The sequence below is a fragment of the Diplotaxodon limnothrissa genome, linkage group LG14 (assembly GCF_057381915.1).
Source record: "Diplotaxodon limnothrissa isolate DT_005_m linkage group LG14, D_limnothrissa_male_GT1.1, whole genome shotgun sequence".
Taxonomy (NCBI): Eukaryota; Metazoa; Chordata; class Actinopteri; order Cichliformes; family Cichlidae; genus Diplotaxodon; species Diplotaxodon limnothrissa.
In genome coordinates, this window is record NC_140609.1 from 16,402,808 (window position 1) to 16,460,814 (window position 58,007).

Genomic DNA, 58,007 nt, shown 5'->3' on the forward strand with positions numbered 1-58,007 from the left:
TAGCTTGTGAATAATTCTGCTGATCATCTCCAGCCCACAGGAGTTATGTGCTGCTTTTTATATGGTCCATTTCCATGAAAAGCATTTATCGACAGGGACGTGTTTATGTAGTTTTAAGTCAAAGAAGGAAAGACTTTGTTAACAGATTGGGTGCTAATAAATTATTTGACTCATCAATCTAGGTCACTCTGTGCAGACCACAAAGAAATACAGTATCTACAGAGGTCAGACTGCTTTAAGCTGACAGGAAGACAACAGAAAGTCAAATAAGCGCTTATTTCAACCAAGGTATGCAGAAGAGCATCTCTGCAAATTTTGAAGCAGATGGGCTACAACAGCAGACCACACCGGGTGGTCTAAGGACAGGAAACAATTCACGCAGGCTAACCAAAAATGGACTCTTAATTTCTGCTGCAACATTCACATAAACAACATGAAAGCACAGATCCATCCTGCCTTGTATCAGCAGTTCAGGCTGCTGATGTGTGGGGTATTTTCTTGGCACACTTTGGCCCCTTGTACAAACTAATCATCGTATGTCAAAGCCTACCTGAGTAAACTTACTGACCATCCCTCTGTAGCTTGCAGCAGAATAACGCTCCATGACACAAAACTCATTTAAAACTGGTTTCTTGAACATGACATGAGTTCAGTGTAGTCAAATGGCCTCCACGGGCACCAGATCTTAAGCCAGCAGAGTACCTTTGGGACAAATTTGCAGCAAGTGTGTGATGCTGTCACATCAACATGGACCAGAATCTCTGAGGAATGATTTCAGCACCTTGTTCAATCAAGAATTAATGCTGCTCTGGAGACAAAAGGGGGTCAAACCTGTTAGAAGCCAGGTGTACCTAATAAAACGTCGGGTGAGTTTAAGTATACTGTTGCCTCAATTTGGACATGAACAGAGTGTTTGCATTGTAACACCTAGGCTATATTTTCCAAAACTTGTCCCTGACAAATACTCTCCATGTTTTATTTAAAAACTAAAGTAATCCATAATATCTTTGCAATAAAGGGTAAACAAACAATGATGAAAGCAAGTTTACGAGGTTATTTCTCACTATCTGGCTGCAAAAGAAAATGCAAATTCAACCGCATAATTAATTTGGCTAAGCAGAAAATGTTAATTAAATTTTCAATACCTGAACAAAAGCAATTAGTGAAAACATCGTATAAATACCCTGTTTTGTCAAATAATAAATAAATGAGCATTTAATGAATTTGTGGCACAGAAAGGAATACATTAGCACGGGGGTAGAAAAGGCAATTTATAAAGAAGTGGTTACAAAGCAGATTATTTCTTGTTATGGTCTGTCCCGAGTTTCAAGAAGAATCACCAGAGAGCTAAAATCTGCATCAATTGTTCTGATTTAAATTAAGGCAGAGCAGATAGCCAGTCATCGCATGATGTTTGGCATCACATCAGCGGTTCAAAGCGCAGCGCTGGCAGATGTGTGTGTGTGTGTGTGTGTGTGTGTGTGTGTGTGTGTGTGTGTGTGTGTGTGTGTGTGTGTGTGTGTGTGTGTGTCAGGCACGAGTTGGCTGACTGGCAAGACGGAGACTTGTAGAGGGGTTCATGCATTTCTAGGTCAGAGGAAACTGTTATCTGTTCTTTCAAGTAGAAGACTGCATCCACAACATAACAGTTGAGTCCAAGTGATCGGACAAAATGATCAGTACCGACTCTCTAAACGGAAACAATTACAAAGCTTTTTTTGTCTATGTTAGAGAGGGTAAGTGCACACGTGTGAAGGTCGTGCTAATCTTACAGTGATTCACACAGTGTTGGTTTTATTGGTGGCACATTGAGCTCACCACTTTGGAAACATGCCCATTAAATGCACTCACTCACACACTCACACTGTCCTCACGTTCCACACGCAGCAGTAGTGCTGTCAATCAAACCGCGAGAGGCTCTCATCACACTTTTATGAGCGCGTAAATAAAGAGCACGTGAAGTGTGTAGCCCCAAGCATGTCATCGGAAAGACTGTTTAATACCATTTGAAGCCACATTTGAAAACAGCACTCCGATGCTTAATGTGCATTTTTCGTTAGACAAGTCGGGCTTACTTTTACTTAATTCTTTGTTATAATGTGCCTTTGTGCAATTTTCTGAAACAATTTGAAAGCAACACAAAAAAGGCAAAGAAATATTTTGTGAGTGCATTATTCCTGCAAATTTGCACCGGGGTGCTATGATGACAGCGTAACACCATCAATATTGGTAATGCAGTACAGTATATTTTTTTTGCAAACTATTCCAAGCTGCCTTTTTGTTCTTTTTTACCATTATTCCTAAATACTTCCAATAAGCCAGTGTAGGCAAAACACAATGTGCAACACTGGGGAAAATAATCTCCTTTGTAAGTTTACAACTGAGCCACACACACAGTGTGTGCACGTTTGTGTGTGGGTGTACAGTTTGATTCTTTGACCCTCTGCCAGTTAATTTTTATGAAGACTGAACAAATAAGTTTGGATTATAGCAATCCTTTCTGAATGGCTGCTCTGCAACATAAATGAATCCATCAATATTTGTGAGACCTCAACCTTATTTAATCACAGCGTGTCCCTTGCTGCTTTAACATTCTGGTCTCTTTCCCCTGCTCTGCTTTGTTTTTTCTAAATTAAAGGGAACAAAACCAAAAGCAGCAGAGAGGCCAGAGAATATAGAGAGGGAAGAAGAAGGAGGGAAAGGAAGAGGCAGGACTGCAGACTGATAAATGTGGAGCTTTAGGCTTGAATGATTGGAATGGGACACAGATGGATTAGGCATTTAGCAACAAGAGAGAGCAGTGGAGCAATGAGAGGGGGAGACATTGCAAGGGGGCTGGGGGAACCCGATACTAAAAATATCCATGTGTGAGGGGAAAAAGAAGAAGAAAAGAAAGACACTCGCTGCTAGTCTACGTCAAAAAATTGGGATTAGGAATCAACGCTATTGGTGCTTCCTGTCTGTCAATCACACATAAAAGAATGAAAACACTCCCTCCAGCCTCCATGTTTTGTCACCATGGTGGTGGAAGATGTCAACACCACCAGCGAGACAGATGCTTGCTATTAGCATTAAGGACAGATCCGGTGACACAACTTTAAGCCGAGGTCGTAATGACCGGCGTGACTGCTGTGACACACAAATGAAACGGTTGGACGGAGGGGGAACCGCTTGTCATCAGATAGCTCTGAGGATCCAGCACAGAAATACTTGAACAATCTAACAGTGTGCATGCACGCACTTTATGAATTTCCTGACAGTTGCACAAACAAACTTACAGGTGTTAACGATGTGTAGATAATCATAAAAAAGACGTTTTTGGGTCTTTGTGTGTGTTCCAAAGTACTTGTGAGGTGAGTGTACGATTCACCTCACAAATGATTTGTGCTCATCAACAAGCTGCTCTGTGTAACACGTTAGGCCATCAGTCTGTTTGCACTCTCAAGTATCTACAATCACTCACTGACAAGCATGCCCACACACACTTAGACAGGGTTTAACTGACCTGTACAGCATGCCAGTCTTTTGTGCAACTGTCTCGTCTTTGCCCAGGCCAAACATTTTCAGGTACCAGTTGGTCTCCATCTCTTTGATTACTGCTGCCTTGTTTCTATGCTGTGCCACCTGTTTCCCGGAGGAGGAATTGCGCTTGGCATCCTGGGAGTTGCTGCGCTGGGCTTTTAGCCCACTGAGAGAGGCCACTGAGTGTTTTCGGTGCACGTGGGGAGGCTGGTGCCCGCCGGGCCCTCCGATGCCCCCTCCGCTGCTTCGTGCAGCTAGCATGGCCCCAGAGCGTGGCCCCCTCCCCTCAAGAGCAAAGCTCCGGGATCAAGGTGAAAAGAGCACACTTAAGGTTTCCAAATGTTTCTCGATCCTGCACCTTCGTTTGGAGATGACGGTTACTCCAGCCTCAATGAGTGATGCATATCTCACTGTCCTGTAATCACCCAGCAATGCTCTCAGTACTTTTTAGATACCTTCTACCAAACTATCTGAAACTGTCCTTAGATCTTCTTTCTCTTTGAACTTGGTTCTTTTTCTCTCCTTTGTGCCTGTCAGTGTGTCTGTCTGTGCAGAGTGCTCCCTGGTCTCTTATAGCCTCATCCAGCTTGAAACAGGATCCCAGTTTCCTTGTCTCGTCACAGCCTGCGCTGGCCTAAAAGGAGGGAGCCAAACATGACAGGGTGTCAACAATACATACACACTCGCACAGTCTCTCACACACACAGGAGTACACAACAAATCTGAGTTCTAAAACAGGTGAAAGAAATATAAAAAGACACGATAACACACACATTGCAAACACACAAGCCCGAGCTCATAACGCACAATTATAGAGAGAAGTTGTAAATTGGAAATACACACTGCACGTGATTGTTTGAAGCGCACACCCCTTTGCTTCTTTTTCATCTATAGCACTGACACCAATGCAGCAATTTAGATATTAAAATATAAACAGGGAAACCCAGTTTGTAAATATTCACAGTAGATTAGGTGACCAAAAAAGAGAGTCAGGGCATGGAACTGCTGTGTAGATCACTATGTTATTTCAACTTGTATTGCATGTGTAAATTCTGTGTGTGCATGCTTGCAGATTTGCATGTAAGGACATGTGATTTCATTTTTTCTAAGCAAAGTTTGATGCTCAAAATTGAACCCAACATTTCAATAACGTTTTTTTTAAACCATAGTCAGATGTAAATTATATTTCCTGCCAGAATGTGCCAGAAACCGGTGAATAAAACAGCAAAGCACAATGGTGCAAAGAAGGGGGGTAAGTGAAGGTGAATGGAAGGACCCGATCGGTGCACTCTTTCAAGCATTGTCTGCGGAGAGGAGAGGGATAGCATGCTGATGAGATGCAAATTAATGTCAGGAGAGCACAGGACCTACGGGGCTATTCTCCACCTGACTCAACATAACGCTAGTCAAATACAAGCAGTAAGGTAAAAGCAAAAGCAGGAAAGCAGAAAGAGGATTTGGGCTTATTGTGGAGTTCATTTAAAAGCAGGCTTAGTAAAGTGCTGTCACTTGAAGGACAAGAGTGAGCTTTGCGGGAAAGCTTGGCACATAATGCAGTCTCAGAACTTTTGCTAACTTTCTCAAGTGTCTTGAATTCTGACAGAGGTAGACAAAAATGCTTCTCTTTTATATTGATCCATTAGTGGTTTATTAACCAGCCAACAGACCTTAAAAAGCAAACGCATGCACCAGTTTAAATGCACAGTGGACACCCAAAGATTGGTGTCCTCAGAGGTCAAGTGAATAGATCAGTGATGGAGTGTCAGCCCTAAATTATTCAACCAAGTAATGGGAGCCTGATAGCTCACTGGACATGTGAGGGGCCCAGGGCAAAGGTTGGGGTCAGTGCTGGCTACAGGGTGAACCTCCGCCTGTGGTCAGCAGCTAATTTGGATTGGAAACTTGCTGGGACTTTGTACTTCGTTGTTTACGCAGTATCTTTTTAAAATGTCTGATATATTAAAAAACAACTTAAAATATCAGAAATATATATAAAATTACAGACATGTTTCTTCAGTTTTTACATCTGGTTCTATGAAACACTGCATCAGTTTTTTTTTTCTTTTTCCATTTAACCAAAGTTGTTAATCGGCTGGGGAATTTCTGCTTGTTGCGCCTGCTAGGTCACCTGTAGGGTCTTCAGCCGGACGCATTCAATATTCAAAATTTCACTCTTTCCTTCTTCTGTTGGCAGAGCAGAAAAGTCTCCCTGTTGTCTCCTGCAACTAGATCTCAGTTTAGGTTTTACATCCAATACTTACTTCTTACTTACTTCTTTCCACAGTAAGAGCCAAAAGCTACTTTTCTCTGACTTGTCAGCCAAGTCTTTCTGGCTTGTTCCAGTTAGTCCTCACGTACCAACATCAGTGGCATCCTGCTTCCACAGGTTAGGTGATGGTTCTTCAGCCAGATCACTGCACTAACAGCAAAGATCTGAGTATGTCAGTCATTTCGTATACTAACTTCTTCCTTGGGACAGTTAGCTCAAAGATAATTTTGTTCTTCGTCTTACTGGATGAAGAATTACTTACTTACTCACATTACTACACGAGAGAGGAGACACGAGTTGAACCTACATCCTTTTTTGGGTTCAAACACAAGGAGGTTGCTTGTTGCCCATCATTTTGTCAATAACAACTGGTTCCCAGAGGACATTCCAGGCTCCAGTTGTCCAGATAACTCAATGTATTTACACAGATCAGTGCAATTCTACACTTGGAGTCGCTTCAGTTGCTTGCCTAATCAAATCTAAAAATAGACATGAGGTGAAATGTACCAGAGTTAAAGTGAACCCTCTCCTTTAATCTCAAACATTGTTCTGCCATAAAGAGTGTCATGTTTGCAACCATCCTTCACATTACTGCCATCTTGTGGCTACAACTGGCTATTGCTACTGGAAACTGCTTGCCTTGGATGCTGTATGAAACTGTAGCATGTCTTCATTTTACGACCCATAAACAATGACAAGAGCTTGTCAAACTGAGAGGCCCAGAGACTTTTCTAGTTATCTTTGTTTGTTCATTGTGGATAAACTTTCCATCTGTGATGGGAGACTAACAGGAGACTAGTGTGAGAATTAAGCTGCTGCTGAAACTACTTCCATTGTTCAGTTATGAAACAGCTGGGAATAGAAAAGAGATAAGCTTCTGTCATTTATCAATAGATAAGTTTTCTTACTGACGACAAGTGTTGGGTTCATTACACAAAAAAGTAATGTATAACATTTTACTTGTTGCTAATGCATTAACTATTTTATTTATTTAAGAAAGTAATTTGTTACACAACTCTCATAAAACTACTAAATCACACATTACCAGTTAACAATCTAAACCTGAGGCAACAGTTCCAGGCACCAACATAAAACCCTGTGCTAATTAAGATAGACATAAGGTCTTTGTTTTAGTGTGCAAGTATGAATACAAAGCAAAACATGAAAACCAGCCTAAGGAGACTTCAAAGCAATCATCACAATGATTCTACCTTAGAAACATGAACAGGTAGAAACGGAAGCTGTAAACCTGACTGAGCATCACTTTATTACTTGTTGAAATTCAGGCTCGGTCTGCTGGGCTGGGTTCTTAGCTTAGCTTAGCTTAGCTTAGTGTTAGCATGCTGTCTGTGCAGGTGCTTGCAAAGAGCTGAAGTTGTGTTCGAGCCTGGATGCTGTTTGCACATAACTGTCACGCTCTTGTCCTTCTGTGCAATAAAAATAAAAGTAATGTCTATATCTCCACTTCTCAAGAGCTTTATATAGAGCTTAATATTTTTGTGCAATATATTTATTTTTACTTTTGATAATTTATGCAAATTTGACAATGATAGTTTTCTATGTATTGGATATTTTCGTAGTGTTTTATTGCTTCTTTTGCTAAAGAAATGGTTCTAAAAACGACTCCTCATTGTCAGATAATAGTAGAGAATTGTTTTGATTGTATAGTAGATGTTTATTTGATTATACAAATAATAATAATTTACTAAGACATCCATGTAGAGTGCATGAAGCTACAGGAGGCTATCAGCATATTTAAAGAATCAAGGACAGCATAAAATGGTTATTATTTGTCTTGTTAATAGGTGGAGGGTGCTGTTTGTGTCTGCTTCCCTTTCTGCAAAAGTCACTGCAGCCCTCTGACATCAAATCAAGTTTCCTTCTTCTTACACTGGAGAGTAACATTCAGGCCGGTAGTAGTTAGAAGTGTTATGTGTTAGTTGGCCAGGATTTCACATGGCTCAGAGCTTTAGCATCTCCCAGTGTTGGGAGTTAATTTCCTCCTAGCTTAGTGCGTCCACTTTTGGTCTCTTGAGATAAACCAGCATATTTCCAAAGTTCACATGGACCTGCACACACCACCTCTACTTGGAGACCTGTTGTCCTTCGAGGTCATTTAGAAAATTTGTCACACAGTGTGTATCGAACCTGACCCGTGTGCAATGTTGGAGTCACTAGGGTGGAAATTCTAGCACGAACAAAATCCGTCATTCGTGTTGTTTTCATGAGGTCTCACGGAAAGGTAAACTGATAGTACTACTACTATTACTACAGCAAATACTACAGTATAGGTGGATATGCAGACTACATATATATATATATAGAGAGAGAGAGGGGGGGAAGGGTGAAATGCAGTAAAGGAATGGTGAGAGGGTGATAAAGAAAACGTGGTGACATTATAGAGTTTAAACAAAAAGACACACAAACACACACACACACATATGAACTACACTGGTGCAAAACTGTGTGGAACAAAACAGGACAGCTGCTCCTTCCACTATTAAATTAGAAGACGCATGTTGAGCCTTTGCACCTCCCAGGGGTCTCCATTTTCTCTCACAAAGTGTTTTTTTATATGTAGCAGCTATTTAATTCTCTTTTAACAAAAGAAAATTAGTAGAATTGACAGGTTAATTCATTTTATCTTTAATATGAGATGCTGGAAAGAGATAATTGCAGCTTTGAAAACGTTATAATGATTTTTTATTGCAAGCATTTTTCTTCTCACTCCACAGGGGGGAAATAGACTGTATAAATATAGTTAGTGACAGGTGTCAGCTGCCAACACTGATCTTCTTAACATACACCTGAAGTATCAATAGAAATAGAAATAGAAAAAGGAATATAGCTGTATAAACTAAATGAAATATGACTGTGAATTACGCACATACAGATCACCAGGAGCTCAAGTGATCCTTTACACGCTTGGGTCCCTGAGTGCAAAGTATCATTTTGACATTAAGAATAACACAAATGTCATGGAAACTATTCAGAAGTGACTGGTTTCATGACGATGAAAGGTCCTTAATGGTGTTTACTGTTTACAGCCACCTGCCTGTGTAACCAGTGAGGGTAACTTAAGCTATGAGAAGAGGTGAAGGCAAGTTTTGATAAGCTTCATGTAAGGAAGTAGTATTTTGTTCTAAATTGCAATGACATGTTGTAAATTGTATGGAAAAGCAAGCAGAGACTTTCCCCATTACCCTCACATTTCTTTTTCTGCACAACTTCATTTTCTCTCCATCACACTTCTTGGCCAAGGTAGTTGTGTGATTCCCACACAAAGCAAGGATTAGAACTGATCTCTGGTCTCCCATCAGTTTAAAGTAAAAGATGCGCTTAAAAAACCCTGTTTGCCCAGCTCCAGTCCAGTAGTTAACAGACATGTCTGTAAAACAGAGACAGCTATAGTTTCCTACGAGCAGGAAATCAGTGCAGCTTTCAGAGGCAATAGCAGACTGCAGCCGCAAGATGACAGTAATGTAAAGGATACATGCAAACACGCAAGCAGCTTCATGGCATTTCAACAACATTGTATATTTTAATTTATGTCTGTTTTTAGATTGAGAAATTAAGCACTGCCTTGCTTGGCTTGCTTATCATGATGGAATACCACTGCTAAAATAACATACCAATGAAATGAACAACATTTTTAAATGAGTGGAAAGTCTTATAAATAATTCGTATGCTGTTATGGACCCAGCAACATAGAGTTTGGGTCTTCTTCCTCTTTTTCTCTCCACTTGTAACTCTTTACTCCGAAGCTTCAGGTGGAATTATTGGGCTGGTTCTGCTGTACTGGCCTATGCATGGGCTCCTGGTTCCTGGTATTTAAAGGCTGGATGGTGTAGCTGTCTCTGCTAGGCTGTTCTTGTCGTTACCATGGTAATCAGGCCTTCCTTTTTACCTGTGTTTTTGGCTTTTATTCTATGGTATCGTGTGTTGTTCTCCTTCCTAGTTGTCTGCTTGGACCCCAATCTGAAAATCGGTTTACCTGGATATCCATTTACCTGAGTCTGTCTACACCAATCTGTTTATCCTATTCCCAGCTAAGGAAATGACTTACCTGTTTTCCACCTGTCTGCCTACTCTCCAGCGCTCTCATATTCTCGCCTGCCAGTCATGTAGCCTTCGGCTGCCTCTGTTCAGGAAACAACAAGTAAGCCAAAAGAAAAAACATTTCAAATTCAGCAATATTCGGTTCTATTCATCTTGGCATTTGGTATTATGCCCTTTCCTCTCAGTTTCTGAGTTTCCAGTCCCTGCCCTGTGATATATCCTACCTTGCCATTTAGGTGCATCTACCAAAACTCTTGAATGACTTTGAACTTTGGTGACCTTGACCTCAAGGCCAAAGGTCAGGTTCTGAAAATCCTCTAGGATTTTCCAATTGACACCATCATTTAAAAATCTCAGAAGAGTTTGAATTTCAGTGACCTCGACCTCAAGGTCAGAGAGCACGTTTACTGAGAACCTACACAGACAGCCTGTTAACAAAGATAACCAAGTAAGCAATTCTGGAAATCTTGTGTAAGTCTATCTCCGTGGTACATCACTGTAATCTAAGACACTTACCTCCACAAATTCCTGTTTCCATGTCATGTGCTGTTAAATTTTGAGTTCCTGCTGGCAGTTTAAAAGGTGTAGACAGACTCTGGCAAGCCCTGATCTAAATTCCTCTCTTTGTCTTTATTAGAGCATACCCTTCCATAACTCTTGCATGAACATGATGGTAACTGATAACTAATCAGAGCCACAGAACAAAAAACAGTCCCACCTTCTCGATCAATCAGTCATTTTCATGCTTTTGCTGTTGCAACACAGGAATTTCCCAACTTCCACCATTATGAGTATCTAGATTTTTAACTTATTGAATTTCATATTAATTAGATTTTATACGGATGGAGACTAGCTAAACACTGGATTTTACATTTGGGAAGAAATACAAATGCTATAAGTCATCAGTTTGATGGCATTTAAACGCTTGTATTTATAGCAGACAGGTGTTGAAAATTAACATTTATTAAAACAACAGACTGTAATGATTTAAACTGTTCTGACAGCCTACAGATAACTGAAAACAAGCACGGACGCACGCTCAGAAGCAAAGTAAGATTAACACACATATATATGCAGTGATGCACGTGCACGCGTCTCAGTTTAGCACCAGTGTTTCTGTTCATTGTCGTCAGCTGACAATAACTTATAAACATTCCTTCCTTCACCCCTCTGTCACCAGGAGAATTTATTACCGTCCGCACCGATAGCTTTGATTGGACACAGTTCACCGTCCCCCTCCCCCCCCACACACACACACACACAGATCAGCACATAGGTTGACGTGCAGAAAAAAATAGCAGTGATGAGTGATGATGATGATGATGATGATGATGATGATGATGACGGTGAAAGAGGCATAAAGCAACACAAAATATAGCTTTTTCATCTTTTGTAACACAGACATTATCAAAGCATTATAGCAGCAAACACACACAGACACATGACATCATGGTGCGCTCTGCTGTCTCTGTGCTTCCTTTTGTCTCTTCAGCAGTAAGAGGCCATCACATGCAATCCATCATAATTAATATCTCTCCATCTCATAAAAGTAGTCTGAAAAATTCATCATATCTTTTTAATCTTTCATCACTCCATATATATTGATGCAGTATGTTTTTTTCCTATATTGATATCAAATTGGAGCCTTTCATCAAAGAAATGTAATGTCTTAAATCAGAGTGAGAGTTGTGGCCAATTTAGTGCATATCCAACCAACGTGCAGATTAAAAAGAAGAAGAAAAGAAAATCTTACATCAGCGCCCTCTGCTGGATTGTTCTAGCCAGCTAAGAGATTTGCAGTGGTGTGAAAAAGTGTTTCTTGACCTGTTTTCTCCTTTAGTCTACTAGTGCTTTGTGTATTTGTCACACTTACATGTTTCAGATCAAACAAATTTTAATATTAGACAAAGATAACCCGGGTAAATGTAAAATGCACTTTTGAAAAAAAAAAATTATCCAAACCTACTTTGTCCTGTATGAAAAGGGACTAAGAATTGCAGGTGTCACTCGTCTCAGTTAAGGTTTCATGATTCAACAATAAGAAAGACACTGGGCAAAAATGGCATCCATGGGAGAGTTCAAGGAGAAAACCAATGCTGACCAAAAGGAACACAAAGGCTCATCTCACATGGAACAATGAATTCTACTGTGGAGTATATCATATTAGCATCATTGGTATAATACCCCCCCCCCCCCCGCCATTTACATTTTAAAGGTGTGGTGTGTCCTAAGTGGAGGACAAAAGAAGAAGTGCAGTTAAACAGTGTGCGAAACTCTTGTCCTTAAAAGAATGGAGGAAAATCCAAAAAAAGACCTGATACAGATAGATCTTCTGTTGATCTGTTCACTGAAACCTGATCAGAAATGGTCTCAGTGGAAGGGCAGCTGCATTTTACCCAGTGGTGTTGGAGACCTTGGCAAAGCTCATGAAATTACACAGAAAAATACCATTAAATTTTGATCCACCATGCAAAACCATCTGGAAAGTATCCAACTGGCAAAAGCTTAATTTTTCGGCATGACACCAACACATGTCCGATGCAGCAAAAGCATACATATATCAAAAAACACACAATTAAAAAAATTTAACACTATCAAACTTGGATTGACATCCCCAAATCCCAGATCTCAATATTATCAATGGAGTGTGGGATCATCTACGAAACAAAAGGCACCCAACACCCAAAGAAAAGCTTTGAATGTCCTATAACAGTAGTTCCCAAACTACCGTACGCGTACCCTCGGGGGTACGCAAGTGGCTGTAGGTGGTACGCGTGGGTTGGGGTTGGAGTGGGGATCAAAAATTTTAAAAGCCGAAATTTGCGCTAATGAAGTTTTATTTGACTGTTAAATACATGACTATATACCACCCTCTGGTGTTCAGCAAAAAAATAGCTCTGACAAAATACATGGGCGTGATTTGCCCAAATGACCCAAATGACTGACACCTAACAGTTGAAGTTGCCTCCAAGCATTCAGTGCAGCGCGAAAATGGACAAGTGGTTAACAAGAAAAAAAGGCCCTACCACAGAGACACCGGCCACAACAACCAATAAGCTCATGTCTGAAGATGCATTTTCCAGTGACCGCACAGGTGATTGTTCAACAACAATGTGTTCGTCAGATTTGGATGCTAGCAGGGATGTATCTGTGGTTACTAGCCAAGTGGCTAGCATAGCTGGAGCCAGCCATGTGGAAAGTGATGAAGTGTCTGATGCGGAGCGTCAAAGTGGGAGAAAGCATGACAGCTCGGACTGTAACACAACCTCATCAAAGAAGCGCAAATATGATGACAATTATATTTCGCTGGGGTTTACGTGTATAAATATTGGTGGATTTTCCCGGCCACAGTGTGTTATTTGTGCAAAAGTATTGTCTCAGAACTCAATGAAACCTTCACTTTTGCGCAGACATTTAGAGACAAATCATCCCCATTTGAAAAATAAACCAAGGGAATATTTTGAGCGACAGCTAAAATCACTTTCAACAAGTAAAACCTGCATTCAGGTGCCAGATCTTATGAATAAAAACAGACTACAAGCATCTTACATGGTCAGTTACAGAGTGGCTAAAAACAACAAACCCCACACTATTGTGGAGGACCTCATTCTCCCTGCTGCTTTAGATATGGTAGGGACAATGTTGGGGGAAAAGGCAAAAAAGACGATACAGTCCATTCCATCATCAAACAATACTGTCTCACGGCGCATCAATGCAATGTCAGAAAATGTTTTACAGCAGCTACTTCTGCGCATGCACCACAGTGAATTTTATGCAATACAGCTAGATGAGTCCACGGATGTGGCTGGCCTGGCGCATCTTCTCGTATATGTGCGCTACATTCATGAAGGAACCATCAAGGAGGACATGCTGTTCTGTAAACCACTGGAACAAAGGACAACTGCCGCAGATATTTTTCAAAAGCTGGACACATTCATGAACACACATGGACTCGTGTGGGACAGATGTGTTGGCATCTGTACTGATGCGCACGGGCCATGACTGGGAGACACGGAGGTGTGGTTTCGCGTGTGCAAGCAGTCGCGCCAGATGCCTCCTGGGTACACTGCAGCATCCACCGAGAGGCTCTTGCTGCAAAGGGAATACCTGTCCGTTTGAAACATGTTTTGGACACGAGTGTAAAAATGGTTAACTTTGTGAAAGCCAGGCCGCTGAACTCCCGCTTATTTGCTGCGTTGTGCAATGAGATGGGCAGCGAGCATGAGACATTATTACTCCACACAGAGGTTCGCTGGCTATCTAGAGGGAAAGTGCTGACCCGTTTCTGTGAGTTGAGGGATGAACTTAAAGTTTTCTTCAATAACCATCCCTTTGAGCTGTCTGAACATTTGCATGATGAAGAGTACCTTACGTGCCTGGCTTATCTGTGTGATATATTTTCTCGTCTGAACGAGCTCAATCTCAGATTACAAGGCGTTTCTGCAACTATATTCAATGTTCAAGATAAAGTTGAGGCCATGATAAAGAAGTTAAACCTTTGGAAGAACTGCTTGGATACAAACAACACTGAAGTCTTTCCTGTGCTGCATGATTTTCTGTGCTCTAATGATCTCACACTATCTAAAAGTGTAAAGCGCGAATGTAATGTGCACCTTGAGGAGCTGGAGGTGCAGTTACGCCGATACTTCCCAGAGACGGGCGGCTCAAATGATTGGATACGTCACCCGTTCACCGCCGTGCCTACTTCGTTATCACCGTCTGACCAGGAGAGCCTAATTGAAATCGCCACAGATGGATCTCTAAAAGTTGAACACGCTCAAAAGAACCTGGCGGATTTCTGGATAGGGCTGCGCACTGAACAGCCCGCGCTGGCTAAACGCGCTGTCAAGACTCTGATGCCTTTCGCCACCACATACTTATGCGAAAGGGGATTTTCTGTTTTAACAAACATGAAAACAAAATACAGAGCAAGACTTTGTGTGGAAAACGATTTAAGACTCAGCCTTTCCCAAATTGAGCCAAACATTGAAGAGCTGTGTGCCTCTGCTCAAGCACATCCATCACATTAAATAAAGTTCTGTTTAATGAAAGTTCATGGCCTTTATGCTCTCGACAAAAAAGTGAATTCTAATAAATCTTTTGATACACTGCTAGTATTAAGTAGTAAAGTTTGTTATTAAAACTCTGTCATTACTAAAAAATATCAATAAATTCATTTGGTGGTGAGAAATAATCGACTGTGCAGTATTTATTTTTATGCATGCGATATTGCAATGTATTTATAGACACTAATTAAGAATCGTTCGTAGTAGGGGGTATGCGGCTGAGGGTGACATGTTTCAAGGGGTACGTGGCTGGAAAATGTTTGGGAAGCACTGTCCTATAAGAAGCCTGGAGAACTTTTCCTGAAGAACAGCGGGGACAGTGCATCACTTTCGTATATTCTGCATTTGATGGTAACTTATGCAACTCCCTTGGATTTGGCCTACAGTGTTGTCTTTACTAATGGATCATGGCAGGCTCTGGTGCTGTCCAGCTCTTCATCCTGAAGACTTGTTATTTGACGTCTGTCTGCCTTTGAGATGTTGGCTGGCTCTCGCTCTGTGAGGTTGCTGTATCTACCAGCCACTTGGCCTTGGTGTTGTGTAATACCTCACTCTCACAGATGTGTGTGTATGGGTCTGTCCTTGTGCTATTATTCCCTTGTAGCTAAGCAAACACTCTGGATGAATCTTTGGAGAACAGGCCATTCATTCTCTTGGCTTCTCTGGTATATCTCTTCAGCCTAGTGGTCAGAGCCGTGAGGCTTTGTTTGGCAGTTTCTAGAGCCTCAGTTATAGCCTTTTTGTTGTACCTCTTTTTCATATAGGACCTGTCTCTAATAACAGCCTTCTGCACTTCAGTGAACAGACTGGCTGAAGGAAGAACAGGACTCCATGATTGCCTGGCAGCAAAAATAACAGGGCTGCTAACAGCAGGTACTTATCTAGACTGTCATAACAGATATAAACTGGTGGACTCATAATGGAGCTCAGGAGGTTAAGTTCAGTGCATTTATTTACTGTGAATGACAATGGATGAAGATGGATAAGCAGTCAGAGGGTTTCAGGGCTCCAGTTCAGGTAAATTAACAGAATATGTCTTCACAGGAAAAACTCTATCTCACTTGGGAAGGATCCCCGAGTCCTGCACAGAGGGGAACAGAACAGGTAAGGTAGAAATCTAAGAAAAGCACAGCACAGACTGAGGCAAGAGTAGCCAACAAGACTCCTAAGTAGTGACCAGGTGATCACAGGATTTTCAACAGGTGAGTTTATCAGCACAGGTGTGCTGGACACACACACGCACAGCTATACACAGAGATAGAAGATGAAGAGTGGAGGGATAGAGAGAGAATAGGGTGAGCCAGCACTGGAGGACCATGACACTGAATGGCAAAACAATCCTAATCATGAAGGAGCCCCACAAGGGCACAATGGCATCAAACTACCAGGCATTTACCTGCCTCTCCACAACACTGATGTCTTTATTTGAAATTTGCATGTGTAAAGTGTAAGAGCTAGTGTCTCGTGAGAATATCCTTAACGAGAGTACAAGAGACTTTTCATGGACTGCGAGAGCAGATGTCTTTCATGAAGCGTGTTGAGCTAAAAGTTTATTAAAAGTAAAAGCAACACAAGGACTTAAGGACCTCTTTTCAGGACAAGCAGTCAACGAGGTATTTGTCATTTGAGAAATGTTTTTATTTGTGTTTGGACTTGATATGTGTACTGTAAAGTTGCTAATTGGTTTGTAATGTTCACTCGTGACCAGTTCTCATGGCGTATTGGCGATGGTGAAGCTGAGGCGAGAAAGCCCAAGTAATAAACGCCCGTTTCAAAGAACCAACCTGTGTCTGTGCTGTCGTGAAGAGAGCTACAATGAGCACAACTCAGAAAGGCATTAGAAATAACGTGAGAGGGTTATTGCACCAGCTCCTGGTTGATAGAGCAGTACACCAGGGCTCTAAGACCAGGCAGACCAACCTAAGCACTGCTTGGATTGACTTCAACAAAGTGTATGACTCAGTGCCCCACACATGGATACTGAGGTACTTGGCACTATGCAAGGCTGATAGTGCGCCAGTAACATTCATCACAAACTCATTTGTACTGCGGAAGACAACACAGGAGGCCAACTCCAAGGCATCTGATCCACTTTTTATTAAAGTTATCTAGCATAATATATAAAAAAAAAAATCTACAAAAATAATAATAATGTTTCTCTTTAAGGAGAAAAATGATAATGATAATGACATAATGATAATTGTAATGATAATAACATTTATTATATTATTGAGTAATAAAATTATCCAGCAGAGGTGCACTATACATGCATTTCTGTGTTTTTTTACACGAAGCTATTTGTATGCATTTCCTTTTTAAAAATTGCAAAGTGTTTGAAAATGGTATTCAAAGAGGTTTTACAGTAACAGCCTGAACTTGTTATTATATCTACAAAATAGCTGTTTTTGGTCTATCTAATATATCACTTATTGAAATGCATGTGAAGGTACACACATTCAGTCTATTTAGGTATTTAGACACGTACATAATTTTGCATGAATACTTGTGGATCCAAAAGAAATATATATATCTTTTTCAGAATAAAATATTTTGCCCATTAATTATAGAACAAGCATGATGATGTGATCAACATGACTAGAAAGCCTAATTAGCAGCAACAGCTGTTCATTGAGTCAGTGGCACAACTTCTGTCTACATTATTTTTACATTTGTGGCTAACTTTAGTTATTACTTCGCCACTAGTCATCGATAGCAGTGGTTGCAATTGTAGCCTCAGTTGCAGTCGTAGCGAGAGACGCTGACGTCCCAGTTGAGGTTCCATCTTTAGGTTTGGGTCGGGGCTTCATCAGCTCCTCCTTATTGCGATCAGGTTTGATCAAAAGGATGTAGCACTTAGGCAAGAAGATGCAGGTTAGCAGGCCAAAGCTGGAAGCCAGGATGGCAAAAATCTGAACGGCAACCATGAACTTGCCACGGGTGCTGAGGTAAGCCGGGACAAAAGAGATCCACACGATGAAGAAGACCAGCATGCTGAAGGTAAGACATTTTGCCTCACTGTGAAAGTGTTTAAAAAGAGAACACAATTAATGTGATGAATATATAAATGACATTGTGTGTTATGAAATATTTCCCCCACAAGAAAAATTAGGGTGTGCATTGCTAATGCTTAACTTTCCTTGTGTGACCTACCCGACATAGTCCTCCAGTTTGCGAGCTATGAAGGCAAAGATAAAGGCCAGCAGAGCCAGCAGGATGTCATAAGCAAAGATGCAACAGATGAAAACCACTGAGCCTTGATCGCACTCAAGAATGATCTTTATATTCTGACCAGAGGTGTTCTTGACGGGTTGTGGAGGTAGGACAATGAGCCACACTGTGCACGCTATAGCCTGGGAAGAAGGATGTTAATGTCCGCTATATTTCCACATGGTTTTATGTTACAAACATTTAGAGGTCAGGGACAGATGTCGTATTTTACAGCTGATTAAGGTTTACCCCCACTGATGAATTATTTATGTTTACCTGTATTAATGTAGCTACAGCAGCTATTGCCCTCTGGTGAGCACGGGTGAGACGGTCGACCTCAGGGATAGGAGGGGCACTGGTGTCATTGTGGAGAGTGTTGGTTACGATGACATCAGGACTGCCATCATTCGCCGCTGCTTCGGCAGCTGCTCTTGCAGCAGCTTTTGCAGCTTTGGCAGCAGCTCTTGCTCGGGCTCGGGCAGCTTTCAGCACCTGGGCTCTCAGCATCAATACTGCTGCCTTACCTGAAAGAAAAAAGTTTACTGTGAACACACAGATTGCCTTTTTGCCCCTTATAGAGAAAATCTCAGTGATTTTATTTTGTCTGGATCAAGGAACATAAAAAGGTTAAGTAAGCTATAAAAAAAAATGGAAAAAATGATTTCAATTGGTCACCAACCAATTATGGAGGAAAGGCAGAGGGCGAATCCTAGAGCCAAGGCTACTTGACTGGTCATGCAGCTCCAGTGTTGTGGCTCTCCGAGGAAGACGATGGAGCAGAGGAAGGTCACCACCAGAGAGAAGAGCAGTGAAAAACTCAACAGTGTATCGTTGGCTTTCACCAGAGGGGTGCCAATGTGCATAATAAACAATACCTGGGAGAAAAAAATAAGAAGTTTAACTTTTTTTTTTTTGCTTGTTTCCTCTCCACATCGGAGCTTCTCTCAGGTATAATTTTGTGTTTGGCTTTTCTCACCCCGACAGCGATGGTGACTAAAGCTCCAAAGGCAGAAATGGCAATAAGAGTAATTCCCAGTGGTTCTCCAAAGGCCAGGAACTCAATGAGTTTTGGTACACAGGCATCATGAGCCGCATTGGACCAGAAATCGCCAGTGCAAAGGATGCATTCACGAGCATCTGTGATAAAGGGAGGCCAAGTGTAATACGAGGGCATCAGGACCATGTTTACCATAATCTACATGTGCTAATGGTGTTGGGTCTATTTCAAAATTCTTGAGTTTTAAATTATCAACAGTGACTGTAACACGCAGTGTAATTCTGTGTATTTCTAAATGTGAATGTTAGATAGGAAGCACTTAAAGCATGAATGTGTGAATGAGGCAAGTTGTACAAAGTGCTTTGAGTACTCAAGTAGAGTAGAAGAAAGAGCCCATGTACCATTTAAGAAATGTGGTCCTGTTGTTTACTGACCAGTTGTGTTGCTGATCTCTCCGTCAGCACAGGGAATGCAGTCAAAGCAGCAGACCGGCTCTCCCTGTCGAATCCCCTTCCTGGTGCCCGGCTGACAGTTCTCACTGCACACTGACCGAGGAGGCTTTCACACATAGCAACAGAAATACATGAGCTACCGAATCATAATCTAAAAGGAGCATATGCTAACTTCTTCTTTATCGATATACCGCTGACCTCCAACATGTCATTGTTCCACACGATGGAGTCGTTCATTATGGTCATCCTGTTCTCTGGAGCTGCAGAGCCATTGTAGTTCCCCACAGTGACATAAGATATCTCCCCATTATTATTGACCTGCCAGTTGATGATGTCATAGAAGCCGTCCACATCTCCGTCGTTAAAGAAGATCTCCTCCCCTGTGTTTGGCATTTTGAAACGCACATTCTTCACGTAATACATCAGCTAAGGAGGAGAAAAATTGAGGTTTAAGTAGCAAAAGTACAATACGCACACACGTGACCTCATTATTGCACACGTTTACCTGCCACGGCTCAAAGTTGTTGATGTCAGCACATGTTTTCCCGACAAACGGCCCTTTTCCGGGTTCACAGTGCTCCAGGTTGTGCAGGGCGTTGGCTACAGCATACACAGCTTTGTACACGCTGCGTGAAACAGTTTCTTTATTATTATAAACATTACCACCCTGCTACAACGAGACAACAAAAGGACAAATGTGCCTTTTCAGAATTAGTACCTTGCTTACTTTGGAGCTATTTTCTGTGGTAGAAACAGTTCACAGGAAAGCTGCACACACTGCACTGAGTGAATGATTCACACAGGGCTCACTGCTACTGAGGCTTTACACACAGAACTAAAATAGATAACTATAAATTGCTTTCAGGAGCACTGTGCGACAACAGCAACAAAGTTTTCTCAGTGTATGCTGCAACAGTAGCACATTTAATTGTCTGGGTTATGGTTATATATCAGTTGCTGTTTTTGGTTGTTTGTTTTTTGAGCGGTGGCATTGTGAGCTGACCTGTAAGTGATTCGTAACTGAGAGATGTCAGAGTACGTGTTGTTGAGTTGTGCCACAGACTCCTGCCCGGTACACAGCCCATCAGGCAATCCTGTCACTGTCCTGGACAGTGTGCCGTTCACGTACGTGGCCCTCTGTTTTGCCATTCTCATAGCTTTGCTGTAGTCCAACGTGCAGTTAAACAGCTGCAAGGCAAAAGTAAAATCACAAAATTGTTATTTTGTGGGGGATCTGTTTAATTGTCAGTGTTTTCACTGAAGGTTCATCATTCACAGTTTAATTATCATTGCAATACTGATTCTACCATGTAGATGTTTGCAAGTTCCTAAGGTTAACAAACACACCGTCTCCCAGAATTCCTCAGTGAGCAAGTCTGCATAGGGGTCCAGATTCAGTAGATGATGCTGAAGACCGGGGATGTCAGCCCTCTTCACCCCAAAACCCAGGGTGCCGGCAAGGATTGAGCTCACCTGGATAGAAGCATTCAAATAATCAAGCTAAGCTCAAACATTAAAATTTGGTCCAGACTGGTTTAAACTTTCTGGATTTCTTTTGGTCATCAGTCAGCTGTTTGCTCACCCCAGGTGGCCGGCTGATGAGAGCGGAGGTAATCCAGGCCTCGCTGGCGATCCAGGTACGGTTGGTCACATTGTTGCGGAGCAGCTCACTGATGAGAGGACTGAGGTCCACGTCAGATGAAAAGACCACAATGATTTTGGCTGTGGAGTCAATTACAGTTTGAACAATGCGCTGGATGGCCTCTGGGGAATGCACCTAAAGTCCAAAGATCAGAGTACAAATTTTTTTAGCAGAAATGAAACCCCTGTGTGAACTAACAGTTGGTTTAGGGAAATAAAGATTGACTGGCAAAACTGACTGAAATCTGTCTACCTTGGGCAAGGTCTCAGAGAAGGAGATGCAGACGCCAGCTTGCTCAACCTGGTCCTTGAAGTCTTTGATGCCGTACTTGCCGTAATCATCATCAGCAGCTATGCTGCCCACCCAAGTCCAACCAAAGTGTAGCACCATCTTGGCCATAGCCGTAGACTGGTGCTCGTCATTGGGAATGGTCCTTAAGAAGGTGGGGAACTGGAACTTACTTTTCAGAGCAGAGCATGTCGAACAATAACTGACCTAAAGACAAGAGTACGAACACACTGTTGCTTTTTGCCTGAACTCTTTATCTTTGTTCATTTTCCTTAACTTTATCAAATTTTTTTGACACGAGTGTCAGGCTTACCTGCGGAAAATGATAAAGTCCCAGGATCCTGGCAGTCGCGATGGACAGATCCGAGCCCCCGGCTCCCACTAGAGCAGCCAGCGGCGCTCCATCGCCGCAGCGGTAGTTGGGTACAGCTTCGTCTTGGCCTGTCAGGTAGGTCAGGGTGCCCTCCACAGCCTTGGAGATGGTGAAGCAGGAGTCGTAGATGACGTAACCCAGGTCAGTTTTGGGAAGCAGGTCGTCCCTTGCATTAATTTCCTTGATGGCAAACAACATGGTCTGTGCCCAGCGGAAGGTACGAAAGTTAAACCTACAGGATGATAAGTGACGAAGGAACAGCAGATTAATAAAGATCAGCCAGTACAAACAGTAGTGCAAGAAAGAACCTTTCTTTCAGTTAATACAGGTATTCAGTGTATGCAGAAAATGACAATACATGAAAACCAACTAATTGCAAACCATTTTAGTCTTGTGACATTATAATTTAAACTAGCCCTTAATAAATTTGTTGATTATTGTTGTGTGCTACACTTTGTAGGCCTGCCTCCATAATAATATGGCCTGCTGTAATTAATTGGCCCCAGAGGTGTTACACTACTCCGTCTTGATTCTGTTATAAAATTATGAAGCCAAGACTCCCAGGAGTAAACTGTCAGGTAGGAAAGTACTAAAATTAGGATACTTTAATAAAATTTCTTTATTCATTTAAGATCCTAAATAAGTTTTCAAGTTTAATTTTAGTTTGTTTAATACCAGCGCCCTAAGCTAGAAGACTAACCCAGCATAGCAACGATGATGAAAAAAGACATAAACATGCCCGACTCACCCCACACAGCCTGAGGAGAGAGGCACACTCGAAGTGTTGCCCTTGTTGGAAGCAACGCGCTTGTGAACAGGAAACATTCCCCCAACCACGACAGTCTTCTTTTCTACGTCCTTATAGCCGCCCAGGTTGAACTTGGCCTTCAGCTTGCATGTAGATTGTGCCGAGAGAGGTCTGAAGATGCAGAAAAGGGCACACAATCCAAGGAAAAAGAGTTTGATGTCCATGCTGTGTAGACGCAGACAGGGGTTGTGAGCTCTAGTAGCTGTAGACAGCAAATGGAAGCAGAAATGTTCGACAGGTGTCTTATCTGCTCTCTGGGGAAAAGTGCTGCACGAGGCAACCTTACAGATTCAGCAGAGCAAAAGAGAAGAGGAGGGCCCCGAGTTGAAATGAGCAGTATTTTCTCAATATGAAACACGGACAAGGCCTTTTAAATTTTGATTAAACACACAAGCTTTATGCCAATTTGTCATTAATAATGTAACAATAATAATAAAGTAGGCGTGCTTCAAATCCAAAGGCTGCAAACAGGTTTAAATCTCTTTTAAAGAAAAAAATCTGGACTTTGGGTCCACCAAAGATTCACAAAAAAACAAACACATCAACACATCTGCCTCAAACTCCTGGAAACATCCCATCATTTAATTTCGTTTATCTCTGCGCTCTCTGTATGAAAATACCAAGCAGTTCATTAGTCTGTGCTGCAGATAAACCGCCACCAGCCAGGAGTTAATTGGCAGCTGCATGTGATAACTTGTACAGTCTCTATGCAATACTACAACGCTGCGACTGTTTCTAAAGCGTCCCTTGTCCCCTGCGTACGGGTCTGGGTGTGTTGATGGGTGACTGTCTGCTTGTCTGCTCATGTTTCTCAGTCAGAGGGGAGCAGCAAACACCTGAACCCCTGGCACGCAGAGGGACGCGTGTTAGGGAACGATGGTTGACTGCGCACAATAGGTCCATAATAAAACTAAATTACACTGAAGCCCATTACAGTCTAAAGCTTTTATGTGTGTCTGTGTTAGTACATTAAGTAATATTAAAGTGAGGAAAGCAGCAATCTAAAAGCTCGTATATTTGGTTGTGTTGCATTTACAGTTGAATGATGAAACTTGGCCTCAGGGGTCTGTGCGTGGGAGCAGGAGTGTGTGATTAGGTCTTTGTGATTTGTTTCAGAATGATGCTGATGAGATCGGCAAGAAATCAATTGTGTGTAACTATTTACATTAAATGTTTCAAATGTGCTGTGTAGGTTTCAAAAGCACATTTGTTCATTTTGAAGAAACTTAGATGTGACGAAAGATAAGGTAGTCATGTGAAATGAACGCCTTTATAGGACTGTATGTACTCCTGTGAAAAGTTTGTACATCCCACCATGACTCAGCAGCTTTTAGATCAACCCTCAGTAGCAAGAAGTTGTACTGATCGTTTTCTATATCATCAGCATTGTGGAGGAATTTTGGGCCACTGTTCTGTAAAATGTTGCTTCAGTTCACTGAGCTTTACAGTCACCTTCTCTTTTTCAGATATTCTTTTGTAGATTTGATTTAAAGTTGATTAAAAGACTGGGGGGGGTTCAGGTAGCTGCAAAACAAGCCCAAATCACTCCTCTACCGCCGTGCTGAGCAGCTGATATGCTGCGTCCACTGTTCTCAATTGATCACAAAGTCCTGTGATTTGGTCCTAAGGTTTGACCTTGGGGTGAATTTTCATGGATATTCACTCTTAAGATTGTGGGATCATGTTAACACAAACCTGATGCAGCCCAGCAATAACTTTGCAGCTCTTTTGTTGTAAATGAGCATGTTAACATTAAATAACCCACCTATTTACAAGACAGATCAAGAGCATCTCAAGTTGCCCTTAAGAGTAAAAAGTGCATTATAAAAACATGACTCGAGTTTTTGCCTGCTGTCATAAGCGACAGCAGGTCTTTTGCTGTCATTGCTGTCATAAAAGACCTGCTTTTGCTTGGATTCTTTGCAACTGCAAGAATCCAAACAGGTGCTTGGATTCTTGTTTTGGTTTGGCAGGCCAGAGTAATGTCTGAAAATACAAAGGCCTTGAAATTGTCAGCAAATTATCCTTTTGCCTGAGATTTATTTAGTTAGATGATTATTATGAAAAAAAACTTTTTAAAACTGCACTTCTTTTTTTTAGCAATTTTCACTTTGTGGACCAACTGGGCCTTTTGGCAGGTCATGTTTATTAAGCCTGATTTTAGGAATAAGATGGGTTAATATAAACTGCAGACTTCCACTTTAATTTTAAAATATTAACTAGAATTTTGTTTATTACAGTATTCTGTTGACTTTTATATCTCTGTGGGTTAACAATTAGTGTTTTACTGCATTTTTATTAGAAATGTATCAGTGCTTTTTTTGGGTGTGTACCCACTAAAGGTAATTGTGTAAATTAAAAATGAATACAGAAATCTGAAAGGCAAAACAGAAATTGTTACAAATAAGACGCTTTTCATAGAAGTGGTAAGTTTCAACATTGAGATCTTTATTAAAGCTCAGTTTTCCCATTGTACAAATGTCATAGTTGAAACTGCATGCAGTGGCTTGGTTTGAGGCACGTTACTAAGGAGAATGAGCATTGTTGACTAAAAACACAAACAGAAAAATAATAATCGGATGTAGAATTGCATAACTTAATCTCATGGATATTTCAATCAAATTGAACTACAAAGTCATATGTCCATTATTAGCTATTGTTTTTTGTTTTTCTCGTTTTAAATTGGAGACACGTAACATAAACACAGATGTATAAAAAGGCAGAACAGAGGGAAGGACACTGCAGTTAAGACAAGTTTGGGTTTTTTTTCTCCCCCTTTCATTTTGCATGAGGAGTACTTTGCCACTAAAGGTTAAGGGTATAAGAGGGATGAGAGGCACAAAAAAAAAAAAAAAAAAAAAAAAATTCTGGAGGCATGAGCACCACCACATCCGAGTGACACTTCTGACGTGATACCACACACTTTAAAAACTCAGTTAAACCTGAGCGCCGCATTCACTGAGGTCTAAACGACTGGAGACTAGAGACTATGATACGCCGAACGCTCTGACAGCACAGAACGCAGATAAACAAAAGCAGTAATGCCTTTCTGAAACACTGAACTTTAGTCAAAGATGGCAACAGAGGGCGAGGACCTTTGACACGACAAGGGTGACACGATGTACGGGGATGAAGTTTCCACTGGATGTGTGATTTGTTATGTTGATAAAGCACCCAGGCTTGAACGGGCGATCGACAACGAAATGTGCAAAAGTTTTTGCCCTCGCACAACAAGAGCAACAAAAATCATGATGAGGTGACACCAGCAACCGACAAAATGTGGCTATAAACTCTACCGTAGTTATAAGTTATTAGACCTCTTGCCTTTTTCTTCTTCATAAAAAGCATACATATTGCAGCATGAGGAGAAACTGTTATATCCTCAGAGTCCAGGTCAGGTCACACCAAAAAAAACAAAAACAAACAAACCCCAAAGTAAAACAACAGAACAGGCACGTACAAAGTTATCCGTCATATTGGCCTCCTCCACAGCTGCACATTAGTCCGTATACTGAAGCTATTCTTGGGTCGACTGCTGCCCACAGGGGCGACAGCAGCAGCTCGTCAACGATGTTAGCTTCGTCAAGAGCCCACAACATTACAGATCACTACAGCAAACTACTTATGTCAAAGCAAAACAAACAATTTTTCTTTTTTTTTAATGTTGATTGGTCACATAGCTCATCTGTTCAGCTGTACTTCTGTTCACACCACCTTTGGTAGGAAGTGAAATGAACAAATCAGATCGTCTCAGGCCGAGAACATTCTCACCTACAAGAATTTAACAAAAACATCTGAAGAAGAAGAAAAAAAAAAAAAAAAAAAAAAAAAAAGGGCTATAGATTTTTAACCCCCACCCCTTCTGTTTTCTTTTAATAACGCTACCGTTTACTTGCTTTCATGTTTTATTCATCCTGAGGCACAACACCAAGTCCACTCACTGAACTTTCACAGCTTCTGGCCACCTGGAAGTAGCAATTTACCTTTTCACTGTAGCGAGGAAATACACTGTTGTACATGAAGGTTTTTAAAAAACAAAACAAAAACAGACAATATATTATCAATAACCAAGATTTATCAATGCCTATCGCCAAAAATATTAAGACCGGGGTAGAGTGGTGGGGAGAGCAGAGCAGTAGTGGCTTTGTGTGTGCGCCTGTCACAGTACAGTCTGCCTTCCGTGGGAATGTTAAAGATAAGGGAAGAGATGGGGGAGGTAGCAGAGGGAGATTGGGAGGGGATAAAGGTGGAAGGACAGAAAAGGAGAGCAGTTCACCAGCCCTCACTGATATCTATTGTGTTTGTGCACTGGGTGTGTGTGTGTGTGTGTGTGTGTGTGTGTGTGTGTGTGTTCTCTACACTGTGATGTCATGTTTGCATTTTATTCCCACTCTGTGGTGCCAGGTGGTTTGGAGGTCAGATCATACATGACTCTGGAGATACCTGGGATCTTCTTGATCTCATTTACCATCTTCAGCACCACCTGATGAATCAGACAAGACAAAAAAAAAAAAAAAAAACTCTTAAAAACACACAAATAAAGAGAATTTAAATAATTCCTGGATCACTCATTTCCAATCCTGAAAACCAGAATTAGGAGCCATGAAGGTAAGATATGCAGAAAAATATTAGCTGTAAAGGTTTAACGATGGTATACCTCCTCTGGGATATGGTTGCCTGGCATAGCAGGGATTCCTGTCATGAAGTCGCTGGTGATGAAGGTACGAATCACCACGGAGCGCCGGCATGATGGCTGCTTTTGCAGTGGGTCACGGTCAAAGTGCAGGGGGGTGAGGATGATCGGCATCTGGCTGATCTTCCCAGAATAGCCTGAAGGGAGAAACAGATGTTAAGCATAAAATAGCCAAAGGAAACAAAAACTTGGCAGAAAAGACAGAGCATTGTTGTTGACAAACTCCGTAAATCTGCTGATCTAGGCTTGATCGTTTTGATAACACCATTAAGGTTTTTGTTTTGTTTTTTTGTTTTTTTAAGGACAAAGAATGCTTTCATAGCAACAAGCAGCAGAAATAAGGTTCCTCTGAAGGGTGGATGGGCTCTCCCTGAGCGACACAGTTAAGAGTTTGGTGATTCAGGAGACGCTGAGAGTAGAGGTGCTACTCCTACTACTCCTCCACATCAAGAAGAGCCTATTGAGGTGGTCACCTCCTGTGTAAGGTGTTCCAGCTGGGAATATCCTATTCTGAGGAGGTCCCTGGAGAGATTATTTCAACTGGCTGGCCTGAGAACTACTTGACGTTTCCCCAGATAAGATGGAGGAGGCAACTGACAAGAGGGAGGTCTGGGCTTCCCTACTTGCTGCCCCCACGACCCAACTTCAGATAAGCGAAAGAAAATGGCTGGATAGTTTATTGTAATTTGTCATATTTTAATATTATGTGATGCTTTTATATATTTAGCATTGGTTTAATGCTAAATCATACTCTGGTTCAGACCAAAAACATCACACTGAGACCATTTGGAGGAGGTGGTCTTGGTGCAGTTCCAAACAGACTCCAGAGTGGTTTGTTCGTGTCGTGAACATGATCCGACCAAGATCTGAACCAACTACCAGCGGTGCGTTACATGTTTGAACTAAAAACTTGTAACTGTTACACCTTTGAACTAAAAACTTGTAACTGTTACACCTGTTCTGTATTCTCAATGTGGGAAGGAACTATAAACGTGCAAAGGTCTGTACAGGAGACCGTGAAATGAACGTAAATTCTCCGTTCTCTCACAGCATCTTCTTCCTGTTTCTACTTTTGTTGCTCCCGCCCCAGACACATCTGGCCAATGAGGGAACTCAACATTCTCTCTGTGACACATTTTGGTTTGCTTGGAGTCCACTTGCACTTTTCGCTGTGTGAAAACAACCAAACCACAGGAAAAAAATACAAGTTTACAAACTCATCACCTCTTTCTGTCCACAGGAAACCAACTACAGCTTTGAAAACACACCCTTAGACTAGACTCTTTTTTTGTTTTGTTTTTATCCCCCCTAGCAATTACTTTCTTAGTTGCTATGAACGTCCCCAATTTGAATAATAATTTGAATTATAAAGACTAAAACTAAAGTTATTTCCTGTATATTTTATTAACACACAATGTCATTTCATTTAGTTACAGGTTTTTCTGAAAATTGGTCTTAATTCTTATATCAGTTAACTAAAATGTAAACATGCCTAGTTTAACTTTTACTTTAACAGTAGAACTACACAGCAGATCTGATGATGGTCACATGGTATGCTGGTATGGCAGAAAGCGTCACTGCAAATCAATGCAACACTGTTTTATCCTTAATGAAACATTTCTAGCCTGACAGGAGTAATCTCTTCCTGGAGAATGTGCTTCCTGTTTTAAATGAATAAATCTACCATCTCTACTACTTGTCTTGATTTGATTTGTTTTCTTCTTTGCGATAACAATGTTTGTTTGGGGTATTTTCCCCTTTTAAATCTTCATCTTCAGTCTTAAATATTCTAAAATAGATGAGGTTTTAAACATTTGAAAGCGTGCACTTACCAGACTCTCTAAGAATAGAATGAGCTACAAAGTCAGCCTGTCTGAGCGTGCTCAGAACACCCGTGGTCAGGAAAGTTGGAGTAATGTCTGTTGGCGGCTCCTTCATATGAGACCCAAATACATACACAACTCTGGAAAAAAAGAAGAGAGGCGTGAATGAATCTAAGTGTTTTGCCCGGTTGTCCACTGAGGGTGGACGAATGAAACCTGATTTTATGACTTACCTATTGATGTTATGGCACATGCGAGGGATGAGTCTGGCCAGGAACATGAGCGATTCCCAGTGTGGAGATTCTTTACTTGTGACACCGCACACATAACTGTAGGACCGGCAATCACCCTGAGACAGGAAATGTTCTTATTCTTACCATCTAGCCAAAAATCAACGTGTCATACATGTTATAAAGTATGAAAGGCATTTTGTTAAAATTTGTTTTCGTGTGACAAAACTAAAAGTTTCTAAATAACCTGTCAGCTTCCACTTTTAGAAAAGCCGCTAAAAGCTGCCAGTGTTTGCCCACAGTCTGTCCCATTTTGAGGTTGAGGGCAAATTTAAACCTCTGGCTTCAGACAGGAAGTACTAACAGACACCTACACACTGTCTGACTGCAGCGTTGTGGGTGAGGAAAGTAGTGGTGACTAATTCAACATTTTTGGCATATTTAACGGTAACTACAGGACACACCCTCCACAGACGACAGGGAGAAAGACTCTAAAACGGAGAATCTGACACTCTTTGTTTGGGTGTCTTGGTCCTGTGGCTGACCACTTAATTACAGTTATAACGCAGAAACAGACAAACAGCTGGCAACATATACTTTGTCAAGTTTTCACTGGACCTGAGAACACTTGGATTCTCCACATTATCTTAATCTTGACTAAAGATAAATACATGAGATTTTTACAAAATCACATGGGAAAGATGTTTACATTAATATCCACAAATTGTCAATAAAACTTACATTTTCTTACTGACCAAAACATATGCCAGCAGTTTCTGTCCAATGTCTTTTCCTATTTCTTTAACGGTATGTAATTTGATCAGCTGTCTCACCTGGACACCAACAGTTTTGATGGGCAGCAGGAAGGCATTGAGTGAATGAAGGCTGGTGATCTGCATGAGCTTCTCCTCCTCTTCATCTGATATGCACGACTTGACTCTCTGCAGCAAGGCATGGGGCTGGAGAGGAGACGGGAATAAAAGCACCTTGTAAGTGTGGAACTGAAAGACAGCAGCCGGCAATATACAAACCGCTGAAGCTCTGACGATGTGACTAGTAGTTTTCAACAACACTTTATCAATTTCAAACTTTGCAAAATTTTTGCTTGCTCTTTCATCAAATGACATACCAATATCCTCCTTCACGAGCTTACAATATGTCCATCAGCCCTGTCAGGAGATTTTAATTTACCCACAAGTGTAAATTCATGAGTATGAACTGACCTGTATCTAGCACAACATGGCTGGGAGTGAATTTGGGGGGGGAAATGTATTTGTTGGAAGCCAAAATTGTAACTGAAAATAAAACTTTATCGATTGCCCAAAACAACTGAAGTGATAAAACTAGCTGAGGAGTGTTTCCAGTGATTATCAGTAAAATTAGCAGCAAGCTTCAGAGCAAACATAGAGCATACAATCTGCTGTGTTAGTTCAATCTCCTCAAAGCATGTTTGGAGGTTTGCCATCCAAGCTTATCACATCGCAACATTTGAGTTAGTGTGCGACATCTTGCAGTTATCTGTAACTTCACAAGTAAAAACAGTGACAAGATGCATTATGATAATAATACAGACAAATGATATCAGACTGCTGGGATTTCGCTGTACATCAGCATTTCCTTTACCTTTTTGACACTTGCAGAGAAGTCTGTAATGATTTTGAGAATGTTGTTTGTTTCAGCAAAATCCTTACAGATGTAAGGCTCCTCTGCACAAATCACTCTGATGGACAAACCAGGACCTAGAGAAAAAGTGGAATGACCGTCACTTTGAGCAAATGAAGGAAGTGAGTCTTTGAGTGTCTGACTCAGTAATTATATTTACACTTTTGTAAAGTTCAGTCAGAACAGTCACATTATAGGCCTGTGAGTTTATGTACTTGCCAGGGAAAGGATGCCGAGACACAATCTCTTCTGGCAGGCCAAGCTCTCTCCCCAGTGCTCTCACCTCATCTTTATGGAAATCTTTCAGCGGTTCGATTACTTTTCCCTGGAGGATTACAACAGACAAGAATCAGCAATGCACAGTGAGCGGGCTAGCGTTACGGCTAGGTGTCAAACAGCTGTGCATTCACAAGAGGCTGCACATAACAACAAACAGCAAATAATCCATGACAATGAATACGCTAATAAGACAAAGACGCGTCAGTAGTGTTGTGAGCTGGAGCATAAGCGATGTAAATGTTTTGTGCTTCTTATTATGATTTCAACTCCAATAAAGCTCTCCTTGAACCATGCATCTACGTCATTGCAAATAATATGGCTATAAACTGAAGTAGCTAGCTAAGAAGGTTAGGGAAATTAGATTTACCTCATCCCTGAGTTTGCGGATGAGCTCAGTGTCGTTGTGGTGTGTTTTGATGACCTCTGCTTTACCACTGGCGAGGTGAGAGGCGCTCTCAATAAGATCAGGCCTCAAGGTACCCTGTGCCAGAAAAACCTCTTCTGGTTTCAGATTCATCTCTCCAATCACTTCATTTGCCACCTGTGATGTAGGACAATTCATACAGTCAGAACAGTACGGTGGCAGAGAAAAGAACTTAAATGTCACCATCAATAAATAACACTTTCCAATAAAGTACTCAAACTTATCCTCACTTTGACAAATGTGTCTCCAATAATTTTCCTTTTCTCCTCAGGGTTGGTGGTCATATTCAGTGTTTTACTGATGCGTTTCCGCGGCGTCCTGTCCTCCTCAGAGATGGGAAGAGTTGTTGTTCCATTATAGAAGGTGTGCGCTGCATTTACCACTGAAGGAAGACGAACCACAGGGTTAACAGCAAAACAAAAACTCAGTCCCAACTTTACTTTCACTCTCAGGTGTAAGCTTGTGGTTTTCTTACTCAACTACAAAGCTGAATAGGATAAAACTGGTGTGGTGGAGGAGGGTGACCAAAATAATAAAGCAACAAGGAGAAAGGGATCTGGCTTTGGCAGATAATGTTTTCCCAGAATGCACCTGTGTTTACTGATGTAAGCGGTTTTCAGACAGGTCACAACGATGGCACCATGGTTGTCTGAAAATTATTATTTGCAGTGGCTTATGCTGTGCAGCCAAGGTTTGTCACTCCAGTGAGCAAAGAAGGTCAAAGTTTAACCATCTTTTAACTTTGTAACCGCGGTGCACTGTAATGAATATCTGTGCATCTGTGCAGCTGGTGAAAACAGAGCCGTTCAGCCAGCAGCAGGTACAGAAGACTGCTGGCCTTTTTTTAATAAACAAATATGCGCTTTAGTCACAACATTTTGGAAAGGGTAACTCCATAAAGTGAAAACTATTCAAAATAAGAACCTGAACGTATTAAAAGAGTGCAATTAATTCAGAAAAAAAAAAAAATAACGTGTGATAAAATTGAATTTCAAATAAATACCTCATGTACACGCTTAAGAACTGCAGAATTTGGATCCCTACCTTTGAGTTTGATTCCCAGCTTGGTCAGGGCCTCCTCCACGCTCTGACTTTCTCTCTTCCTCATGAAGCCGTTGTCGATGTGAACTGCTATCACCTGGTCCTGGTTCAGAGCTTTGTTCAGGAGGGCTGTGCAGACTGTTGAGTCTACTCCACCACTCAGCAGCACCTGCGAGTATCATCAGAAAGAAACAGTGTCTCAGAGATAAAGCTGAGCAAAGATTAAATCTGATTCTTCACCACCTGGCCCCAATTTTCACAACTCAGAGTACCCACTAATTATCTGCAAACGTGTGGCTTATATTTATTTAGGCTTCTTGTTTTATTAGTCATACACACATCTGGTGTTTCATCTGTTGGCAGGCTGTTAAATATTAAGCCTAAGAAAGAGAAGATTAAACCTGCTCCTGGAAATGATCCAAAATGCTGTACTCGCTGCAGGAACACGCTACAGCAGAATGAGAGTATTGTCACAGATATTACCAACTATCCCACACACTGTACAGCATAATATCAGTACTTTAAGCCCATTTTCCACACTCAATTATCGCCTTCACCCTCCCCTGAGATGAAACCCAGTTTGAAGCCACTCTGGGAGTGGGCTACCTTCTTTTCAGATGCAACAGGGTTTAATTTGAGAGTTTAATTGGTTCTACTTAACTTCCCACCATTGCTACTGTCATTGCCTCCTGAGCGACTACCACACTTCACTGTCAGCTTTTTAGCTTCAGCCTTTTAGTTAAATCATCTCCCACAGTAAATATTCAGTAGTTTTGGTCTCCCCCCCCCCAAATCATCACTCACCAGCACTTTCGACTTGTCTACTTTTTCTCTGATCTCACTGATGCAGGACTGTTGGCGGCTCTGAACGGTGAAGTTACTCGTGCAGCCCGCAATCTCAAACACGAAGTTACGCAACATCTCCATGCCTCGCTCCGTCAGGTCGACCTCAGGATGAAACTGCGTCCCATACAGCTTTTTCTGCTCGTTAGCGATCCCTAAAGAGAAAACAGAGATGTTTTAAGGGGCTCATTTAGTAAGCTTTAAGAAAAAACCAAGAGTTTAGATGTCGGGGAAAAGCACTTTTACCCAGAACACAAATTAGCATCATCTTCAAAGGCTATGTGAGATGTAAATATATATGATACAGCCTCAGGCTTACTTAACATAAAGTCCAAATAAAGCTGCTTTTGTAGTTTACCATAATATACTTGTGAATTATATTCAACAGGATTGACGCATTTCTTGTGTCCTGCTCACCAGCAATGATGTTCCCTGATTGGGCCACCACTTTAAAGCCATCTGCCACTTTATCCACACTGTCTCCATGGGTCAGCAAGACTACTTCTTCCTTCTGAAGACCTCTGATAGGTTTAACACACACACACACACACACACACACACACACACGATTCATTAAATCTACTATGCATGTTACTGTTTTCAGCACTTTGTTTATATAAGGGAAATAAAGACTACACCCTACCTTAGACTCTTCATTATTTGTGTAATAGCCCCTTTACATCAGCATGACAACAACTATGTATGTGGTCTGTACGTAGAACATAACAAAGCACTACATATCCAAGTTACAAGAAATTACAATACCTAAAAAGGGAGCAAGTGTTGTCTAGTCCAATGCTGAAGACTCCATCCTCCCTTACACTCTTTTTGTGTACCGTTCCTCCAAAAACTTTATTCATCATCTGCAACACACACACACACACACACACACACCAGAGGTAAGTAATGGAAACAGATATGCTACAGGGAGTGTAAAACTGCCTGCAATGTAAAGTAATGTACTTGTTACTTTTTTGTCTCACTGGGAAAAGAGAGTAAGTATTACTCTTCTCTTCCACCAGTGTAAAAGTACTCTTGAAGAAGGTGGTGAAGTCCCAGCTGGTGTGGGAGAGCTGAGGAGCTGGTTCAAGCAGAGTGACAGTAACAGATTGCCTCTAAGTAGCAACACGTGTAAAAAATGTTTTCTTGACAAGAGCCTTGTGGAAGTAGACTTGGTTTTCTTAAGAATACAATCACAGTTTATTTTATTGTGTGCATACCTGCATCCCATAGCAAATCCCAAGGACGGGCTTTCCTATAGTGAATATGGCAGGGTCGAACCAGGGGGCATCTTCCGCATACACAGACGCTGGACCTCCTGAAATAATTATTGCCCTGAGGCATGAAACACAAAGAAAACAATCATGTAAAACTGCATTATAAAGCACTTCAAAGCTTCTACATTGACACAGTAGTGTGATTAAACATGATGACAGGCATGAAATAAAACATCTCAAGTAGAGATGCGTTTATGTGCTCACCTGAAGCCCTGTTCTCTGATAGCAAAGGCCGGGGTCTCTAAAGGGAGGATTTCAGAGCGTACGCACAGCTCTCTGACTCTTCGGTCAATCACCTTCCCGTACTGCGCCCCGGCATCGAGGATCGCCACCGCACCTTCACATGACCCATTCTGCTCTGCGCTGCTGATCTCCAGCTGTGGACACGCATTTAGAAAGATTAGTGAAGATTTGCATGTGAGGTGACTAGCTTTCTAGTGGTCTAACAGCAGAAGGTAACTCAATTCCTTCTTGAGTTTACTCTCCTCCAGCGCTGTGACTCAATAAAGCCTAACATAATTGTTGCCATGTGAGCTGAAACAGAGATGGACAGCAATTTTGTGAAATGTGCTGCAACCATTCAGCCCATCACATGAATCTCACAAGTTAGACATTATCAAGACTGAGATCTCAGTATTTGAAGCAGTTCAAACTCTGATCCTCAGCACTCATCTATATGCAAATGTTATTTATTTAAACGCATGCATGCTCTGTGGGAAGTGTGCCATCCAGTCTACAGTGAATTAAATTCAGTAATTTTTTCTTTATAAACAGCCGAAGTGGGTACACATTAGACAAACATTATCCCACGTGGTCAGTGGGAAACTTCCGCCGTAAATGTTTCTGAAAACAACTTGCTGGGTACCCCCCTCACCTCCAATTTTAACCTTTAAAGCACAACCGGTAATAACATGGGCTGAAGAAGAGTAATCACGAGAGAGAAAAAACACTATGGTTCCAGTGCAAACTTCACCATATCAGCTGATAAGGCAGCTGTAAGCCGCTGCAATTGTTAGACAGGTAAACCACAAGTTGGCTCACACACTAGCTTCGTGACGATGTTAGCAAACTGACAGTTAACGAACGTTAGCACGAAGAGTGTGACAGCTACCGCTTGAGGTAAATTAGTTCAGCACAAGCACAATTTCCGGTTACTTAAAGAACACGGACGCTATCGTAAAACAACATTCTTGCTCTGCGGTGCTGTCACTACGAACTGTGAGCGCCCGGCCACGGCTAGCTAACAGTTTATCAGTGTAGCGAGCTAGCGCACCGCTGGAATAAACAGTAGTAACGAGCGTTAGCCTGTTAGCAGTGCTGTGAGTAGCTGCTAGGTTAGCGGAGCTATGCTAAAACCCACGCGGTGCTTGGAGCTGAAGTATCTTGGGGGTTGGGGGGTCCACCATAAGAGAAGGGCAACCCCGTTTACTGGGAAAATTAGTGAAACCTTTTTTTCACGGTTTAACATCAATTAGTTATCACGTCCGGCTTGTTAGCAGCTATGAGCAACATGTTAATGTAACACTGCAACAGGCACACACTGCTCCTCCTCAGCAGCACTGTTGATAACGTTGCATGCTCTCTTAACTTTCCCCCCCCGAGGTACACAGAGGCCGAAATTAACCGGGGGGAGGACTACAGCACTAACCTGGGTCCTAGCACTAAGTCACCAGGGCTACCTTATACTGGAGCCCCGGGTATCTCCCGCTCAACTGACCTTGCTGTCTCCGTTGCACAGAGCCATGGATGACTGCCGTGTTGTGGAATGAGCTCTCCCCTTCGCCTCGCTGTCCCAGGTCTTACAGAGAGAGGGCTGCTGGTTAGCTCCTGGCTCAGCACGCCGACTACTGTTGGAAAAGCAGATTGGGCTGTTGGTTTGAAGATGTCACAGTCTCTCCTCTGGCCGGGAAATAACTTTCATAGTGGGAACAGGCTAAGTAAATATGTAGCGCGAATATGTCATGGGTGGAGCGAAAAGTTAAATAACCAGAGTAAGGGAGAAGGGCCCCCGTGGGGGCTGGGCATCTAGCTAAATTTCGTTCCTCAGCCTATCATTACTATGTTTGTTAAAAAAAATAAAAAAAAAACTATATGTTTGTTTGGGGACTTAAAATGAGTCTATCAGTCAAAACAGACAAAAGTGTGAATTTCAGGAATAGTTATATGGTATATGCTGAAATATAAGGTAGCTCCAGTGATAACACCTCAGTCTCTGTCAGGCAGGAGCATCAAATATGTGAGAGGAACTCGCTGTACTTTAACACATCTACTGTACTAGATGTTCCAGGTGTGGGTGACATTAAACTGTTTCCATGTATTTTTCAGGCAGCTTAAAGAAGAAACTAAGAGTTACATTCACTCATTCAGTTTCCATTCATATCGCCAATAATAATGTTGCAGTGGCCACAGTTTCTATACTTATAGATTATTGCATACTTCAAAGACCAGCACCCACCCAGGCCCAACTTGCTTGCAGAAATTGCTGCTATGTAGCCATCTCTCCGTCCCCAGTTTGGATTCTCAGTCATTTGGCAACAAGAAGAAGCAATGAATGCTTCAAGGTTGCCACACTTTAAAGTATTATTTCTGGAGGCTTGATGAAAAAAGAAAAATCCAGCTCTTGGAGATCACAAGGTCAGTCACGTGTTAAGTGAAAAACGAAATAGCCATTAAATATCCCTGAGAAGGGGAGTTGGACTATTTTAAGTTGCGTGAATCTGAGAATTACTACAGTATATTCAGATGTGCTGATTTTAGCACCATCCAGTGGAAAATGTGATGAACAACATAACGTGACCAGGGGAAAATACCAATCATAGATTTGTTGTAATGTGTTGTAATGTGTCCTTTAAGGCCAGTCAGATGATGTAAACCAACCAATAAGGTAACCACTGTAGCAGTCCTCATGTGACATAAATTAATCTGCTCAAATAATCCTAATCATTGGTATGGTTTGAATAATTCACCCCAGCATATAGTGTAAAAGTAGGCTCAAGATCCCTGTCTGCAGGTTTTTGGTGATTCATATATAGTTTGATACAAGAGCCCTCTACATGACATAATTTGTGCACATTGATAGTCAAACTTTATGGGGTTACAATAGAGTAATTCAGACATATCATAGCTGCTGGCAGTGTGGAGCCCCAGAGCAGTTCAGTGTAGATTTACACCGACACAGACATTCTCACATGAGTGCAACTGCAGCTTCACAGTCTCCATCACATGCTGATATTCTCAAATATGCCCGTGTGTGTTGTCACATGCCATCTGTGAGGATAAGCGGCTTCACATGCACTCATGGCAACCACAAGGCCAAGCATGCTGTCATTCATTTTCTCTAAATTAAATGTGGGGTAATGCGTTTGTCATGACCCTCGCCAAAAGACCCTTTGATCGAGGAGAAAACATCAGTATGAGCCCTGTTTAAAACCCGTGGGGTGGTTGAAGAGTTTTCGATCCGTATATTCTTCATTTTGATTTTACAGTATCGCTATCATGTGCTTTCATCTGGATTCTCAAAGTTCAGGAGTAGCTCAACTCACCCTACAGTCTAAAAGATGAATGAGAAGAAGCGTGATTGTTGGCTTTCAATAATGATGCATGAATAAAATTTCGTAATTGGTTAACATAATCCAGGGCTGCCATGCAGCATACAATAATACAGCAGCTTAATTAATATGCATTATGGATCATTACATTCATTGTTAGGCAAACTACTAATTACTGCACACTGAAAGAGGTTGAACTGCAGCAACACTATCCTAATGCTGCATGTGGAAAAGTCATCCAAACCACTGTGTATGATTAGAATCACAACACTGTGGAAAAACTGTGATTCAATTAAGTTTATTGCACAAAGCACTCGCCCATGTTCAAATTTTGTTTTTGGTTTGTTGGTGATTCTTTTAAACCAAATTTTCACTCTTACAAGTTTACAGCCAAAAGAGATTCAGGTAGAGACGACATATTAAATTAAAATAAGATGGGTTTAAAATGAGATATGCTTTATCCAAAAAGTATTTATTGTTTATAGTCTCGGTAGTTTACTACTACTACTACACACACACACACACACACACACACACACACACACACACACAAAAGAGAAAAAACAGGGTTGTGTGTAAACTGTGACTAAAAACAAAACAAATACAAAAAAACAAACCACAAACACACACACACACACACACACAAAACCCTGTAAAAAGTGTTAAAAGCTGGGGTTGAATGACAGAAAATTGACAGAAATGATATGATTATTATAATTATATGAATTATGCGATTTAATTTGACATTTGTACTCACTGCATTTATTTACAGCACTAAACTAGAACTTAACAGTTCATTATTTTTTGTAGGTCTGATTTTTATTTAAAGTTAATTTTACATTTTATGTAATATGCTTTATGTGAATGATACCAACTGTAGTTCCGCTTGAGTGTATTTTTTTTTTCACCAATATTTAGACGTTACGTACACTGAAGCGGAACTACATGCAGTCATATTTTGACACGTCAGCTGTAGGCGCCGGACACATTTGTAAGCTGTACTTGTCGCATTTCCTTGCTCGGCTGTGTTGATGTCCACCGATGTGAGAGTTATAAGTGAAACGCTTTTCATTTCCTTGTGTTTTCTCGTCTTTATGAAGATGTCTCTTACCTCTGAATGAAAAAACTGAATGAGCTGATTTTTCCGTTGATTAATTCTGTGATTCAACCGCCTGTGTTTTATGATCTGGCATGCTGCCATCACCAGGTATGTCTAAATTCATGTGTTTCACCTTTTTCAACTTACATGTGCTTTGTATGTATTTGAAAACGTCTTATATTGATTTGATGTGTTTTATTTCTACTTTTCTGTAACACTTGGTAGTTTTCAGATGAGAGCGGGACCCTGCGTGTTATTGTACTCTGAATATATTGAACCTTAGCATCTCCATTGGACTTATTTCTCTTTACTGTACCCTTATTTATCATAGATCAGGGTTTAACTTAGTTTGATTTTGATTTTTTGTGATTCCATGCAGTCGTCAGTTCTACCTTCAACCCCAACAATGAGTGACTGCCACAGTTTATGATTAATGCAAAGTATTTGCACAGGCGCACTGGTATGTGGTCATCTTTTTTCTGATGTGTTGCCATGTGCATGCAGCGTAATTTGAACGTTATTCACAAACTCACTTTCTCGTCTTCATCAGAATTGTTCAGTCCAAGGAATTCCCCATTTCATTGTTTGTTGCTCACTGCACCTTTTCACTGCTTCTCCATTGCATATTAAAATAATATAAACCTATCTGCTTTGATCAGCATGATTCTGCTTCCCATAATGCTGTCACTGTACAAACTAAATGATTGAAGGCATTTATAGCAGCTTCAACTAAAAATCGGTTTAGTTGTATCAGTTGTTTTCACTCATCTCCTTTTGAAGATTTGCTGATAGGACTGGAGGGTTGAGGCCCACTAATCCATTATGGAGTCCTCAAATTTAATCAGACACAAGAACGGGAGGCAGAGGAAGCAGGTGGGTGGCACCCTCCCACCTGAAAACATAAACGACATGGAGAGTGACTTCTCTGAGCCGGGGATAGAAGACGAAAGAGAGCAGGGTTCTCTTCTGCTGCGAGGGTCGCCTCGCAGGTCTGGGATACGCGGCGAGCTGGGGAATGTGTCGCTGCTTCTATTTCTCTATGTGCTGCAGGGGATTCCTCTTGGACTGGGTGGAAGCATCCCTCTGATTTTGCAGAGTAAGAATGTCAGCTACAAAGACCAAGCCTTCTTCAGCTTTGTCTTCTGGCCATTTAGTCTCAAGCTTTTGTGGGCACCCCTGGTGGACGCTCTGTACTTCAGTAGGTTTGGTAGGAGGTAAGAAATACATCTGGATGCTGATTACCCTGATGTTTTAATCTGTATCCATGTTATTACACTTCATATCTCTAGACTGCGCTTCCTTCTCCTAATTATGTCTTCCTCATGTTTCTGCAGAAAGTCATGGCTGGTGCCCACACAGTACCTCTTGGGCCTCTTCATGCTCTACCTTTCTGCAAAGGTTGAGTCACTGCTGCAGAGTAAGGGAGGACCAGATGTGGTTACGCTTACTGCTGTCTTCTTCATGCTTGCCTTCCTGGCAGCCACACAGGTAAGCTTCTTTAAACACCATGATACAGACAGATATTTAGATCGATAAATAAAAGGCGTTTCCTTTCTTTACCTCCTTGTTATTTAAGGATATAGCTGTGGATGGCTGGGCACTGACTATGTTATCCAGAGAAAATGTGGGCTATGCATCTACATGCAACTCTGTAGGCCAGACAGCTGGCTACTTCCTGGGAAATGTGCTCTTTCTGGCTCTGGAGTCTCCTGACTTCTGCAACAAATACCTCAGAATAGTGCCCAAAGACACCGGCATTGTTACCTTGTCAGGTACTTTCTATCCATAACCCCTAAAAAAAAAAGTCAAATATATTTCTGTTGGTGAATAAACAGCAGTTTTGGTCTTTTGTTTCCTCCGGTGCAGATTTCTTGTTCTTTTGGGGTGTGGTATTCCTGATTTCCACCACTCTGGTTGCCATCTTTAAAAGGGAAAATGTACGTGGCAGAAGAACGACTACCACCCCGGAGGAAACACAGGGTGTCATGGAAACCTACAAGTTGCTATTATCCATCATCAAGATGCCAACAGTCTTTACCTTTTGTCTCCTGCTTCTCACTGCTAAGGTAATTGGTCACTATTGGATACATGAAGGTGTCACTTTTGGATATTTGCCAGGTGGAAATGTAATTTTTTCCACTCTCTTTGTGTTTCAGATGGGTTTCTCTGCAGCAGATGCGGTTACAGGTCTGAAGCTGATGGAGGCTGGAGTTCCCAAAGAGCAGCTAGCATTGCTAGCAGTGCCCATGGTACCTCTCCAGATCTTCCTGCCAGTGGTCATCAGTAGATACACAGCAGGGCCCAGACCTCTGGACATCTTCTACAAGGCCTTCCCATTTAGGTGGTAACGCATTCTGCACACACTACGCACACATTCAGTAAACAGAAAGCTAAAACGATCTTGTTCTGTGCTGCAGGCTGCTTATCGGATTGGAGTTTGCTCTGCTAGTGTGGTGGACTCCCAGCGTAAAACAAGAAGGAGCCTTCCCAGTTTACTACTATGCCGTAGTGCTGCTCAGCTATGCATTGCATCAGGTTTGCAATTTCTTTGCTGTTCTTATTTTCTAGTCCAGAGTGCTACAGTGTCTTCCAGCTTACTGCCTCTGTGAAAAGACTACTAGCCGCTGTAGTCAAAAGAAGACTCTTATTTCCATCTGCTGTAATTGATATCAGGCAGTGTGGCTCTGTTGTGGCAGAGCAGGAGCAAGAGCCCAGCACATAACAGAGCAGCCATCAATGCCAACAGGGACTGATTAGGTTATACAGAGCATGAAAACAGAAGCTGAGTGGAGATGGGTTGCAAAGCAGCATCAAGATATGCAGAAAATGTATGCAGGTTAACAGTAGAGTGGCTTAAACATTCACTTGGGGAGCAAAAGGCCGCTGGTCAAGTCCACCGACAGAGACACTCCCCTCTGCGGCTGTCAGGAAGGGCATCCGACATGCAGAGCTTGCCCCCTTGTGACAAGGATGTGCTGGATGAGAAGTTCCAGGTGAATCATTAGCTGATTTGCCAGTTGAGGATTTGATGGCCTACCTGAACAAACACTATACAGGACTGCAGTCCTTTAGAAATTTGCCAACAAAACTGAATTAATAAGATAATTAAGCAAGAAAAATCAGGTTATAGTAGACTGAAAGAACTTTGTTAACCTTCTGTTTTTTGTTTATTATTCTCCAGGTGGCGTTGTATAGCATGTATGTGGCCTGCATGGCTTTCCATGCCAAAGTGAGTGACCCCCTTATCGGCGGGACCTACATGACCCTGCTGAACACGGTCACTAACCTCGGAGGAAACTGGCCTTCCACTGTGGCTCTGTGGCTGGTCGATCCGCTGACCTCTAAGGAATGCCAGGGGGCTGCTGGGCAGAGCTGCGGCTCTTCTGAAGAGGCTCTGGTAAGTGATCAGACGATGAGGATGGGGCAAGATGGTGTGTGTGTTCTCTTCTATAATGCTCTAAAAGTTCAAATAATTCTTTCTCCCATGTTCAAACCTCTAGCTGTGTGTGAAGGAAGGCGGCGTCTGTGTGACGACACTGGACGGTTACTACGTGGAGTCTGTGGTCTGTGTTGTGATGGGTTTAGCCTGGTGGGTGTGGTTAGGGAAGAAAATGAGGCGTCTGCAGGAGCAGAGCCCGGCTGCATGGAAGTGCAGAGTGAACTGAGGAGAACGCACGATCAGCTACACCGCAGGCACTCTTTGGTTCACTCGACCTTCATTTACTACACCAAAAACTGCTGAACTACTTCCATCCTCATACATCCCGTGTCTCCGGCCCTGCTCTAGCTGCTACATTCAGAAAGCATTTACCCCCACGCTTTGCTTCTGTCACGCTGAATTATACATACGTGAAGATATTCACTATTTTTATCTTTTGTCATTAATCTCACTAATAGTAAATGATATTGTACTCAAAACTGAAACAACCCTCAGACTATAGTTACAAAGTTATCTTGATTTGGCTCTCATATATATCCTGCTGCTTGAAATCGCTTAACCAAAAAGAGCTCAGTCAAAGATTAGGTCATGTTTTGGGTTCGTTTAAACGTGCTCGGATGGCCAGGCTATGCTGCTCTGCGCAGTTTTTCTTTTTTTTTTTTTTTTTTTACCCCAAATGGCAGAAGCACATCATCCTTTCTAAACCTTTCACAGAAGAAATCTTGTAAAGGAAGAACTTTAGACAGACTTGTTCACCTGCCACACCTTTGTTTGGTCTACGTTAAAAGGATACTCGAGGGAAAGACAGTCAGGATACGCAGAAGCACTAAATCTGACCTAAGTATATGCAGTTTAACTCAGTCCGTGTAGTAATCCAGCTAAATTACCTCCCTCTCAATATTTTCTTAAAATTACTTTCTGAGTAGGTTTTTTTTCCAGTAAAGTAATTTGTGCCTTATTTAGCTTTTAAGTCTTTAAAAAAAACAAACCACCGCTTAGTCTGAGCTGCACTGTAGTTAAAAAATGAAGGCAGGGAATATTAGTTATTTGCAGATGAAGTTACAATGAAGAATACTCGTTTTCACAAATCTACTGTCATTTAGAAAGCTGCACTTAATGATATGGCTGCTTTCATACGCCAGTTATTTTTCTGATTGGGCAGCTAAGTGCATATTCCTTACGAAGACTCTAAATTGCATACTGCGAACCATCTGTGGTTACATGAAGTGAGATATGTGAGATCTAAACTGCTTTATAAATGTGTTTCTTAAATAAGGACCAATTAAAAATGGAATTGCATTGTTGGTCAGTGCCACTCTTCACTGTTGGACCATTTAGGTTTTTAGTAGTCTGCCAGGTAAAGGTGTTTTAAGCTTCCAAAGACAGCTGGTGTGATTTTTCACCGGACAGTATACTTGGCATGCTTCAGTATTCAGCTAGGCCCCAGATAATAATAGACTGCATTCCCCCGAGTTATAGATTATTGATGCAGCACATATTAAACCTGATGTAGGCATTTAACTATATCGTCCGTCTGCATTTGCAGTGCATATCGAGGATCTCTTAGCTGAGTGCACCTGCTGGGACAGTACGGTCAGCTTTTGCTATAATAAATTTGTGGTCACTTAGAAAGGTCCTTGTTTTTGCAGGAAAAGCACTTTTTTTTCCATCTAACTTGAAAAGAAAAATAATTTTTAGACATCTTCACAGCATCCTTGTTTGTTTGAATAAGTTTTTGTGCTACAGTGTGTACTACTCCCTTCTCAAACAAGCACAGCCTAGCTCTCATGGCCCAGAAAAATGGTGTTGGTCATTGTTAGTCAATGGTGCTAGCTTCAGTTATCATGCAAATGTAGCCGAGATGGAAGAAGTCCCTTGGATGACCCCAAAAATACAGCTTCCAGATTAACGGAATCAACTTTCTGGGATTTACTTATCTGGATGATTGAGCATGGATCAAGACAGTGTAGCTCTGATGAGTACTTTCTAACTAAGCGGCCAATCAAGGACCAGTGAGACATCTGTTTTGTTCTTTTGAAAGCTAGACCCACTGATGTACTCGTACTCAGCTGTGCACAGAGGTCTCTCACTCCTCTTTCCATTACACTCAGCTCTTTGAAGGGAGTAGTACACATAGTTGCATTAAAACCATTTTGAGACTATAAGTAACACTAAACTAGCCAAGTGTTTTTCAGCTGTGACAGCATCACTGGAAAAAGTTTATTTTTTTTTATCATCAATCAGCTTTTTTGACACATTTGTGAACACTGGAATACAGCATTGATGGTTGGTAAAAATGTCCTCTATATGCCTGTGTAGATATTCCACTGAAAATTATGTTTATGAGAAATTATTATATAATGCTTCATTTGAAGAGCCATACACAGATATGCTTTCCTTAAAAAAATGTTTCAATGTGATCTCACAAGCCCAAGAGTGGAAGTGTATCTCTTTGGCAGGTGGTTCATTCCCAAGTTTTTATCATTACATATTTGTAGCAGGCAGATAAGGGTTTTACTTTCCGTTGCCTGTAAGGAAAAAGAATTTAATGGCCACCAAACAATTCAGATCTCAGACCAGCAGCCTTTGGAGTGCAACTTGACGAGCGTGTTTTTTCTGATGTTTTTCATACTGTACACACATTCATGAATGAATTTCTCTGAAACCAGCACTTGAAAGTCCGACTGTGTCAGATAGAAAAGCAGAAGTGCACAATCAGGGTTCGTGTGAGGGTACGGCTACCTTTGAACTCAAATGGTTTTGTAAACTGTATGTTTTTATGTTGTTGTTGTTTTTCCACGTCTTTGTTCAGTCCCTCATAGTTTACATTAAATGAACTACTTCAAATGACCGTGGGGCCTTTCATGTTCATTTGTGGCCACGTTTTTTTTTTTTTTTTAAACAGCTGAGATTCAGCTTTTTCAGCATTATCAGGGCGCTGTGATTGTTTTGATTTTGTTTGGGAATCAGTGAAGTTTTTTAGTAGAGGTTTCAGATTATTTCCTGATAAGCTAGTCTTTGAGTGGTAAACTACTCCATCTTTAAAAGAATTATAATTTTTTTTTAATTACTTTAGTTTTTGTTTTTTTTACTTTGCACCTTTTGTGTTTGTGATTAGTTCAAATCTCCAGTTACAAAAGAAAAGGAAACAGGACTGATCAGATGTCTGGTGATACATTCAAATGTGCTCGCAGCACAACTTTGTAATTAAACGATATGCAAACATACGAGGTCTCCCGGTGCTTTTCTTGAAATTAAAACACGACACGGCAGTTTGTATTTCTTTTACAGTTTATTTATAATTTTTCTTGCTTTCCAAGACTTCTAAAATGTTGCTCCTTAACAAGTTAATGCAGAGGCAAGGAGGCTGTAAATGCTGCTCCAGGCTTTTGGAGCATAAAAACGGCAGACAGTCCAGATCAACTGGTGCCGCAGTCTCCGATGTGAATCATTCCACGGGTCAGGTGAGGTCCGACGTCCTGAAAACAGCAGGGGCGCAGCATCTCCTGCTGGGTGTAAGACTGAGGAGGGAGGGTCAAAGAAAGCAGCACCGAAATCAGTTTGATGTTTTGTGTGACGGTAGGGGAAGAGACAGTGGTTCACGCTAATGCTGAATGAGGCTCGTGCACCTGGTGACGTGCCGGCTAACCCCACTGATGCAACCCATAGTGTGGTAGTGCCTGAAGAGTGGATAACTGAGGGAGGGATCCCACGCCAAATGAACCATGTCACACGTCATCCATAACACTGACGCTCAGATTGTAAAAGTCAACAGGGGTTTTACTCCTTTGAATCGAGGCTCTCTGGTTCATCGTTGATGTGTTTATTAAGACAAAGCTATATTCATCATCACCAGAGCCGCCTCTTATCTGCTACTCAAAGAAAATTTCCTTAATCCTTCTTTTTTTAAAAAATAAATTCATACCTTTTCACTCAGAGACAGGAAGCGTTTTATCTGAGAAGTCCTTTCCAAATTCTTCCAATAGAAGAAGCTCGCCTCCCCCCACTTTTAAACAGCGTAAAGCACTTTGGATATCTTCTAGCCGACTGCATTTCAGTTTGAGTTGCTTGCATACCGTGAGACACGTTACAGGCTGCAGCTCCTCCAAGCATCTCCTGTTGTAGTCCATTTGAGCGGGGGTGGGGTCGGGGTAGAAGACGAAGGTCAACAGACCTGAGGTGTCGGAAGTGGTGAGACGTGATATCGTTGGTAGCACTTAACCATAGCACGCCGGAGTCCCAAATGCACGCACAAACTGCAGGTTCTGACAGTATATGTAGTGTGTGGATGTGCAATTTTGGATTTTCATTGTCTCTAGCATCCATTTCTTTTTGCTTTGTTTCTTAAAAAAATAGTGGGAGGAAGAAAAAAAAACAGTCAAGAAATATACTCTCCTAAACAGTGGCGGCGGGGTCATAGGTTCATACGTAGATGCTCGGGCCGTTTGGCCATGACAGGATAGGCTTGCTGCTTCATCTGAGCAAGGTTGATCCCAGCAGGCTGACGGATGGGGAGAGGGGCCGAGGCCTCGGCGCTGGTTGTGATGTCCATCTGCTCTGGGGTGGACAGTTCCATGGCCTGGTCTTGAGGAGACTGGAGGACACCGGGTCCACCGCTGGGAACGAGGGGGCTCCGATGCCAACAGTGCCCCCCTGAAAACTTGACCGGGCTGAAAGCACAGAGGAGAAACAGGTGAATGATGAAAAACGGCAGATTGATTATTTTCTGCATTTTAACAGCAGAAAAAGGGCAAAATTCAGACAGTGACAAGAACTTCAAGTGATTTTATCAGCTGAACTGACGAAATATTGTGATGGAGAACAAAAAAAAGATTATTGATCGCAACACCATGTACACAGTGATCTATAGAGACAGATGTTTCTTTACTGTCTGAGGGAGAATCTCAGGAGTGTGGAGTCGAGCAGATGAGATGGAGAACATCACTAAGTTTGCTCAGACATCCTGCCCTTCACTGGTTTAAATATGCAGACTGGTACAAGATCCAGCATCTTGCGGCACACACTGAAAGATCTGAGCTTCCTCAAAAACCAGAGAGATCTGAGAAAAAGTATTTGTACCCTGGAGAATCAGCAGGATTTCAGCACCGACTACTGTCAAAGTGTGGTGTGATCTTCATCTAAGTAACAGATGCAGTCTTAAAACCATCGGACTAAACTAACACACAGGAGGTCAGCTGGACCTTTCATGTCTTTATTGAACTCACTGAGTAAAAACTGACTCCAAGCTGGAAAAACACAGTAAGTTCTTGAATTTAGGAACTTATAGAAACTCCTTCGGGAGCAACAACCTGATGTTTCATGCAGCTCATGTCACAGTCACTTAGGTCAGGACTGACTTGTGTTCTCCTTCAGCCTCTCCTGAGCTTCAGGCCGACTCACCTTGGGACATGCAGGACTTATGATCTGCTGCCTCTTATCACAGGACATCATGCCACTAATTTTTGTAATAAAAGCACCACAACTTACAAAATAAAATGTTAACTATATTTATTTTAACTTATTTTTAAGCTAATTGCCAACTGAGAATCTGCACTATATCTAAAGACCATAAGTGATCATTTTATCCAAAAAACATACTTTTAGTGCGGTATGATATCTGGCAAATGTTACTTCTGTATGAAAAGCATTTGTACCAGAGGCATCAGCCTGAGGATCGTCCGTCGCAACACAAACATGCTCGTTTCTCACGCTGACATTACCTGAGCGGTGTCCTTGGGCTGTCCGTGATGCGTCGGGGTGAGCGGATTTTTGGCTCATACGAGAATTTTTCTTTGATGTTTTCCAGGACCGATGGAGCGATATACGTGAAACCCTAAATCGCAGGGAAAGAAACAGGTCAGGGGAGACGAAGTTGTGTTCAGGACAAAACTAATGAGAGGAATCCTCGTTTACTACCGAGCCAAGTGCAGCGACTGTCAGTCTCAGATTTATTTCTGCCCTGTGATAATTAATAATCTTTACAGTTTACCATTAAATCCTAAAACAACTGAGAAATCATTAAGATGACACCTTACTGTCCTCCTTTGAGCCTTAAGAGATGCTGCATATGGACTGAGTACTGAAAACTCTAACAGAGCCTGAGTCAGAAGTTACCAGGAAGGCTTGATTGGCGCTCTCACTGAGGGTCGAGTCATCCGGGCTATCGACGGGCGTCTGACTGGTGAACTTTGAGTCAAACTGACTCACGTCGTCAGCCGATTGCTGCGAAGACAGAAGAGAGGACACGCAGGTGAGGGAGTACAGCAACACGAGCACGTCTGAAACAGGAGAGGTTGCGATTCCCGAAACGTAGGACTTCTTGCAGTTTCCCGCTCGAGTACTCACCAGAAAAGGCTTGAAGGGAGGCTCCACTTTCCGAGCCAGCAACTCCTCCCAGTTGATGTGTCGGAAGAAGGTATGACCCTATGGCACAACCACGCACAAAGCGCAATGAACAGATGGAATATGTGTGCTCTGCATCTATAGATAAGCACTGAGTAGTTCATGGCAGAGCTGGTGCGACTCATCACCGACATCCAGCTGCATATTCTCACCTGCACCTCTGCAGCGTCTCCTGCTCCCGCTCCCAGGCGCGATGAAGCGTTTCTCTTTAGCAACTGCAAAAAAGGAAGAAATAAAAATAAGAAGACAATAACAAGACGAACTAACAGGAGGGGAAAAAAACAACCTCTTGATACCTTTTTTAGGAGGTCTCGAGCTTCATGTGTGAGGTACGGCGGGAGGCTGAGCTTACACTTCAGGATCTTGTCAATTGTCTTTTTTCGGTTTTCACCAGTGAAAGGCGGCTGCAGTAAAACATGGAGCTGAGGTTACTCTACCGTCGCTAATGCGGATTCATATTTATAACAGTCCATTAATAAGAGCCAATGAGAAAGCTTTTTTTCTTTCCAGGCTGTTAATGTTTAACTGACCGCTCCTGTGAGCATGTCGTACATCAGAGCGCCCAGACTCCACCAGTCCACCGCTCTGTTGTGCCCGCTTCTCATGAGGATCTCTGGAGCCCTGTGATAATGCGAGTGCTTATTACTGGTGCAGCAATATTACTTAGCAAAGATCATCAAGCGGCCACGAAGAGCGACTCTCATTGCTGGATAAGAGATTAATTAAAAACAAGAAGTGTACTCACATATATTCAATGGTGCCACAGAAAGTGTGCGTGACCGTGCCGTCGTGAATGGATTCTTTACACAGCCCGAAGTCTGTCAGCTTTACGTGACCTTTGAGGAAAACATTAGCCTCACATTAACATATACATTGAAAAAGAGCTGCCATTATAAATCTTAAGGTCATTTTTGATTTTTTTAGCCATTTCCCATCTCACCTTGGCTGTTAAGCATGATGTTCTCGGGCTTTAGGTCTCTGTAGATGATGCCCTTCTGGTGCAGGTGACCCAGAGCCATGGAGATCTCTGCCAGGTAAAAACTAAAGAAAGAGAAAAACTTTAAGCCGGTCTGAGGTCCACATTGCATCTGAGCCATCAGACAAGAAAAGACAAAGCATATATTTTGCTGCTTATGCTTATCTGCAGTGTAACAGAACTAATGAACTCATTCAGACTGTCGACATCTATAACAGAGGTCTCTGAGATATTACATCATCTTTAAACAATCCGAACATTTCATCCTGCAATCTGTGTTTCAGTGCGTCGTCATGCTCACCAGGCTGTGTCTTCCATGAAGATGCCCTCTCTCTCCAGCTGCATAAAGAGTTCTCCTCCTGCACAGGTGAACACATGTTCATGCTACTAACAGCCATATATGCACACTCCTAAATGTCTGACCCGTGTGGAACAGCCGAATAGAAAGAAGAGGTGACAGTCAGGTTCTCGTGTCCGATAGATGCAAACGTTTCTGCTCGGGAATCTAAACCACAATTATGTGACTCACACTACTCGTATATTAACCTCCATAAACCTTTACGCCTCCATCGCACCGAGACGGGCGAGGGAAATTGCTGTGACCCCTCACACTAACCCCTGCACATTAACTGTTTGGGACACTCCTCTCTGGCCTCACGGCGAAATGAAATAGTATAACATTATCTAATATCAGACACATTAGAGATAAATCCATGATTAACCAGACAGCTACAGTGTAACGGATGTGTGCATTAGATCCTGTTACATACAGTTTGAAGACAGTGTGAGAGCACTCTGGAGAGATGAGAGAGTGAAGAAGGAAAAAGAAAAAGGGTGGAAAATAAAATGCAAAGAACTCTGATTTCAGTGTATTTACAATATTCAGATCTGATGTTTACACTGAACCTGGTTTCTTCCTGTTAAAAGGGAGTTTTTCCTTCCCACTGTCACCAAAACACTTGCTCATAGGGTTGAGGGGGTCATATGATTGTTGTAGTTATATTTCTGGTAATTTTATATTTTATCTGGTGCGAGGTTTCAGAGGGGTTTGAGGTTGCGACGTAAGGTAAATTGCGTAGATTTCCCATTGAAGCATAAATCCCCTGTAAGACGCATCTATGTGCCAATTTTGGTTGCTCAACTCGTGCTGGTTTTTAGGAGGAGCTCACAGGCAGACAGAGATTTCACGCATATAGTAAGATACAAGAAGAGTGCCTGCTAGGAGCCATGTTAATGCTCTGTATATGTGAGTGTACTGCTTCCACTGACCACTCAGATACTCCAGGATGAGGTATAGCTTCCCTCCCGTCTGAAAGGCGTAGATGAGATCGACAATGAAGGGATGCTTTACTTCCTCCAGGATGTTCCTCTCCGCCTTGGTGTGGGCTGTGTCCTTGGCGTTGCGCACAATCATAGCCTGCAAATGAACAAATCGACATTATTTAAGAAGCAGACACAGCAGCATTATATGCAGCATATTTTTGGTCACTGCCTGTTTGTCCCACGTGACTAATACAGAGAAAATAACAAGACTTCACTGTAAGACTCAGGGCTTCAGCTTAGTCATCAGCAGTACGGTGGGCAGAACAACTCAAAAGCTTGACCAACAACACGCCACCAATCCAGGCGACACAGAGACACTATATATGTATGTGAGTCACAGTGTAAGTAAAAGATAACATTTTACACAAGTGGCTAAATTTGTACCCCGAAAATAAACGACAGCGTGGATGTTCTTAGTTTGAAAAGCTGCTTCTGTGTCCATTAAACACTTAAGTTCCTCAAAATAAAATGCTGTAACATCGGATTTTGCAATATGAAAGTAAAATTAGCAAAGCGTGCCCATCATATTTGATATCTTGCACAGACAGAACTCAGTCAATTCACTGCTGTCGCCAGGAAGTGCGAAACCCTTTAAAGTAAAAACATTTTGCATTTGGCTGCCGAGTTGGATCACATGACACAACCAGCTGGATAGTGCAGTACTTAACAAATGTATTAGTGTAATGTTTATGTCAGAGCTGGCCTAAAGTTAAAAGTATTTGTAATTACATTACTAATGTTGTAGTAATGTAATGGTTAATCCACTAGTACGTGCAAACCCTTTAACTGGAATTATATTTTTAACGTTTGAACATAATTATTGTTGTTAGGCATGAATTTTTAAGTTTACTATTTTACAATGAAGCAGAAAATATAGAAATAAAGAATAAACAGTAAAGCACATTTCTATTATGTTTCATTGAGATGACAAATTACAGTTATTTCCTTGTATTCGTGGACAGAAACATTCGTTTTAGTGGTTGAATGTCATGTATCAAGTCCAGTGTGCTGTCTCTGTTCTTCTGTTTGTCAGATAAATAATACCAAGGTTTGGGGTTTTCTTAAAGAGATATTTGTGTTTTCTTGTTTTTAATCAGCACGTGCTGAGTGGTGTCTCACTATGGTCAAGCTTTTGAGTCTTTTGGTCTTCCATATGAAAGCAGCAGAATCACATTTCATTATTATTATTCTAAGTCTACTTTAATAAGTTTAGCAAGTCAGATCAATCACCTGGTAACTTATAAACTAAACCAAAAAACATGCATTAAAATACGCGCAGCCCTGCCGGAGTACACCGGGAATCATTATGTGCACAGAGAGAAGAAAAGCACTCTTCCTTCACTCTTCTTTTTGTTTACTAAACACTTTTGTCAGAAGGCCAAAAAGCTGTTTCAGCAACTACGCTGTCTCAGCACTGCGTGAAAGACCAATGAGAACTGGCTGATTTGTGCAATTTAATGTGAATTTCCAGCTCTTCTCACTTCTTCCAACTAGTCTACTAACACGTGCTTATGAAGCATCTCAGAAGTCCGCAGTCCAACCTCAGGACTTTGAGTCTTTTCCCTCTCTCACTCTCACACATGCAGCCCTGAATCAAAGTTCCAACTAGAGAGTAAATGAGAAATTATATGACGGTTTTATGGCAGTCGAGGCTGAAACATTAACACACAGGATGATGACGATGCGTTCAGCAGTTCAGCTATCACGTTCAAAACACTGACAGGCTGAAGCAAACGCGACTACTCTGGATTTTATACGGTGCTGTACTAAAGTCTTAAGCCAACTCTCTTTTCTTTACATCTTACTAAGAGAACAGGAAACAGATGCAGCAAGTTATTGAAACACGAAACGCAGAGTTTGTACAATTCTAACAAGCTTTGAAGTCAACTACTTTTATCCTTTAACACAGGCTGAACTCAGTTAGGAAAGCTGTCGTGTCGTTTCTTTAAGTAGTCTTCAGGAATAGTTGTCCAAACTTCTTGAAGGACATTCAAAGCTCTTCTTTGGATGTTCTCTGTCAAGATGATCACACACAGCTTCAGTAATGTTGAGGTCCGGCATCTGGGGAGGCCAATCCATGACTGAGAGTATTGCTGGATATTTTCCTATTTCTCATGGACATGACTTTCAGATACTATTCATCTGCTTTGGATATTTTTTTAAGGCCTGTCGCATCTTCTTTTTTCCCCCCATTTGCCAAGTTTCCTCAAATTTTTTGAAGGACACACTGAACACCATGCCAAGATATGCCAAGTTTTCAACCAAACCTATTTTATGCCTGTCAGCTTGATATATCTTTGTAGATTCACCTTAAGAGATGTGCTTTTGTGACAGGCTACTAGCAGCAAAGTGCCTAAAGATACTACTTGAATGATTCAGTTTAGTGTTAAAGAACGTGGTTTACCAGCCTCGAGAACTATTCCTCAAGCCCACTTTAAAAATAACAAGAAGGTCATTTAAAAGTCATCCCAGTGGAAGCAAGATATGAGGGGTTGCTCAGGACTTTTACACAGTACTCTACATACGCATATGTGTTTTCTAATGAAGCTATAGGTTCAAAGGGACACATTTGGCAAATGAGTGGATTGAACATTCTCACGTGTTTTGTATCGACGCATTTGGTTTGCTTTGATTTTTCTTTGAGAAAATACTGAAAACAAACCAAACCACAGGAAATAGCTCCAAGTTTAAAACTGATTCGAGTCAATGAACGACAGGTGTGAAAACGCCCCAAGTTGTGAATCACTGCTCAAACTTTATCGGATTGTTTTAAATTAAGAAGAATATCTAAGCTTTTCCTTCACTGGACATGAAATCTGAATGGAAGTTTTATGTAAGTGCGATCTCTGGAAAATTCTGGTATTTAACTCAAATTCTGCATTCATACAGTGATCTCTTTCCACATGGAGGGAACAACTGGCAGGTTAGGACAGACCAACGTGCGATGATAAACTGTAGTTTAAGAAAATAAATGTATGCAGCTGGGAATTTTGGGCAAGTCAGGACTGATTTCATACCTTGAGATGCTTCATAAAGATGAAACCTGGCCTCTATCGCCACCCTACAGCCCCGTATCGGAGCTGTGCCGCTGCCTTAAAGCCAAGGGGTTTAAACAAATAACTGAAACGTGGCAGTTCTTTAATGTGTCACTAGGGTCACGTAAGCCAATAAAGCAGAAGCAGTGTGAGAATCGAGCAGCGTCTAATGGGCTGAGGCAGAGTGTTTTAAGTGCCAAGGCTGCAGCAGAGCAGAGCTGATGGCAGTCTACCAACTAGCAGTGAAATCTTACCCGGCCACAGGCTTCAGAGGCAGCCAATGTTTGCAGACCAAAGCATCGTAATGTTTAATGGCAAACATGCAGCTGTGTTCATATAAAACATAATGAGAGGCGCTCTAATTGATGAACAGGATTGTGTGTTCCGGAATTGGTGAAGGGTAACATAGCAAAGAAAAGGGGAAGAAATGTACCTTTTTTAAAACTTTCATGGCAAATATTTTGCCCGCTGCAGCGCCAACAACCTTTCGAACTTGAAAAACCTGCCCAGGGAGGAAAGGGATCAACATGTCAAAAAGATGCGCTTTAAGAAATGCGGGTCAAAGCAATAACAGACGCCACATCACAGACACCAAATAAAAGAGAGCGCTTTGTCAAGGCAATGATTACCTTTCCGTAGCCACCCTTCCCCAGGACGCGCAGCAGCTCGAAGCACTCCGGTCGGATGTTCTCTGTGCCCTGATTGACGTTGTCCTCGGATATCTCGATCTTCTCGCAGTCATCCATGTTGCTGCAGTGAGACATGTTCGACTTTCTATTATGCCCGTGCCTCTTTTTGACCTCTTTGGTTATAAAAATCTCACAAAAGTCAAGTTTTAAAAACTTACAACTCAATGCACTGCTCCATGAGATCAGCGATTTGACCCTGGGAGAAAAAGAGGAAAACAAAACAAAGTTGTGAAGGATTTTTCTTAGTTTTTGTCATGAACAGAATCCACAGCAGCCATGGTGTAAATGGTAAATGAACTGGTACTTATCAATAGCGCCTTCCTACTAAAGTTCTTCAAAGTGCTTCTTTCTACACGTCTTATTCATCCAATCACACACGGGACTATTCACTATCCCCAAGTGCTTTTTCTAACACTCACACTCTGATGGATGCACCCAGGGAAACTTTCAGTTGGCCCAAGGATACATTAATATGTGGACTGAAGGCGCTTGTGACAGAGCCATCGGTTTTTAAGGCTTTCTCTCAGCTTTTAACTTCATAAGGACATACCCAGTCCTCTACGTTTTTAAGTAACAACTACAATAAAGCATTTCTAACACTGAGCTTAGCAGCATGCAGGGCAACAGCTGTTTACATTTAGAGCTTACTTGTTTCATCAATAAATTCTTGTGAATTCAGTTACTCAGCAGCTCTTTTGAATATTGATTAATGCTTCCAATCAATCTTTAGCAAAAAATACCAAACATTTTCTTCTCACAGCTTCTCCACTTGCTGGTTTTCTTCCCTTGCAATCAGTAATAACTGATCTACAACTCACTTAAATAATCACTCACGAAAACAGTAAATATTTATAGCAGTACCTAAATTATAGCCTCTTGCACAATAGCCTTAATAAAAAAAATCTTCCTCTTTAAAGAGACTGATGTGACCTTTCAGCAAAGCTTTCTTGATAAAGTTTACACATATAGACAGTGTGTGCTGTTTATTGCACTCTCTTCTTTTCAGCAGCTACACTTGGAAGTTTTTTTCTTGTTTTTGTAATAAGAAGCCTAGACTCTGACAGCAGCTCTTCAAAGCCCCTCATTTTAAAAATGCAGTGTATTTCTGGAGTATTGCTGCCTTTTATATCTCAGCGAGAACAGAAACAAGCGGACACTCCGGTGCACATTCCGACTCTGGCTGTCAGTCCTGCCAAAATAAACTGTTGCGCTCGGAGCCACATTTATCACTGCAGCACCTTTGGCCAAGTAAGGACGTCTTGCTCAACTCCCAACATGACAGCGCTGGGCTTTGACACAGCGTCAACACCGTGCGCATGTCATCGCCGGATCACGTTAGCATTAAAGCCGGTGACAGCTCTGTCGCGATCCCGGTCATGCTAATTAGCACTAGCTTCGGCTATGTCCCTGTGTGAAAAGGGCCTGAGCTGTCCGGCTGCAGGAGAAGGCCTGCGGGCGGCTGTCAGGCAGGCTACCAGGCTAAGCAGCTAGCTTCCGTGCGTGGAGAGTTTCTGCTGTGACAGCTTTCGCGGTAAATCGTCAGCGTCTCCCGCTAAAGTATACCTCCTCGTTCTCATCGTCGGAGACATTTTCCTCCGGCTGGTCCAAATCAATGTCAAACACTCCAGCCATGGCAGCGCTTCGCTCAGATCGCTCTGTCACACACCGCAAGAATAGCAGGAGTCCCCCACCTCATGGACAAACACACACCGCCGCCATAACCGGCTACTACACTGAGCATGCGCACTGCGGCACTCACAAAGTGGGCGGTAACCTCGTTTCATTTTGTCACAGGGCTTTGGAGCGTTTTTAGGGGTCTAAACAAAGCGCAAGCGAAAAGGGAGCGAAGGCACACACAACAGCCACCGTTCATATTTGCTGTGTGGTCGGCTGCAATGTTCGATCGCACGACAGGTGTTGTGCCAAAAAGTGATTGTCTGCCAGAAACTGATTGCCGTCCGCGGGAGCGCGCGCAGCTGCTTAAAGCTGCAGCGCCCGGATTACTTGCGTTGCCAGCTACTTCCGTGCAACTGATATAACGTGGGGGGGAAAACCCAAACACATTTATGCCTTTGTTATTAGGCAAAGGTATGCATTTATGGAGCTTTAACGTTTCTTGTAACCGAATTATGACGCTATCAGAAGGTTGCTTTCAGTGTGTAGCGCAGTCACGAATGACTACACGCATCACGATGGAATAATTAATGCCTACAGGTTTAGTATGTCTACTCTCGTTGTTCATGTTTGTTATAAGACTGTCGAATAGTAGTTAAAACAATAAAGACCTATTGTGCCAGTATCACCATGACTCTTTCTTGTTTGTGCAGAATAACGACTGAGAACATGGCATTTTAGCGCTACCAAAAAGTGATTGTGGCCTATAACTTGTCACTGAAACAATATTTCTGCTTCAAACTTGTTGGATATATTCCAGAAGGGTTACATGTGATATATTGTATCCCAAAACCTCTCCAAGAACTGCTGAATAACTTGTACAGGAACAATAACACTGATAATATGCCATTTTCAAGCTGCCAAAAA

At 41.8% G+C, this 58,007-nt stretch overlaps 4 protein-coding genes across 4 annotated transcripts; 1 reads left to right on the forward strand and 3 right to left on the reverse strand.

Annotated features, from left to right (window-relative positions):
* Positions 1 to 17,615: 17,615 nt before the first annotated feature.
* vmn2r1 (vomeronasal 2, receptor 1) lies at positions 17,616 to 22,847 on the reverse strand. Its single transcript, XM_085371225.1, has 14 exons — positions 22,624 to 22,847; positions 21,816 to 22,107; positions 21,467 to 21,709; positions 21,155 to 21,349; positions 20,920 to 21,045; positions 20,576 to 20,760; positions 20,078 to 20,198; positions 19,771 to 19,998; positions 19,555 to 19,678; positions 19,100 to 19,260; positions 18,803 to 18,998; positions 18,400 to 18,647; positions 18,067 to 18,266; positions 17,616 to 17,931 (listed from the first exon to the last, which is right to left on the reverse strand). The coding sequence occupies exons 1-14, from the start codon at positions 22,845 to 22,847 to the stop codon at positions 17,616 to 17,618; spliced, it is 2,859 nt and encodes a 952-aa protein (XP_085227351.1).
* Positions 22,848 to 26,522: 3,675 nt separating this feature from the next.
* gmps (guanosine monophosphate synthase) lies at positions 26,523 to 36,940 on the reverse strand. The gene is made up of 16 exons (XM_085370531.1): positions 36,673 to 36,940; positions 35,160 to 35,332; positions 34,899 to 35,013; positions 34,444 to 34,541; positions 34,096 to 34,199; positions 33,640 to 33,833; positions 32,839 to 33,004; positions 32,025 to 32,176; positions 31,738 to 31,911; positions 31,311 to 31,416; positions 31,053 to 31,168; positions 30,263 to 30,388; positions 29,433 to 29,548; positions 29,209 to 29,339; positions 27,341 to 27,513; positions 26,523 to 27,166 (listed from the first exon to the last, which is right to left on the reverse strand). Exons 1-16 carry the CDS (start codon positions 36,697 to 36,699, stop codon positions 27,065 to 27,067), a joined length of 2,073 nt encoding a protein of 690 aa, XP_085226657.1. The 5' UTR covers positions 36,700 to 36,940; the 3' UTR covers positions 26,523 to 27,064.
* A 2,569-nt stretch (positions 36,941 to 39,509) lies between these two features.
* On the forward strand, positions 39,510 to 46,000 carry slc33a1 (solute carrier family 33 member 1). The gene is made up of 10 exons (XM_085370609.1): positions 39,510 to 39,710; positions 39,982 to 40,062; positions 40,383 to 40,816; positions 40,937 to 41,090; positions 41,179 to 41,374; positions 41,469 to 41,668; positions 41,759 to 41,943; positions 42,020 to 42,137; positions 42,784 to 42,999; positions 43,103 to 46,000. Exons 3-10 carry the CDS (start codon positions 40,425 to 40,427, stop codon positions 43,265 to 43,267), a joined length of 1,626 nt encoding a protein of 541 aa, XP_085226735.1. The 5' UTR covers positions 39,510 to 39,710; positions 39,982 to 40,062; positions 40,383 to 40,424; the 3' UTR covers positions 43,268 to 46,000.
* A 358-nt stretch (positions 46,001 to 46,358) lies between these two features.
* rps6kb1b (ribosomal protein S6 kinase B1b) lies at positions 46,359 to 57,186 on the reverse strand. The gene is made up of 15 exons (XM_085371731.1): positions 57,030 to 57,186; positions 55,625 to 55,662; positions 55,407 to 55,527; positions 55,211 to 55,279; positions 51,689 to 51,836; positions 50,721 to 50,778; positions 50,384 to 50,484; positions 50,189 to 50,279; positions 49,974 to 50,064; positions 49,740 to 49,847; positions 49,596 to 49,658; positions 49,387 to 49,464; positions 49,156 to 49,263; positions 48,762 to 48,874; positions 46,359 to 47,711 (listed from the first exon to the last, which is right to left on the reverse strand). Exons 1-15 carry the CDS (start codon positions 57,096 to 57,098, stop codon positions 47,456 to 47,458), a joined length of 1,512 nt encoding a protein of 503 aa, XP_085227857.1. The 5' UTR covers positions 57,099 to 57,186; the 3' UTR covers positions 46,359 to 47,455.
* Positions 57,187 to 58,007: the final 821 nt, after the last annotated feature.

What these genes read in the sequence shown, in the direction of transcription:
- vmn2r1 (XM_085371225.1), bottom strand. Translation starts at nt 22,847, where the DNA reads ATGGACATCAAACTCTTTTTCCTTGGATTGTGTGCCCTTTTCTGCATC. An exon ending in CTCTCCTCAGGCTGTGTGGG is followed by an intron (nt 22,108 to 22,623) that starts GTGAGTCGGGCA and finishes ATCATCCTGTAG; the next exon opens with GTTTAACTTTCGTACCTTCC. An exon ending in CTGTAGCTACATTAATACAG is followed by an intron (nt 18,267 to 18,399) that starts GTAAACATAAAT and finishes CCTTCTTCCCAG; the next exon opens with GCTATAGCGTGCACAGTGTG.
- gmps (XM_085370531.1), bottom strand. Translation starts at nt 36,699, where the DNA reads ATGGCTCTGTGCAACGGAGACAGCAAG. An exon ending in AACACTTGCTCCCTTTTTAG is followed by an intron (nt 34,200 to 34,443) that starts GTATTGTAATTT and finishes TAAACCTATCAG; the next exon opens with AGGTCTTCAGAAGGAAGAAG. An exon ending in GTCTCGGCATCCTTTCCCTG is followed by an intron (nt 31,169 to 31,310) that starts GCAAGTACATAA and finishes CTTTTTCTCTAG; the next exon opens with GTCCTGGTTTGTCCATCAGA.
- slc33a1 (XM_085370609.1), top strand. Translation starts at nt 40,425, where the DNA reads ATGGAGTCCTCAAATTTAATCAGACACAAGAACGGGAGGCAGAGGAAG. An exon ending in CGGCATTGTTACCTTGTCAG is followed by an intron (nt 41,375 to 41,468) that starts GTACTTTCTATC and finishes CCTCCGGTGCAG; the next exon opens with ATTTCTTGTTCTTTTGGGGT. An exon ending in TCAGCTATGCATTGCATCAG is followed by an intron (nt 42,138 to 42,783) that starts GTTTGCAATTTC and finishes ATTATTCTCCAG; the next exon opens with GTGGCGTTGTATAGCATGTA.
- rps6kb1b (XM_085371731.1), bottom strand. Translation starts at nt 57,098, where the DNA reads ATGGCTGGAGTGTTTGACATTGATTTGGACCAGCCGGAGGAAAATGTC. An exon ending in ATGGAGCAGTGCATTGAGTT is followed by an intron (nt 55,528 to 55,624) that starts GTAAGTTTTTAA and finishes GTCTCACTGCAG; the next exon opens with CAACATGGATGACTGCGAGA. An exon ending in GGAAGGGTGGCTACGGAAAG is followed by an intron (nt 55,280 to 55,406) that starts GTAATCATTGCC and finishes CTCCCTGGGCAG; the next exon opens with GTTTTTCAAGTTCGAAAGGT.